The sequence below is a fragment of the Azolla caroliniana genome, unplaced genomic scaffold (genome assembly GCF_043228905.1).
Source record: "Azolla caroliniana isolate FFs.n. ecotype wild unplaced genomic scaffold, voAzoCaro1.0.p SCAF_16, whole genome shotgun sequence".
NCBI classification, from domain to species: Eukaryota; Viridiplantae; Streptophyta; class Polypodiopsida; order Salviniales; family Salviniaceae; genus Azolla; species Azolla caroliniana.
In genome coordinates, this window is record NW_028230451.1 from 17,719,644 (window position 1) to 17,791,732 (window position 72,089).

The 72,089-nt window shown below is 39.6% G+C and overlaps 5 protein-coding genes across 6 annotated transcripts; 2 read left to right on the forward strand and 3 right to left on the reverse strand.

Moving 5' to 3' along the window:
* Positions 1 to 10,139: 10,139 nt before the first annotated feature.
* Positions 10,140 to 26,318, reverse strand: CYP71 (cyclophilin71). Its single transcript, XM_087332251.1, has 13 exons — positions 26,034 to 26,318; positions 25,592 to 25,677; positions 24,548 to 24,636; positions 24,231 to 24,470; positions 24,024 to 24,145; positions 23,641 to 23,716; positions 21,906 to 22,013; positions 21,600 to 21,776; positions 21,302 to 21,519; positions 21,069 to 21,201; positions 20,747 to 20,970; positions 11,141 to 11,294; positions 10,140 to 10,939 (listed from the first exon to the last, which is right to left on the reverse strand). Exons 1-13 carry the CDS (start codon positions 26,294 to 26,296, stop codon positions 10,856 to 10,858), a joined length of 1,974 nt encoding a protein of 657 aa, XP_087188377.1. The 5' UTR covers positions 26,297 to 26,318; the 3' UTR covers positions 10,140 to 10,855.
* Positions 26,319 to 28,546: 2,228 nt separating this feature from the next.
* On the reverse strand, positions 28,547 to 30,442 carry LOC147854112 (uncharacterized). 2 transcript variants are annotated; one of them, XM_087331915.1, is made up of 3 exons: positions 30,289 to 30,442; positions 29,348 to 30,130; positions 28,547 to 28,786 (listed from the first exon to the last, which is right to left on the reverse strand). In XM_087331915.1, exons 1-2 carry the CDS (start codon positions 30,428 to 30,430, stop codon positions 29,373 to 29,375), a joined length of 900 nt encoding a protein of 299 aa, XP_087188041.1. In that variant the 5' UTR covers positions 30,431 to 30,442; the 3' UTR covers positions 28,547 to 28,786; positions 29,348 to 29,372. The 2 variants fall into 2 exon arrangements, with proteins under 2 accessions (XP_087188041.1, XP_087188040.1); XM_087331914.1 differs by lacking the exon at positions 28,547 to 28,786 and having other exon boundaries at positions 29,329 to 30,130.
* Positions 30,443 to 36,839: 6,397 nt separating this feature from the next.
* On the forward strand, positions 36,840 to 40,465 carry LOC147854113 (pentatricopeptide repeat-containing protein At3g03580-like). The gene has a single exon (XM_087332433.1). The coding sequence runs from the start codon at positions 37,049 to 37,051 to the stop codon at positions 39,380 to 39,382; it is 2,334 nt and encodes a 777-aa protein (XP_087188559.1). The 5' UTR covers positions 36,840 to 37,048; the 3' UTR covers positions 39,383 to 40,465.
* A 15,137-nt stretch (positions 40,466 to 55,602) lies between these two features.
* Positions 55,603 to 59,066, forward strand: LOC147854114 (pentatricopeptide repeat-containing protein At2g13600-like). Its single transcript, XM_087331996.1, has one exon. The coding sequence runs from the start codon at positions 55,613 to 55,615 to the stop codon at positions 57,914 to 57,916; it is 2,304 nt and encodes a 767-aa protein (XP_087188122.1). The 5' UTR covers positions 55,603 to 55,612; the 3' UTR covers positions 57,917 to 59,066.
* Positions 59,067 to 59,658: 592 nt separating this feature from the next.
* On the reverse strand, positions 59,659 to 62,646 carry LOC147854115 (uncharacterized). The gene is made up of 4 exons (XM_087331997.1): positions 62,322 to 62,646; positions 60,615 to 60,982; positions 60,329 to 60,415; positions 59,659 to 60,086 (listed from the first exon to the last, which is right to left on the reverse strand). Exons 1-4 carry the CDS (start codon positions 62,518 to 62,520, stop codon positions 59,916 to 59,918), a joined length of 825 nt encoding a protein of 274 aa, XP_087188123.1. The 5' UTR covers positions 62,521 to 62,646; the 3' UTR covers positions 59,659 to 59,915.
* Positions 62,647 to 72,089: the final 9,443 nt, after the last annotated feature.

Genomic DNA, 72,089 nt, shown 5'->3' on the forward strand with positions numbered 1-72,089 from the left:
CGGACCTAGCAATGCTCCGGTGGATAGCGTACATTAAGTCCCTGAACCCGGAGATACGGCACATCTCCGGAAAGGATAACGCCATGGCTGACATGCTTTCGAGAGCGAGGTTCAACGAAGAAGGCGGCATGGTTTTGGATGACGAAGAAGTCGGTGAGGACTTCTTCGGGTCGGCTAATGTGACGACGAAGAAAGGGGACACTCCGGCGCTTAATGAACTTGACGAAAGCAGGTATGACGGGGAGTGGCTCCAAATCAGGAGGTTCCTACGGACGATGACGCCGGACACAGCATGGACGAGAGAAGAGGCGAGCCGGGTACGGAAGAAGGCGTACCGATTCTTCCTGCGGGAGAGTGCATATGGAGGTACACAAAGAAGAGAAACGGCATCCCGCTCCGAGTAGTGACAAAGAAAGAAGAACAGGAGGAACTACTAGCGGCATTTCACGAGAGTCCCTGGGCCGGACACCGCGGAACGTGGGCCACGTTCGAGAAGCTGAAGGAGAAGTACTGGTGGTCGGGGCTGTACCGGGACGTGCATCGGTTCGTAACGACTTGTGAAAGCTATCAGATGCACTCCGTAGTCCGACATCGGGACGAGCTACACCCGACTTACCCGCCTGCGGTCCATTTCAAGTGGATGGTGGACTTGGTGACGATGTCGATGGGAGTAGGATAGATGCGATACATGGTGCTTGCGCAGGAAGACTTAACGAACCAAGTGGAAGGCCGCGCACTGCAGAACAAGACAACCGCGGCGGTATGCCGGTTCCTGATCAAAGAGGTAGTGTGTCGGTACGGGTGCATCGGCAGGATGGTGGCGGACCGGGGAGAGCTGGATGCGAGGGAGGCTGAGGAGCTGTTCGACCGGCTAGGGGTCAAACTCTCCCTCACTACGGCGTACAATCCGGAGGCGAACAGAAAGGTAGAACGTGGGCACGGGCTGATCGTAAAGGCGTTGGTGCGTGCATGCGAAGGGCAGGTCGGGAATTGGCCGCGGCTCCTTCCTTACGCACTATGGGCAGACCGAACTACGCACAGTTCGGTGACATGGTTTATGCCGGCAGAGCTGATGTACGGACAGAAGCCGATCAGGCCGGTGAAACAGACGGTTTCTTCATGGGCGGCGGTAGATTGGAAGGACGAAATGAGGCGGGAGGAGTTGCTGGCGGCGCGGATTCGGCAACTCGAGCGGAGGCCGGAGGACGTGAAACAGGCGAAGGAAAAGCTGCGAGCAGCAAGGGAACGGAACAAGACCCGGTTCAACCGGACGCACCGGTTGCGACCAAAGAAGATCGAGGAAGGCGATTGGGTCTTGGTATACGACAGCAGACTCGACAATCAGCACAAGGCAGTGCGAAAGTTCGCTAGGAGATGGTTCAGGCCCTACACAGTGTTGTGAAGAAAACCGGCCATAGGCGGAATCGAAGAAAAGGCGCATGAACCGGCTCTTACACGGGTGGACTCGAGGATTGATATATTGTACATAATTCGTAATTAAGGCGACTGGTGTAAATACTAGGTAGTGCACATTTATTAGGGGATTTTGTGCGTATCTCTGTCGACAGGGACAGGGAATAAAGCAATTTGGCTAAGGAAAAGGGGGGCACCCCCTTTTAGGGAACTATTTAAGGAGAGAGAGGAGGAAGGAACAGGGATCGCGCGCTAGGGAGGACGAAGTGCTGTTGCAGATCTGGGTGCCAAGCTCTCTCTTCTCCTCCGGTCGTCGGTCTCTGTGGGTCGGAATCTCGTTGCCTCTACTTCGTGGACAGCCCGTGCGCTTCCAGCAGAGCCCCCCCCCCCCCCCCCTCTTTTTGTTTTGTTTCTAAGAGTCGAGCGAGTGCTGTCTGTGTGTGTGAGTAGGATCCCTGAGTTGGGTCCATCGCCGCATAGTCGGTTGTAACTGTCAGAGTCGTATTCTCTTGTATCCTCTTGTTATTGTATCCTCTTGTTATTGTATTCTCATGTTATTGTATTCTCTTGTCGTTGTAAACTTTTGTTATTGAAATCGAGTATTACGGTCTATATCTCTCCTTCTCGCTTCGCGTATCTACAAGTCTCTCTCTCTCTCTCCTCGGTTCAAGACCCCCGTGGTCCCACCCCTTTCTACACACACACGCGTAACAACGCGACAACGGTGACGAGCGCGAACGACAACGGCACGTACCACCTCGCGGAACTCGACGGGACACGGTTAGCGGTGCCGGTGGCCGGGAAGCGGATCAAAGCGTTCAAGAAGCGGTTCGAAGACGAGCCAGAGCCTGCGAGCGGGAGCGACAACGACGTTCAGTTTGGGCCTGGCGGAGAATCGGAGAACGACGAGTGAAGCCAGTTTTCTTCGGTATCTACCTATCTCTGGCGCATGCCGGTGGATGTGCGGTTTGGTGGGGGTGGATGTCGGGAAGAAAACTGGGCATAGGCGGAATCGAAGAAAGGGCGCATAAACCGGCTCTTGCACGGATGGGCGCATGAATTGATATTTTGATATTTTGTACATGATTCATAAATGGATCGGCTGATGTAAATACTAAGTAGTACACATTTATTAGGGGATTGTGCGTATCTTTGTCAGAAGAGATAGGGAATAAAGCGATTTGACTAAGGAGAAAGGGACCCCCCTCTTTGGGAACTATTTAAGGAGAGGAGAGAAGGGAGAGAAAGGATAACGCGTTAAGGAGGACGAGGTGCTGCAGGACCGAGGGCCGAAGTCTCTCTCCCCCCCTCCGACCGTCATTCTCTGTGGGTGCTAGGAGTTCGACGCCTCTGCTTCGTGGGTAGCCCGTGCGCTGCCAGTAGAGGCTTTTCCTTCTGCGTTTCTCTAGGTCCAGTGTTTTCCGTCCATGTGCGTGAGTAGGGTCCCCGTGTTGGGCCTATCGCTCTCTCTCTCTCTCTCTGTCTCTCTCTCTCTCTCTCGCTCCTCGGTCAAAGACCCCCGTGATTCCGACCCTTCTACACGCACACGCGTAACAACGCGACACCGTGACAGATAGTATTCATCGACTTATACAATGTCTGATTGCTTGTTAGATTTGGAGTTACATTTCTCAAATTTGGCAAGTTAGATCACGGTGTTATTTGACACCTAGAAAGTGGGTGTTTGCACAATTTACACAAGTTGACCCAAAATCAAGGATGGAGATCGTTTTTCTATTTTTGAGATATTGGGGATTGCATCATAATTGGAATATGCGCAACGCTTTTGTATTCGATGGTAGACATGGAGTGAAAGTATATCTACGAAAGTTGAAGGGAGTACTAATGTGGCAATTTTCTTTATTGGAGCAAGTGGAAATTCTTTACTCGGTGGAGTGTTTGTCTTGCATATTGGCAATTCAACATGTTCCACTACCCATGTAGTGTAGTTAGTGGGTGACCATACTTCACTATCGCACCCATTGTAAGTAGTGTTTTTTACACACATTTATTAATATAATTGTTTGTTTTCACAAAAGAGAGAGAGAGAGAGAGAGAGAGAAGCACGACAATTATTACATATTTCGCCTAATTATGGGTTTATTTGGCAACAACTACAAAATATTCCATTGATGCAAGGTCCCTTACCTCTACAAACAGGAGAACAACCGTGGATTGATTAGTGTTTAAAGGGTCAAACATCATTGTTACAAGTGACTACTAATCTTTTGTATCATTACTCTGATGACTCTCTTGGATGGTTATCATCTAAGGCTGAAGAAGAATGGAGAATACACAAATTTGATAATGGGTGGTGGCAGATCTTACAACGTAGTTGGCATTCTAAATTGCCACGTGTAGCAAAGGTCTTCATTTGGAAAGTTTTGATTGGAGGATTGCCTTTGGGATTAGCTCTAAAGTGTCGTGGACTAGCAATGGGTAGTTGTTTTTTTGCACTGTTCAAATGGAAGATAGTACTCATCGATTTATACAATGTTCGATTGCTTGTCGGATTAGGAGATACATTTCTCAAATTTGGCAAGTCTTATCATGGTATTATTTGACACCTAGACAATGGGGTTGACCCAAAATCAAAGATGGATTTCAAAGATCATTTTTCTATTTCTGAGATATTGGGGATTGCATCATAATTGGAATATGCGCAACGCTTTTGTATTCGATGGTAGACATGGAGTGAAAGCATATCTACGAAAGTTGAAGAGAGTACTAATGTGGCAATTTTCTTTATTGGAGCAAGTGGAAATTCTTTCCTCAGTGGAGTGTTCGTCTTGCATATTGGCAATTCAACATGTTCCACTACCCATGTAGTGTAGTTAGTGGGTGACCATACTTCATTGTCGCACCCATTGTAAGTAGTGTTTTTTACACACATTTATTAATATAATTGTTTGTTTTCACAAAAGAGAGAGAGAGAGAGAGAGAGAAGCACGACAATTATTACATATTTCGCCTAATTATGGGTTTATTTGGCAACAACTACAAAATATTCCATTGATGCAAGGTCCCTTACCTCTACAAACAGGAGAACAACCGTGGATTGATTAGTGTTTAAAGGGTCAAACATCATTGTTACAAGTGACTACTAATCTTTTGTATCATTACTCTGATGACTCTCTTGGATGGTTATCATCTAAGGCTGAAGAAGAATAGAGAATACACAAATTTGATAATGGGTGGTGGCAGATCTCACAACGTAGTTGGCATTCTAAATTGCCACGTGTAGCAAAGGTCTTCATTTGGAAAGTTTTGATTGGAGGATTGCCTTTGGGATTAGCTCTAAAGTGTCGTGGACTAGCAATGGGTAGTTGTTTTTTTGCACTGTTCAAATGGAAGATAGTACTCATCGATTTATACAATGTTCGATTGCTTGTCGGATTAGGAGATACATTTCTCAAATTTGGCAAGTCTTATCATGGTATTATTTGACACCTAGACAATGGGGTTGACCCAAAATCAAAGATGGATTTCAAAGATCGTTTTTCTATTTCTGAGATATTGGGGATTGCATCATAATTGGAATATGTGCAACGCTTTTGTATTCGATGGTAGACATGGAGTGAAAGCATATCTACGAAAGTTGAAGAGAGTACTAATGTGGCAATTTTCTTTATTGGAGCAAGTGGAAATTCTTTCCTCGGTGGAGTGTTCGTCTTGCATATTGGCAATTCAACATGTTCCACTACCCATGTAGTGTAGTTAGTGGGTGACCATACTTCATTGTCGCACCCATTGTAAGTAGTGTTTTTTACACACATTTATTAATATAATTGTTTGTTTTCACAAGAGAGAGAGAGAGAGAGAGAGAGAGAGAGAGAGAGAGAGAGTATATTATCGTCTTCGGAGGTCAAATATTACCTATGAGACCAAAAATATTACATTTCACGTGATACGTGTGAAAGTGAATAGTGACTCTTGACGTTCAAGAACTTTACCAATGAATGTTGCAATCGAGAGTGCACATTGTGGTGTGTGTGTGTGTGTGTGTGTGTGTGTGTGTGTGTGTGTGTGTGTGTGTGTGTGTGTGTGTGTGTGTGTGTGTGTGTGTGTGTGTGCGTGTGTGTGTGTGCGTGTGTGTGTGTGCGTGTGTGTGTGTGTGTGTGTGTGTGTGTGTGTGTGTGTGTGTGTGTGTGTGTGTGTGTGTGCGTGTGTGTGTGTAGCTAATGTGTAGGAAGTCTAATTTCTTTTAATAATAAATAAGTTTGTTTTCTAATATGTTGAAACCTTTAGTCTTCCTTTTGAACATATGGGCACAATTTTTTCAAGTAATTGTAGAAAGAAGATTGCATTCAAAATGTCTATTGATTGTATAGCACACTAATATTTGAATGTAAATTGCAAAGACATCATTACGCAACTAGTTATAGAGCCTAACAATTCAAGTATGTCACCTAGATTGCTAAAAGAAAATTTGATAGATTTTATTACTTTACGCTTGACAAATAGAGACGAGGAGATTCATACACAATATATATTGATCTTATACAATGTGTTTGGTAGCATGGCCTAGAGTAATGAAATTTGGTAGCATGGCCTAGGGTAAGGAGTAAAGTTTGAAGAATGCAACATTGGTTAGGGATTTTTAAGGGACTTAGTTGAGAGGGTTAGCCATAACTGAAACATTGAACTTAGGGGGATGATAAAACTAGTTTATTCTAGGGGATAGCACCATATATAAAGGGATTGAGCAAACCACTCACGGCATGTATAACAAAGAAATCATCACGATAAACATCAGGCATTAGCACCTCCATTTCATCAAGAGCAAGCCTTTGTTGGTGATCAGTTTCTCCTCGTGCACTTGTGACAATGATATTTCTTCCTGGAAGAAGTGTAGGTAACTTGTAACCAACCGGCAAACATGTTAGGTTTTGATATGGCATACGTTGAGGCACAACATGGTATTGGATTAGCTCCCTTGTCGTAATGAGTTTAGCAATGATGGAAGCATCCATGGGAACAAATAAGGTGAACTCAATGCCAATCTTTTCTGGAAACTTAAGTAGTTGTGTAATTAAATATGGTTCGACATTGTTGAATCCCGCATTATGGAGGGAAAGAATTATATTAGTGGTATTTGGATGATGTAAGTATCTTCCTTCAATGAGAGGAAATATGAGTAAAACGACTATGATAAGTAAATTGGATTCCACCATTTCCATTCAAATGTATAGTCTTTTGGGAAATATTGATTTTAGGAGCTCTAAAGACATACCAATGCATATAACTTACAAAATTGTTATGCATGTCAGATGCCGTCTAAAATAAAAATGAGTCAGTCCCGCTTTTTAAAGGCTTACGCAAGAACATTACTAGCATTGTTTATAGCCACCAATCTTTAGAAAGAAAGGTCGATGTGTCTTTGGCTGATAATTTCTAACAGGCATTGTGAAGATCATGTGGTCATTGAAATTGCCCGCAACCTTCTCTTTTTAACTTATTGTGAAGAAGATGTACATGAATCACACATGTAATCAACAACACTTGGGAAATAATGAGTTGAACAAGGTGGATAGTTACACCCAAGTCTCAACAATAACATTTAAATATGATCATGTCTAGAGATCTTTGTGTTTCCCATATCGTAGTTAGTTTTTCAAAGATATTTAACCTTGAGTCAAATCTTGTGCATAAAGTTACTTTCAAACGCAAAATGCATATTGTACCTAATACCTATGTGTATGTATGGATATGGTGCATGAAACACATATGTGCAACATCCGTTGAAATGTACTCTGATATAGCTAACTTCCATGTGACTATGGGCCAATCTGAGTTTTGTATATTTGCATTTACATTGCGAGGATATAATTTAGGTGTGTATTATGAGTTAAAACCATTATACTTGTGGCCAATGAGCCGACATGCACAATTCATATGTTTGTTAGCATTACATTTTAAATTCTCTTGTGATGTGTATGTATGATTCCAAATGACAACATGGGGATTTGAACCCCTTCCAAAAACAATTCGAGCATCTTAGAGGGGTTGGCTTTGTGAATTTGGGATTTGCTTTTTAATTCCAACTCATAAGTTGGGAGTTCAACATCCAACATTGCAAAGAGAAATTGGCACCCCCCTCATTACCAATTTTATTGCTAGAGACTTGAGCCCACACCATAATGTTACAATCTCTATTATACCTCCAAACCAAATGAGCCTATAAAAGAGTTCCAATTGGAACATTTAAATCTTTCTTATAAGGTATGAAAGAAAATGATTTGATGTTGCACTTTAGCATGTAATCTTTGGTTCATAATAAAACAATAATCAATCCAATTCTCTCGGTTTCTCCTATATATCTTCTATGTTTCACAATGGTGGTAGCATGTTCCGTCTTGAGTTGAGTCATTTTTTGGAGTGACTATTATCATCACCATCATCAAGCGAAACGGTTTTGTGTTGAATCCAACTTGAATACATATTCCCGTAGCTCATATATAGTTTAAATTGCATTTTAGAGTCAAAGAGTGAGTAGGAAGTGGCAAGTTGACTAGTTGGTATATATGTAAGCTAAGAACTAGTTTATGTGAAATTTGACAGAGATGTTACCAAAAACATATTTCACATGACTTGTGTTGGAATTTTAGTAAGAGTAGATGTTTCTCGAGAATGCTAGACTTTCAAACATGCATCAAGATTTCAAGTAGCTCTACAGATGACCTACCTTGAAAACGAGCAATCTCCAATTGTTCTTCCATTTTCATAGATTGAATGGGGATAGTGCATCTTGGTAAGACCTACATATGTTCAGAAATCTTCAACATGCTACATCCATGAAAGTCAAATGTATCTTTATTGTTCTTGAATTAAGTAGATGCAATTGATTTATCACCCCAATGTGAACTAGTTGGAACCTTGCAATAAGACCTTGAAAGAACCTTTGTTTGGCCTTAAGCATAGTGATTACACCATGTATCCAAATGACTTTACCATGGTATCTTTTAAGTTATTCATTCCCCCATCATGCACATTACCTCCTTAATCAAGTTGGAAATTCTAAGACATAAATAATATTAGAGCTTATGTTCTACTTATCCTCAACTTTCTCATGGGAGTTGTGTAGCAATTATTTCTCTATAGATATCCTTAAGTTTTTGTCATCTGAAAATGAGGAGATAGACATTCTTCCTTATTTAAAAGAGCATTTTTGGAAAACTCTTTTTTTCGAAAGACGTATATGGCTTTTCTCCACATATGTGCATGTGAAGGAGCATGGATGCATTCATCAAATTGAACTACTTAGCATGTCACAACATTAGAAACATGTCAATCTTGGACATAATAAAATTTTGTTAAAAAGGGGAATTAGGCCCATCTTGGTGAAGTTTTACCGAACCAAATGGAAAAAAGATGGTTTGAACCGAGAGATCGTTTATGGTTGTGATTTGTTACCTATATTTTTCAAATTTTACAATACTTTCTAGTTCATCTAATAATCGTATTTGTCCGCAATGTGGTAGGAACAATGTCCACACAAATCTTTACATACTTGGTTACCATCACTTTAACCACACAATGTACTAGGATCACACAAATTTCAAGCATATTTGTCTACAACATGTTTAGGTATAAGATTTTATTGTTATATAAAGCATCATAGAGCTAGAAAACTTTCTAACATTATCCCATTATCTATTGTTTTATGTCCTAAGTCCCAAACCCCCTATTGAATTGTTTGCTTTCTTTCCTCCATTTTACGGAAAATAAAATTTCACTTTTTTGAAATGACACAAACTTTTCTTATCCTTGACATCATCACTATATTGTTCAATCTAAAACCTACCACTAGGATTGAAGTGGTTAAACTCAAACTTCAATTTATGTCGTGCTTTAGGTTTATGGGGAACTCAAAAGGATTTCCATGTTTTAGACTTTATTTTGGTTTTGGGTAGCTACATTGATCAGTTATCACTTATGTCTTCTCACGTTAATCTTTATTGATATATGGCAATGTGTCGAGAAGTGAAAATTTTAATGCATGAACTTTTGAACTTTCTAGCTTTGCAAACATCCATTAAGACATGGGCATTCAACGTTTACCATAGTCATCGTAAATTGTCTACACATATACTCAAGCATTATCCATAGAGTTTGGAGATGTAGAGATTGTATTGCCATTCTCATAATTGATGTTTTCAAATTATACATTTATGAATAGCATTGAAATATCCATATGTGAAACAATCTCAACATTCCATAAACGCTTAAGCACTCATGAAATAAAAACACTCTGCATAGACTCATCATTTTGATTTCTAACAATTACAACATTGCCAAACTTTACAATACACCAAATGCCAAAGAAAGAACATGTTTGCAATGAACAAACCTGAATAAAGATCATGATTTGTAAACTCCTACACAATGTTTTGTGAAACAATCAATCACTCCGATATTTGATGTGAATAGGCAAGTATTAACATGCTGGGTAGTTGGACTGCCTTATTCCTTGCATTATTCCTCGTTGAGTAATTGTATGTCCTTGAAAATGAATTCCATTGAACTTTATAAAATGCAATTTCATCTACCCAAGTAGTTGTTGACTCATTGACATATTACCACTTCACAAAGAACTACTAGCAAACACTGTAACTTGTTCATTGCCCTAGTACATCTAGCATATGTTCCTGTTCAAGCAATAAATTCTAATTCAAGAACATTATCCAGTGACTGGCAAATGGGGTTGGACTCAATACATTAACATGGAAGGACCAAACCCAGTAAAAACATGTTTTTCACTATTATACCCAATCCTAAGAGAGCAGGAATGCTGTAAATTTGTTTGGTATCAACATATGCACGATGCATATTTTCCAATATCTGATTGACATGTCCAGTTTGCTCATCTGTTGCAAGATGATACAGCGTATATAGCCGGTCAGTTTTGATCATGATCTGATAAAATTGCTTATCTTAATAAAGTCTCTCCACTATTATACCCAATTAGAGCCCCGGCTTCTATTATTGTTAGCAGTCCAACAAGCAACTGCATTGATACAAAGTTAGCCATCTCGCAACACAAGAAAAACCCATGTGTCAATTGTGAACTCTTATGGACATCTCAGTTTACCGACCAAAATGTCAAAAGTAATTTGTTTATAGATGGGTAAAGAAAATTTTCTAGCCAACTCTTGAAGGTTACAATTTTCATCACAATTGGAAAATCAATCAAAGATTTAATCCAAAATAAACTTCTAACCGAGCTTGGAATAACTACAGTTTCATTGATTAACTGAGTCCACCAATTTAACACAAGCTGCAAGGTTCAAGCTCCTCCGAAACTGATATCTCGAGCAACTCGTGGTAGAAAGCTCAGAACTGTATAGACATCATCACTCCCTCCTTGATGAATGAATGGGACATAACTGACTTTTTTTCCAAAATATATATTAGATCATTTAACAAAATCATAGAATCTGAACTATGACTTGGGGATTGTTACATTCAATATTTTGATATCCTGGTATGGTTTATCATTTTTGTCAGTCTTTGCCGCTTCAATACCCTGCAAACATGGATTGCCCATGAAGTTACTAGCAATGACAAATTCTTCCACTATGTTTTCAAGAAATCTAGATAAAGCTCATGATCAATAAAGTTTGGAATTGCATCCAGTGAAAAGGGTGAATTAGTTTATGTTTAGAACAACAATCCAAGGAAAATTCTGCAAGTAGTTTATAACAATGATTGCTTGACTGATCGTTACCTGCACCACATCCATGCCTTTCACCACACGCCCAAACACAGTGTGTTTGTTGTCGAGCCAGGGAGTGGCAACTGTGGTTATGAAGAACTGTGAACCATTTGTATTTGGACCCGCATTTGCCATTGAAAGTGTGAATGGACGATCGTGCCTTAAACTGTTCAAGAGATGAAGAACAACAAAAGTTAATTATTACACCCTTTGCCTCACAAAATAATGTACAAGGTTTACCCTTTAAGTAGCAAGTCCAAAGTGTTTGACAAAATTAAAAATTCTCAGCATTGGTTGAAAATCAGATTGATAAGCCACTGAAGTGTCTTTTCTCTGATGATGATGGGGAATATGTATCCAAGGCCTTTCAGGTATTTTGTCACAGCAAAGGGATAAAGGGGGAGCTCACCACCCCTCATAATCCACCCCAAAATGTTGTTGCATATTGTAGGAATCAGAATATACAAGACAAGGTTCGTACTATGTTGTCTTATGCTGCATTTATCCCATGGTTTTTGGGCAGAGGCTGTTATGACACCTGTTAACTTGATTAATAGGTCACTATACAGGTCTTTGGGGCAAGGAAGCGTGGATGGGCAAGCCACGTTCAAATGCTCACTTGAAAGTATTTGGCTACGAGGCTTTTGTGCACATTCGTAAAGATGCGCACAGCAAACTTGAGCCAAATGCATGTAAATATATTTTCCAAGGATATGGTGACAAGGGTGAAATGGGGTATAGATTGTTCTATCCCATGAAAGGAAAATAATATGCAGCAACGATTTTATCTTCCATGAAAATCACATGCATAAATAGCCTGTAAAGACTGAGGATGTAGGGTTAACTGAAGCAAAGTCTTCATGGTCGCTTTGATAGGAAGGATCTTGGTGATGCCAATCACATTCTTTGCATGCAAATACTCAGAAATTGGTCAAAAGGATTACCCTTTTTATCTGTTCTTCAAGGTTTTGCAGCACTTCAATATGGAGGGGGGTACAATTATGGTTACATTGCCTCCATATGTGAAACTTGGTGCAGAAGACAACCCTACATCTAATGATGAAAAGGTTGAAATGGCCAAGACTCCATATACTTCAGCTGTTGGCAGTTTGATGTATGCTATAGTTGCTACATGTCTTCCCATTAGTTTTGCAGTGGGAGTGGTTAGCAGTTACATGGCAAACCCTGGAAAAAAACATTAGGAAGCAGTGAAAGGCATTATGAGATACCTCAAAGGCAGAAAGGGTTTGTGCATTTGCTTTTGAAAGCAGAAGGCATCTGTCATAGGGTTTACGGATGCAGACTATGCGGATCATACGGACTGCAGAAACTCCACTTTTGGCTGTGTTTACCTACACAAGAGTAGTAGTCTCTTGGATCTCCGGGCTACAGAAGTGCGTTGCATTGTCTACTACAGAGGCAGAGTATGTGGCTGCCACCGAGGCATGCAAAGAGGCTTTATGGATTTCACATCTGCTGGGAGGATCTTGTCATTACAGAGTTACCTGTTCTTCATTGTGACAGTCAGAGTGCTATCATGCTAGCATGGAATCCTGTCTTTCATGCACATACAGGTGAAGTATCACTTCATCAGAGATCCAATTGAAAGAAAGAGCATTGAGTTTGTCAAAGTCATGCAGATGATAATCCTGCAGATCTTGTCACAACTGGTTTTCCAGCAGAGTGGTTTTTCATTGCCAAAAAATGATGGAAGTTGAATAGATATATATGTACTTCAGCTTTGTACATACTTATAATTAATTGATCCTTTCTCCTCTCAAGGCACATTGCCTTAAGGTGGGAGGTTGTTGGGATAAAGGGCATCGTTCCTTTTATTCGTGCACGGGTGTGAATACACCCTTACCACACTTAACTTTCATTTTATATATATATATAACCTAAAATGGAACAGAACCATATTGTTCCCTAAAAACAAAGCCCCCGTTTTCTTCTGCTGCTTCCTCTGATTGCGATTCCATCACTCCCTTCAGGGTTCATTTTGTATTTCCAGACCAATAATGAGTAAACCTCCCTTCTGACATGGAAAAGCTACTATACACTACACCACTTGAGCGAGATTGTCAATAAAAATGCCATTTCCAGCCCAACGACAGTTCAGAACCAGTCACCTCAGTTGGGTGAGACATGGCTCGCATATGAAGAAGTGAAAAGGAGGGAGTGTATAAATGATAGCTGACCACTAATGAAAGATGACCAGTAGACCAATGGCTGAGATTTTGGCTGATTGAAGCTAAATTTAGGACTCTGGTTGTAGAGCTGTGTCCGCCAGAAAGCCGAGATATCTACATCACTAGAAGGACAATAACCAACTGAAACCTTCTTGAACATCACATTGGGATGAGAAGTTGACAGCAAAAAAATTGAGGGGATTTTTTTTACCGACTAACAAAGGTAAAGGTCTTTGCCACACCCAAGTCCTGGGACTTTGTCTCACTTAACCTCAAAGTTCCAATCTGATCATACACTGTTGTGAAGTATTTACTTCATGAATAGAAATTCTAATTAAAAGAACAAATGCTTGACTTGCTGTTGGGAATAAAGGGCCATCGTGCCTTTTATTAGCACAAGTGTGAACGCACTCGTAGCACACTTTTGAGTTGTATATACATAATATCTAAAAACCAAAAAAGAGGTACACTCTTTTGTACCCAAGACAGCGTGCATCTCTCTCTCTCACTCAGACTCTCTCCCTCTCTGTTTTTGACCTAAACCCTAATCCTCGTGCTGCCTTGAAACTGGTATCAGAGCCAAGGTTTAGGGTTTTATGCAGAGAATAGATTAGGGTTTTCTACAGAGCAGAGATTAGGTTTTTCTACAGAGCAGAGATTAGGGTTTTCTGCAAACCAGAGATTAGGGTTTCTGCAGAGCAGGTCACGTTTTTCTGCAGTGCAGGTTTGGTCCTCCGTTTGGGCTAAAATCATGACTAGCAGCAGTGAAAGTAGCCACCTTATGCACATCAAGAAGCTTGAGGGTGCACATAACTTTGCGGTTTGGAAAAAGTAGTGCTACAACATCCTGCTGCAAAAGAAGCATGCAAAGCATATAAAAGTCAAAGGGGTAAAGCCTATAGATATGGACGAAGATGATTGGCAAGAGTTGAATGAGCTTGCACGCTCGACTATTGAGTTGTCGATTTCTAATGCCTTGCTTTTTAATATCAAAGGTTTGGACTCCGCCTATTCTATATGGATTAGACTAGAGGAACTGTATGCCCAAAAGACGGCAGCTAGGAAAGTTTATTGGCTTAAGAAACTTATGGATTTGCGTATGACAGAGGGCACACCCATGTCAACTCACCTAAGTGAGTTCAATTCCATTTTCAGCCAGTTGATTGCCTTGAAATTCATCATTGATAATGAGTTTAAGGCCACGTTTTTACTTTGCACCTTGCCAAAAAGTTGGGATACTTTCAGGACTGCTATGAGCAATTCAAATGCGATGCTTCTTTATGCCGATGTAGAGAGTTCTCTACTCATGGAAGAGATGAGTAGGCAAAATAATGCATCCAATAAGTCCTCTAGTGCGTTGCATATGAGGGGTAGGTCACAACAAAGAGGCAAATCTGATAGTTATGGCCGTAGTAAATCACGTGGTAAAGATGTAGAATGCCATCACTGTGGCAAAAAGGGTCACTTTAAACGTGATTGTTTCAAATGGAAGAAAGAGAAAGGAAAGGGCAAGAAGATAGATGATTTCATAGGAGAAAAGAGAGACATTCAACCGAGGAAAGGCAATACTAAAAGTGAAGATGTGAATGTAGTCACTCATGAAAGTGATAGTGGAAATGATGTACTCTTTGTTTCATCATGCCATAGAGAACATGCTTTACTTGCAGATATGGATGGTGACATGCACACTTGGATACTCGATTCCGGTGCTTCTTTTCACGTCACCCCTCATCGTGAGTGGTTTTCAGATTACATAGGGGGTCGACATGGTGTTGTCCATCTTGGGGACAACTATGCATGTGAAATTGCAGGTATTGGCACTGTGCAATTACAGTTTCAGCATGGTTCTGCTTTCACACTTCAGCATGTACGGCATGTACCTCAGCTCAAGAAGAGCTTGATTAGCACAGGACAGCTAGATGATGATGGATTTCACACAACCTTTGGTGATGGGAAATGGAAGATTTGTAAGGGATCTAGAGTTATTGCCAAGGGTAGTAAAAGTGATACTTTGTATCCTCTCCATGTATCTAGTGCGAGTGACCATGTTGTTGCCATAACCGAGCAGCCTAGTGTTTCTTTGTGGCATGGCCGGTTGGGACACATGAGTGAAACTGGTATGAAAGTACTTTCTCGTTTGGGTTACTTGTCGTGTCTTCGTTATGCTGATTTTGAACATTGTGATCATTGCATTTATGGTAAACATGTACAAACATCTCATAAAAAGTCTCTTTCCCTGAAGTCGTCCCCGCTTGAGTTAGTACATTCAGATGTATGTCAGATGCCAGGGCTATCATTAGGGGGAAAGAAATACTTAGTCACTTTTGTCGATGATGCTACACGGAAGGTATGGGTTTACCCTATTCGTAGCAAGGATGAAGTGCTCAACAAATTTCGAACATTTTTGGCATTAGTTGAGAATCAAATTGATAAGACACTTAAGTGTCTTCGCTCTGACAATGGTGGGGAATATGTGTCCAAGGCTTTTCAAGCATTTTGTGACAGCAAAGGGATAAAGAGGGAACTCATTGCCCCTTATAATCCACCCCAAAATGGAGTTGCAGAGCGTATGAATCGGACTATTCAAGATAAGGTCCGTACTATGCTGTCTCATGCTGCGTTACCCCATGGTTTTTCGGTAGAGGCTGTTATGACAGCTGTTCACTTGATTAATCGGTCACCTAACAGGTCTTTGGGAGGGGGAATACCCCAAGAAGTGTGGTCCGGCAAGCCACCTTCATATGCTCACTTGAGAGTGTTTGGCTGTGAGGCTTTTGTGCACATTCGTAAAGAACAACGCAACAAACTTGAGCCAAAGTCCTGCAAATGTATTTTCCTAGGATACGGTGACGAGGGTGAAATGGGGTATAGATTGTGGGATCCCGAGAAAAGAAAAATAGTATGTAGCAATGATGTTATCTTCCGAGAAAATCGCATGCATAAACAACCCGAAAAGACTGAGGAAGTACGTAAGGTTGTATTTCGAGAAGAAATACCTTTTAGACAGGAAAATGTGCCCGCTGTACAGCAGCAAACACCTGCTGTAAAATTACCTGCAAATGCAGAAAATGAGGTTGGAAATGATCATCCAGTCTTTGCCAATAATGATGAGCCACCAAATGTGCAGGAACAGCTAGAACAGCAAGCTGTGAATGCTGATTTGCAGGCTGAAATGCCTGGACTGCAAATTGAAAATGATGATTTGCAGGCTCAACAGCTACCAAACAATGAGCATTGGGTTAGGAGATCGTCTAGAGTTACTAGACAGCCTGACAGATTTGTTCCTGATGCAAACAATGTGGCTGATTAATTATGTCATGGTAACTGATTGTGGCGAACCGACTTGCTTCAAGGAAGCAATGGACAGACAGGACAATAAGAAATGGTATAAAGCCATGTTGTCAGAGATGGAATCTCTTGAGAAAAATGATACTTGGGATTTGGTGCAATTGCCTAAAGGGCAGAAAACACTTCCATGCAAATGGGTTTATAAAATGAAGGTCGTTTCTGATTCCTCGCCAAAGTACAAAGCAAGATTGGTTGCAAAAGGATACAAGCAGGAATATGGAGTTGATTTTGATGAGATCTTCTCGCCTGTAGTCAAGATGACTACATTAAGAATCATTTTGGGCTTAGTTGCAACTGAAGATATGGAGCTCATACAGATGGATGTGAAGACCGCCTTTTTACATGGCGATCTGCATGAAGACATATATATGCAGCAGTCTGAAGGTTTTGTCACTAAAGGCAAAGAGAAGATGGTTTGTAAGCTCAAAAGGAGTTTGTATGGGTTGAAACAAGCACCAAGAGAATGGTATCATAAATTTGATGCATTTATGCAGTCTCAAGGTTTTCGTAGAAGTCAAGTGGACCATTGCTTGTACACCAAGAAGGCAGGAGATGGCAGCCTGATTATCTTGGTTTTGTATGTTGATGATATGTTGATTGCTGGCAAGGATGTTCATGCCTTGAATTCATTGAAGCAAAGCCTTCATCGCAGCTTTGATATGAAGGATCTTGGTGATGCAAATCACACCCTTGGCATGCGAATACTCCGAAACCGATCGAAAGGGGTACTCTTTCTATCTCAGCAGGAATATATCTCTAAGGTTTTGCAGCGTTTCAATATGGAAGGGGGGAAAACAATTGGGGTTCCAATTGCCTCCATATTTGAAACTCAATGCAGAAGACAGCCCTACATCTGATGATGAGAAGGCTGAAATGGCTAAGGTTCCATATGCTTCTGCCGTTGGCAGTTTGATATATGCAATGGTTGCTACACGCCCTGATATTGCCTTTGCAGTGGGAGTGGTTAGTAGGTATATGGCAAATACCGGCAAAAAGCATTGGGAAGCGGTGAAAGGTATTATGAGATACCTCAAAGGCACAAAGGACTTGTGTATTTGCTTTGGAAAACAAAAGGCATCTGTCGTTGGTTTTACGGATGCGGACTATGCTGGTCACGCAGACTGCAAGAAGTCTACTTCTGGGTATGTGTTTACTTTCACAGGAGGAGTGGTCTCTTGGATCTCCAGACTACAGAAGTGTGTTGCATTGTCTACTACAGAGGCAGAGTATGTTGCTGCCACTGAGGCATGCAAAGAGGTTTTATGGCTTTCATATCTAGTGAGAGATCTTGGCATTACAGAGTTACCTATTCTTCATTGTGACAGCCAGAGTGCTATCATGCTAGCCGTCTTTCATGCAAAGACGAAGCACATAGAGGTGAAGTATCACTTCATCAGAGATGTACTTGATAGCAAGAACATTGAGCTTGTCAAAGTACATACAAATAATAATCCTGCAGATCTTCTCAAGAAGGGTCTTCCAGCTGAGCGATTTGCTCATTGCCGACAGATGATGGGAGTTGGATAGATGTATGTATGTAGTTCAGCTTTGTACATACTTGGACTTAGCTGATTTTTTTGTTTTTTTCTTCTCACGGCACATTGCCTTTAGGTGGGAGGTTGTTGGGAATAAAGGGCCATCGTGCCTTTTATTAGTGCACGAGTGTGAACGCACTTGTAGCACACTTTTGAGTTGTATATACATAATATCTAAAAACCAAAAAAGAGGTACACTCTTTTGTACCCAAGACAGCGTGCATCTCTCTCTCTCACTCAGAGACTCTCCCTCTCTGTTTTTGACCTAAACCCTAATCCTCGTGCTGCCTTCACTTGCAATGTGATTTAGCTCTAAAGGTATAAAGGTTTGAATCTCCAATGCATGATACAAGAATTGGATATTGAATGTGCATAATACATCCACAATGAACCCTTTGTAAAGTCTATTGAAATATCAATTGACACAAAATTGGATGGTTTAACATTAGTACTTTGCATGCACACCATGTGGCTGTATATGTGACACCATGTGAATTACATGCAAAGAGTCTTTTGAGAGGTATATATAGAATCTTAAGCTAATTGTAAGAGGGGAAGAATGAAGGAAATCAATCAACAGGTTCCAGCAGAGCTATAGAGTACTATTCTAAATTGTATTTGAAGTCTTGAAAATTTGGGGTTTGAGTTTTCAATCATGTGTCCTCTCTTAGGAGCAGTTATTGTTTGATAATCTTGAATTAAACGAAAGAGAATCATGAACTGACATGGCAGTGCCCGTAGAGGTGTCCAAGGGACCTTCATCAGCAGCCACCCATGGCCAGGCATAAAGCGATCAAGTCTCTCCTTGGTGTCAAGAAAATTGTTAAGAAACCCTCGCATCATAAAGAGGAATATTTCTAGCAAGCATCTGGAGCATTGGCTGAAAAGAAATATTGACCCTAAGCGCCTTGTTCAGAATTAGCAATGTATAAAAGCAGAACCTGGCAAAAGCGGATAACTGTGTCTGATTCAATATTACAAACTCCATCCCAATAATCTATGAGTCCGGAAGACGTCGACTGATCCCAAAACATTGCTCAATGGCGAGCAACAGTTGGAGATAAGCTGAGAGAGTCAATAAGAGCATTCACTCTGTAAAGAAAACTAAATAGCCTTCCGCAAGACAAGTGCACCATGATTTCTCATGGGAGTGACGGATATACACCCTATTGATATATAACTCTAACATTGCCCCTGGCCAGTCTCAAAAGGCAGCCACTAAACCACATGTGCATCCATTTTCGACCTGCAAGCTTCATACCCATCGGCTTCTGACTTGATTGCTCGAGGCATTTTGAAAGGTAATGTTTTACAAGGTAGAATGTATCCCTGCAAATAATTGAGAAGCATCACATGATCTAGACACATGCCAAACAAAAATCCAATAAGCAGAGTCCAGCAGAGAATGTCGCTGATTCTTAAGCTATTGCTATATTCCAACAAGAAGCTCTAAAGGCAGCAGTTACATGGTCTTGAGATCCTGCCAGCAGAGTTTCTTCTCAGATGGAAGATACAGTATCAACATCCAAAAGCTCAGATTCAAAGTGACAACCTGAATCATCCTGTGCAAATAACTATCCTAGTGCCAATCATTATGATGGTCTTCATACACCACCAAGATCATCACTCAATCTGCATTGACTAAAGATAGATAATTCCCTTCTTTTTTACTTCTGTTGAGGGTTGGAAGTAAGACACTTGATTAGAGTGCCAATCGTCAGTCCTGGTGACCATGAGAAGGCAACAGCTGAGGCTAAGTTAGAGAAGTCTGAACAGATTGAGCTAAGATTGAGCTTGTTGTCATTCTTTACCAGCAGGACAAGGGGGATTCTGTTGTAGAGACAGCGTGGGTGGTTGGCAACTATACAGTCAAGGGCAATCTCGTTCAAAACTTCCAAGTTGATGGCACTGAAGGCATTGGTCTTGCTTCTGTTCTTCCTTCTTTCATTGCTAGTTGAGGACTGATGACTCAGTTAAAAATTGTTTGGCTAACTTCACCTTATTTCATAGCACAGAAAGGTTATCTTCTGTAAGATTATAATGCAATTCAGAAGGTGACGGGGCATCTAAAAATGTACAATAGACGGGAAAAAAAAAAATCTTAGATGTCTAAAATGTGATTGCTGAAAAGCTGCTATTACAGTGGATGGGAATTCACTTTTGTATGACTAAAAAATAACCTATCCTATTTTGGTTTAAGTTAAAACATGACTTAAAATGGCATGAACACCAAGCCTTCAGTAATTGCTTTTCCATTTTCAGTAATTGCTTTTTCCGTTTTCATTTCTTCACCGTTTCAGGAATATCTGGCTACTATGTTCTAATTCCATCTGTTTGGTTTGGTTTCCATTTCATCACTCCAGAAAAGGTTGATTACTGTGTTTTAGTTTCCTTGAAATTTCTTTGCAGTGTTCCCACCATTTCAGATAATGGCTGATATACTATGTTCTCGCTTTTTTGATATTTCTTGCAGTTTCCATTTCATTGTTACACATACAGTTGGCTACTATGGCTAGACTGAATAAAACATACATGCACTTTCTTACCTTTTGTGGAATTCATCTTCAAATTCTCCGCCCCATATAGATTGGCCACCAGTTCCATCTCCAAGTGGATCTCCAGTTTGTATCATAAATCCTTTGATGACACGGTGAAATATAAGATTGTCATAGTAGCCATTTCTACAATGCGTAGTAAAGTTCTCGACAGTCTTTGGGCACTCTTCTGGATAGAGCTTTATATGCATGTCACCATAGCTCGTATGTAAGATCTGAAGAACCATATCATCATTTGACATTTTCAACCAGCATTCATCATACCAAAATATTATTCTGCATCAGCTCAGGTAAGAATTGTTCAATAGCTTACCACATTCTCTGGTAAAGATGTACTTATAGTCTTGCTCACATCTGAGGCTGCCATTAACTCCTCTGGAGGGGGTTTTTCATTGAAGACATCGCGACCTTTAGTAACATCTTCTGCCTCTTCAGGCTCTCTACGGCTACATTTACAGAGCAATAACTGAAACTTCAGTAATTTGGAAGTGTTTGAGCTATTTATTTTCTTAGGTAAGACCTAGGGAACAATTCCTCATCTTGTACCTGAAAAGATAAAATCGGTGTTTTTTGAATGCGGAGCACACCAGGGTTGGATCTGCAAAGGACTCCCTATCATCCACAGCATTTGATGAAGCCCCTGGCAACTTCTTTACTCTCCTACCACTGCTTTCACCTTGAAAAAGGGCCACCCTGAGAAACCTTTCTGTGTTCTCAACTTTCCCGATAATCCTTGCCACTTTGTTGGTATGCAGATTAACAATCTGAAATTTGAATAGATGTATCCAAAAAACAGAATCAGATATGGTTATGATATAACTGCATAAATCATAAGCTTTTGTACCTTGATTCCTAACAGAGTGGTATACACCAAAAAGTTTCCGCTCTCATCAAATACTGCATTTGGGGGTGGAACCCCCTCGGTTTTCTCTATCTCTTTTTCAACTGCCATTCTGCGCCCAAAATCAATTGCATCAAGCCTGTACAATGGTGTGTCACTCCTTTGTAAATCTTGAGCAACCTGCAATATAAACATTTGTTTACTTTTAAGCCTGATGTATGGTTGTTTACTTTAAGGCCAGCAAGCATATTATAAATTTCAGGCTGTTTTAAAGACTGCATTTTATATTTTTATTAAATGAAGTTTTACCTCAAGCGATTCATCATAAGTTCTTCTAAGTTTACCAGTCTCGAACCAAAATACCCGTATGCGACGATCTGGTGACGTTGTCACAAATTGTTTGGCATCGGGACTAACCTGCAAAATCAAAAAAGAGAAAACCAGACGATGCAATAGTTTTAGTAATTATAAACACCATAGCATCAATGATAGCATAACAGAATCTCAGAATCACGTCAATATTTATCATCTCAACCTAAGCAATTTCCATTGGAAGTTATGTAAAAAACACAAACTCAGTTGTAATGAATAATAGCTTACATGAAAAACGAATTCAAAGTACGGGGAAGCGTATTAAGTGCCATTCTGACTGGCGGTGCTGAAACCACGCTTTTGCCAGGTGTAGACATGCATATAAGCATCCGATGCATAATGAACTCAGTATTACGAAATACAAAATAGAACTAAAATTATATGTTGCACCAATGGTTGGAAATCACATGGGGAACTCAATGGTGCAAATGGCGACATTGATTTAAGACTTCTAAAAGATTTATGCTCTATATCAAAAGCCAACAGCATATATACCTACCCTAGGGAGTGGGCCTAGAAGGAATATATAATATTGTCTTTTAATATGCCAAAATGGCCTATAAGACCAAACAAGAGAGAGCTATCAAGGTCTATAATCTCTATATTTATGCTGGAGGACATGGGATTGAGTCAGGCATGTGCATAGGAATACACAGAGCCTTGTGTTATAGGCATAACCTTACGGACCAATTTCAAAGGTAATTTTAATGGGTCAATGGTATGATTGTTGGGAAACCACTTATCCTAGATCTGGGACAAACCCATATGGACCTATGACACATGGGAACGTGTGGTGTTCTGGGAGCCATAGGTGTTGAGCTATATCAAGGAGACTAGCAACCCCTTTCATTACAACATCTTGAGACTCTTTCGAGACTCTATTGGTGATGCTAAACTCTCTTCTTCAGATCCGTTATTCAATAACCAAGGTATAACATAAGGTAATGTTGGGTGGTATAGGACACCAATGATATCTTATGTTTGTCTCATGTCCTTTGCTCAGGGTGATCAGTGTGGTTAAGCACCCTTAATCCATTATTCTCTTTAATCTCTTATTCTTTACCTCATCATTAGCTCGATCCATATAATGTTGTGTCTTAGAATCTCTATGTGCAAAATTTATGGCTCTCAAGAGCTTTTGAACTCAAATGTTTCTTTACTGTTTCACATTTGCATCTTATGTTTTGATTTCGTCATGTCACATGACATGTCAGCTATTTTTCTTGTTCTATTAAAAACATGTGTCAAGATTATATGAGCTGGAGTAAAAAGTATAAATTGAAGTTACAACTGTTTTGAAAAGAGATAAACAGTCAAAATCCTATACTTTAAAATAAAGAGCCTTACATTCGTAAAAAAGATGTATCATTCCTGAAGAATAAAAATGGCATTTAGCTCCACATATTAATATATATGAATCTTTCTACAGCTTCAACTTGTAAAAAAAACAGAATTATTTTCAGAATGCTAAAGCGCTAAAAATATCAACATTCAGATTCCTAGCAGCACAGGACAAAATATTATAAATGGATTCTATAAGAGCCATAAGCTTCCCATAATTACTACGAGATGCTCTAGAGCTAACAGAATATTATAATATACGAGTCACACTAATAGATAATAATAGATATAAACCTTCCACAGCTATAAAACAAAAACATTGATCAGTTACCTCCAATGAAGAAACAATTGTCTTGGCCTTAGCTATGGCATATAAATCAGTGTCCGTCTTATATTTGAAGCGTAGACTACAAAGATCATCAATTACAAACAAAACCAACTTTCAGAGTTCTTTTATTAAAAACACACTCAAATAAAAAGCAAAAAACACTAATGGTGATCTTGATTCCTCTTGTATGGACATTGAAGAAGCTCTCAAGTTAGCTGCCCAAAGAAGGGGCTCAGAGAAATGTTTAAGGCATAATATACATTAACACCGCAAAACACCTCATGTGACTCAACCTAGACGCAATCCTACAGACCCGCAAAGTTTTGCCAAAGAATTCCATTGCAAGATTTCTATGATTTTTGGTAAATTTTCACCAAATAACTCACCCTTTCGTAGGGAATTCCATATCTGAGGGTGACCAGTATTCTAGAAGTCCCTGAGCATCTGCGGAGATCACAATGTCGTGCAAGCTGTTGTATCGCATTGCTTTTACAGGACCCATATGGATCTGTGGGGAAGGAACAAAAGTGAAAACTTTGGCAGCTGCATATAAACACATAATAGAAAAACAATTAAGCTTCAAAAATCAACACCTGTTTGCTCAAAATAGCATCACCACTTCCAGATTTTGCATCATACAAGTAAATCGTTGGCGAGTTCTGGTCACTAATAGCAACTTTAGCCTTTGCATCTCCTTGCTTATATGTCCATACAACGGTGCCAGGTGTGAAAGGCAACCGTAGCATAGCCATCATGTCATAGTTAACAACGTCAAAGATTTTTGCTGCTTTATCAGCTGATATTGTACAGCACAACAACCCATCTGCACTTACCTATACATAATCATATTGTGCAATATTTTATATATAACATCAAATACGGAAACCAAATATTATTTTAAAGAACTTACAGCTAAATCGTCAATTGGCGTTAGATGAGCCCGAAAATGTTTCACAAATTCAACGGCTGCTGACGTTTTCTTCCAGAATTTTAGATGTCCTGCAAAAGAACACTATATCTCTTTTTCACCACCACCAGCAAGAAGTCTCGGGCTTGTGCTCCAATCACACCAGCTACACCATTATTGAGACAATGTCTCTACCTCATTTAGATTGCTTCTCTTGGGAGAGATGAAGAAGTTACGAGAGGAGTGAATAATAAGATTAAAAATAGATCACTGGAAATCGAAAGTACAGTCTGTCAAGTCATCTGGTAGATGTAAATACGATTCACTTTTTCTCTGTGCGTGGAAATAAATTATGTGCATCAGGGAAAACAGGTTTTTGGAAATCTTCACCATACTAATTTTCAGGGCTAGATTTACACAAAGAACTTTCAAAGGTTGGACCTAGTACCATCCAAGTGATGAAAAGGTTCCGGTCTCACCTACTTTCTTGGGACTACATTGATAAGAATCCAAGTATATAGACAAACAGGGCATACTTACCCTCCTATATGCTGTGACATTGTGCTGATTTCAGACTTCCCAAATGCGCAACAGACGCACCTAGATTCTTTGCATACATTTAGTAGAGCAAAAGACCAAAGTGACGCTTTCATCATTTAATTTGGTCCATTGGTCTTGTAGATGAGCCATTGTCAATACAAATCTCTTGTCAAATCTCATGAACCTCTAAGACTCGCTAATACAGAGACCAATGCAAGAGATGGATACCGTATGGCTAGTTTGGGGCCCTCCAGCATTACTACACTCCTGAACTGTATATAGGATATTGTATCACAGAGCTTTTTGAGAGACATGTTCCAATAATCTCATTCAGTACCAGAAGCAGGGTAGCTTTCCCACTTACTAGATTACTTTCTGGTTTATATTACAGATCATTGAGTTTTGATAAGAGATCATATGATATCATGATTAAAACTCATAGGCCATTTTGGCCTTTTTAAATATTTTAAAATGATCTCTCTCTACATGTGTAGCATAACAACGTACCATCATTGCTACCAGTTATGAAGAATCCGGCAACTGAAACAGCAACATGGGTCACCACATCACGATGCATGAAGCTTTTTTCATACCTATATTTCATCCCACAAAGATGAGCTTTATTCGACAAAGGTCAAAAACCCAACACTAGATCCATGCAAAATCCACAGAAAAAAAGCTCTAAGATAAGCATGTGGGAGCAGGAGAAAAACCAAACAATATTTAGAAATTGCAAGGCCAAAAGATAGAAATCAATGAGAAAATCAGAAAATGTAAAAGAAATTTTAAAAATACTCAAAATAGCAGACGGTTAAGACAAGTTTGAAATAAATGGAAAAATAAAAAAAAATTGGAATTAAATTACATAAAAACTCAAAGGGCAGAAACTTGATAAATTAACTAGGATAATCAGACAATATCAAAAATGAATGAACTAGGAGAAACTCACATGGCAGCGGAGGGGAGGGCGTCCAGGAAAGCTCGTTCGAACTCTAATGGGCGCTTCGACCGGGCGGGCCGCGCAGGACCGGGGCCGACCATAGGCCCCAGATCATCATCGCCATCACGCTCCTCACCGCTTCCGTTCTTACTCTCTCTGTGGATCTCTTCCAAGAAGACAGGAAGTGAGCCATCAACGGTGTCAGGAGCTGCGCCTCCGAAGGAAGCAGAAGAAGCAGAAGAAGCAGGGGCAGGGGCAGGAGGAGCTTCCATCGCTGCTCCCACAGTCTCTCACTTTCAAATGCTTCAAAACAAATTTCCACTCTCTGGAGAGAAAACACTTATTTTTTTATTTTTTTATTTATTTTTTTATTTTTTTATTTTTTTATTTATTTATTTATTTATTTATTTATTTATTTATTTATTTATTTATTTATTTATTTATTTATTTATTTATTTATTTATTTATTTATTTATTTATTTATTTATTTATTTATTTATTTACTCACTTACTTATTTATTTATTTATTTATTTATTTATTTATTTATTTATTTATTTATTTATTTATTTACTTACTTATTTATTTATTTATTTATTTATTTATTTATTTATTTATTTATTTATTTATTTATTTATTTATTTATTTGTTTATTTATTTATTTATTTATTTATTTATTTATTTATTTACTTACTTATTTATTTATTTATTTATTTATTTATTTATTTATTTATTTATTTATTTATTTATTTATTTATTTATTTATTTATTTATTTATTTATTTATCTGTTTATCTGTTTATTTATTTATTTATCTGTTTATTTATTTCTTTTTTGTCTACATATCTATTTATCTATCTACCTATTTATTTATTTATTTATTTATTTATTTATTTATTTATTTATTTATTTATTGTCTACATATCTATTTATCTATCTACCTATTTATTTATTTATTGAACTATTTCTTTCTTTCTTTATATTTATTATTCCATGTATTTTTTTATCCATTTACATATTTATCTATTTATAATGCTTTGTTTATATGTGCATCCATTAAATTGATTTATATTATGTATGTATATGTATTTATAATTTTATTTGTTTATTACGTTTATTAAAGTTTTTGTTTTTTTTGTTTATCTATATATTTTAAAATTTAAAATTTATGTATTATGTACATATTTGTCAATCCATTTATGTATAAAATTCATTTATGCCTTCCATCCATTTGTCTTTTAAAAATATTTTAGCTATTTTACATATCCAAAGTTTGACACTAAGTCACTAGGGTAACACGAGAACATCCGCTTCTCTCTCATACCCCAAGGATCATCGATTCATTCATCAAGTCATTCTTAAGTTTCGCGAAGATGTATCAGAAATGCCCTTTGATATCAATCTAAAGATCAACCAAAGTTGCTTGAAGATTAATCAACTCCACCTTTGAACATAAGCCCCCTTGTTGATTAAGCTTTTAAATTTTGATGATTCAAACTCTTCACTCTTGCCTTAGGTTTGTCGCAAACCATCCATGTCAAGTTTGTCTAACCTTTTAACCCATAGCCAAAAGGCTCGAACACACAACCTTATTAAAGCACAAATCCTCATTCTCACAATCGCATATGTGCCTCCTTGGTAATGTAGAGCTCGATGAGCTACTAGTCGAGGTTTTACAAGCTATAAAAGGTTGATCATAAGAAGTGTGGGATCGAAGCTCTTTCAAGGGCATGAGAAATGAATTGCAAGGTTCTGTAGAAGCTTCAAAACTCACTCTCACTTTGTGCTCTAGAGAGGTGTGGGTAGACACATGTGCGAGATGTTAAGTCGTGGTATCAATTTCAATCAGATAATGGTAAATAAAACATCTGCTTTACATATTGTTCAAAGTAGCTTAAATAAATTAATCGACCATCAATGCTAAAAATTGGAGCGCGACCTTCCTCAAAAGCGAAAAAATTGATTTGTTGAAAATTGAAACTACCAAAGTGTTGTTTTCACACAATAACAACAACATCGTTGACACTTGCTTCAAATACATCAAGTTTATATAAGAACGACAACAATGTCAAACTGTCGCATATTTGGATCATCCATTCTCTAATTTACAAACTAGCTGGAAGTAGATAGCTTCTATGGTACAAAGTAAAATGCCATGCAACAAAATTGGATGCCCATATGTACAAACCAAGATTGGACTTGACAACCCAAATGAATCATCCAAAAACTCATATGCAACACATGGACTCAAAAGACATTATTAGAGCCTAGACTCATTGTTATACAAAAAATAGATTGCACAGATGATGCCAAGCTTTACAGTCACTCAAAACAAGGTTCTGATGCCAAAAAACTACAATACTAAAAGCTAGATTGTGAATGTTGGGTTGAATAATCTTTGCACCCATACATCTTTTAAAAACTAATAGGAAGCCAATTATCTCTATTTAATACACAACAACTAGAGAATTGTTCAATTATGGCCATTAAACATGCACATGGTTAACCCTAACACTATTGTGATTTCATATGCCTTGCTTTTGTTATTAGTGCTAATTGGGATACCAATATACTACATACTAATAATAGTGGTTATGTCATGTGACTAGTGCTCATTACAAGACCGATAAGTTTCAATATTTTGATACAATGTCCAACATGATGTTATCACAATCTATTGTATTCCTATGTGTGTAAATGCATTCTTGTGACTCAGTTGCTCTTGGCTTAAAGACTTTCAAACTCCAACACCGGAACGCAATCTTCTAAAAGGAGCTTCTTTTGGTTTGAACAAAAATAACAAGAAACTAAGCATATAGAACTCAACATCAAGCGATGAATATGAGCCATGAATCTGATATAGAATGTAAGAGTGTATGTATGCTTCTACAAATGCATGCATGCATGCATGCATGTATGAATCGTATTTATGAGTTTCTATATGTATGATGTATGCATGGATCTAGTGTACATAACAATGTATGTAAAATGTATGAAAGCATGTACTATGTAAGTATACCAATACATCTATCTACCTATGCCATACATTGGTACAAACATAACCAAGGATGCAATGCACACATCTATCTATCTATAGATCTATCTATATATAGATACATACATACATACATACATACATTAATGAATGATTGCATGCATGAATGTGTGCATTGCATACATACATACATATATGCATGGCTATGTATGTACATACTAATGCATGAAGCATCTATCTAGTACATATACATGGATGGATGCATGTAATCATGACATGGTGCATGCATGCATGTGGGCAATTATGTACAAATCAAGGTATAAGATTTAACTGAAAAGGGCATACAAGATATAGTTCTAGAACTGAAAAAAGCAGCATGTGTTGTTGGAGCAGCACGGGGCGCCGACGAGCTGCGGGACTGAAGAAGAAGAAGATGGAGAGATCGAGGAAGAAGAAGACGGAGATGGCGAGGATGGGGAAGAAGCATCGCCCGCATTTCGATCACAAATGAAGCATAGGCGGCATTTGGAATCGTCCTCGTACAGACAAGGGCAGTGCTGGCATCTCAGATCCTGTAGGTCCACAAGGCCTCTCCATGGTTGGCCCGATGCCAATGCGGACAATGCATCACTACGCTGATGACTTCTTCCGAGCACCTCTTGATCCCGATGGTATGACAATGTGCCCTTGATGTGCTCTCGATGATGGTATGGTGAGGATGAAACCCTAATTTTGTCATGCCGGCTTCCTTTACGCTCTCCACCGCGGCTCCGCAATGGATGCATGACACCATCACCTGGTCTTTCATGCACTTGATTTAGGCCACCGCGTTGATTCTCTCGATGGTAATCGCGACCGATATGGTCGTGGTTTACAGTATGTTGATCATGGTTATGACCACCATGGTTAACATGGTCATGACCACCATAGTTCACATGGTCATGATCACCATGGCTCACATGGTCATGGTCACCATTCACCTTTTCTACCACATCTCCATGATGATCTAACAAACTTCTTTTGTCTCCTTCATGATGCATGGCCATAACCACAACCATATTCATCATAACCATTATAGCCATAGCCATGAGCTTCATTGCCATCCTCTCTTGATCTTCACATTGAGAAGGAGGATTCAAATAAGAAAGCAAGTAAAAAATAAAAAATAAAAACAAGTAATCAAATGAATAAATCAAATCACAAAGACAAGAAGAAGTGGATGACATGAAACAAGTGAAGAAGAAAATAACAAAAAAAACAGAGGTTACTTACTTAACAAGAAACAGGGGATATGGTGGAACCCTCTGTATGCTGCAACTATTCCTTCTCCTATTGCTTGCCTTTGTCCTGTTTCATATTCTTTCCTCATGAGCCTAGCAAAAAAGACATCAGAAACAAAAAGATGCTTATGCATGTGTATATATGTATATAGACAGGCATAGTGATGGTGTCATGGCCTCCTCTCTCTCTCTCTCTCTAGGATTGTGTCTTTAAGTGTGTGGTAAGGTTGTTGGGTCACACCTAACCAAAGTTTGTCCACCATACATTTCTGTCTAGGTCACCCGATGGATCGACCAACTGACCATCCACCGCATCTTCTTCATCTGTGACTTGACTTGGCTTCGCTTCGCTTGACTTGGCATGACCTTACCTAAGTTCACTTCACTTGTGTGACCCAGACTCAGCAATTATGTTTGTCCACGTAAACACGACAACGTCCAATGTCGCAAAGCTTACCTCTTGATCCTGCCATCGTGTGCCATCGAATCAGCTTCTAGAGTCCCTGGACATAGATCTCCACGTGTTAATGGTGAGTGAAGTTGCGCTTTGTTACACTTCTTCTTCTCGAGCAGGTGACATATGTGTGGGAATTTGGTTTGTTGTTGAACCCACGACCAAAGCATGCCCTAAAAATGCTCGATCATCTCCACCAAATGATCTTTTGTAAAGGGTTTATATTGCTTATAAATGCTTAGAGTGCCACACTAGTCAATTCCATACTTTTTGGTCACGACGTGACATCAATCACCACCCATGTAATTGACAATCTCCATGCAATGATGTTGCCAATGAATGTAGCGAGTGAAAATTTTACTTGCAATCAACTTACAATCACCACTTTCATAAGGGAACTTTGAACGCGTAAAACATGTCTCTCATCTATTAGTTCATTGGATAGAGAGTGCCAGATTTACACGTAATTAACTTGTGACAAACTCAATCAAAAGGGAGAGGAGAAGAATGTTTCTCACCGACTCATCGGCGTTTTATGTTGCTAGTGCAAACTCTTCCTATATGTAATGTAAAGGAGTTTAAATAACAAACAAATGGAATGGTTGAAAATGTCCATAATAGATTATGGTGGTATTCTCAAAAGGTACGCATCATTTGAAACATCAATGTTGTCAAACGCAAACCTATGGAATAGTGTAAATCATCCATGTTGCATGTCATTCTAAAAAAGGTGGACTATCGTCAAAATGTTCCTATAGTGATAGGTGGTTGATCACCAATAGGTTAACTTTGACCAAGAGCATCTTCATTGTTTTCATGGATGTTGACTAACAAGATCCCAAATCTCCACGACGTGCTAACGAAAGTTTTTATTAACACTCATTCTTAGGCTTTGATCAAATTGTGAAGGCCTTTCTAAGAGCGTACCAATCCTCATCTTATGCACCAAAAGGGGCGCAATCGTGTCACCATGAAGCCTAATGCAAATTTTCATCATTACAATTTTTTACATCACAAAATATACAATGTTCAAGTGCATGCTTGTTGGTATTGGTTATGACATTATGCACAACAAATTCGTTGCTATGGTATAGGTATGACATAATAAAGAACAAAAACCCGAATCAGCATATAGTAAAGAAAATTAATATTTTACACCTACAATGTTGAAGTTGTTACATAAACACTTACAAAGTTATTATTTTGCAATGGTCAAGCCACAAATTATAGTAATCGTGGATTTGTTTTTCTTGATGACTCTAGTGTGCATGAATAACAGGAACATTGTGCCTATAACACATAAAAAAAGGAGAATGCATAAAAAATGGATATAGTTAAAGCTTGTAGCAAGCACGTGGACAATTGTGTTAGTATATCTCAATCTCACGACATCGCTCATAAAGATATGGATCACATTTCAAAACTTTCTACATCTCCTTTCGGTACCATATCATATATTTATTCCAAAAAATACATTTGTTGTTGGTTATTTCTTATTCAACACAACAAATTCAACTATTATTCGATGGATACCCACATGCATGCATTTATAAAATAAGTTGTTTTTTTATAGTTTCATCCAATGTTATTATGTACAAAATGTTATTACCCTTTTGATACTATCCAAATGATTTTTACGCATAAAAAAGGTGACAAAATCAATGAGTTCTTTATTTAGTTGATGTTGGAAAAGTATCAAATGTATCGGTTAACCGTTGATAAACTGGCTTGTAAGAATGATATTCTAATCTCTGGGCAATATGGATAAGTAAAGTTCGCATACTCTTTTAATATGGAAAATTAGTTATGTTGGAAAAGTATCAAATGTATGGGTTAACCGTCGATAAACTGGCTTGTAAGAATGATATTCTAATCTCTAGGCAATATGGATAAGTAAAGTTTGCATACTCTTTTAATATGGAAAATTAGTTATGTTGGAAAAGTATCAAATGTATGGGTTAACCGTCGATAAACTGGCTTGTAAGAATGATATTCTAATCTCTAGGCAATATGGATAAGTAAAGTTCGCATACTCTTTTAATACGGAAAATTTGTCCATCATTTAAAACTAGATATTTGGAGCATATATTTTAAATTTCATATAACTTTCTATATTCAAATGTTAGCAGGCTTGAGAGAACTTCTTGCTAAAATTTTCGGAACTTGAACGAGACAATATCGTTAGTGACAATTAAGACAAAGCATTTGTTCAACATTTATTGTTAGAATATGTGTCCTCTTATACAAGTTTTTTTTTTTTTTTTTTTTTTTTTCAAAAAAAAAGATACTACATTAGTATTAGAAAACCGCCATAAGGCTAAACATACAAGCTATACCGATCCCCTATATTTTTCTAAAGTCTAACCATTGGCTTGAATAAACACTTTGGTGTTGAGTAGAACCACTCCACCTTACCAAAATACCGTCTATAAAATATACCTATGTCCCAAATGGCATGAAACTCCACCCGCCTAAGCTCCGCTTGATGCGTATTACCTTTTATACCATCCAAAATCCCTCTAAGATTATGTACAATCTCTATCCAAATTCCGGAGATTATTTGAGCAGGTCTTTCAATCATATTTTGAAATACCTTCAAACATCGAGCCTTCCAAATATACCAAATTGTAATACTGCTTACCAATTGCCATATTTGAGGTTTATCAGTTTGTATTTGTGGATTCGGAGGGATCAAAATTTTTTCCATCATACCATGCCTCACCATAATAGCATCCGCAACCTCCTCATGTTCATATTCCATCGGTTTATCATGTACCGCTGCCCATAATACTGCACCCCATGTGTACACTGCTCTTATACAAGTTTTAAACAGCTTAATAGCTCCAAAGCCACATACACTAGTAACTTTCATAAACGACCACCGTTAAAGCTGGTTACAACTTACATATTCATACTTTTCAAAGCTTTTTTGTTTTATCTTGTTAAGAAAAAGCAATATCTATTCTAAGTTTGTGTGTGTCGTATGATTGGTAGTCTTGAACATTAGTTATCATGTTTGTTGGGAGCTCATAACTCCCCCATCTTTGTTGTAGTTTTCTAATATCACTAGTATACAAGTTCAAATCATTTGTATCTATTTCCAAAATTCACTTTAATTGTTACTTGCAACGACGGTGTGCGATTATGAACCCAAAGACTAGATTGTCTACAATTTACATGAAAATGACAAGATTTTAAACTATCATCTTTGATATGTCGAGGAATTGAAACTCACTTCGTTTATCAATTGGTTAACTTTGATTAATTAAAATAAATTATCCAATCTATTTATTACTCACAACTTTTTATGAGGGTGGTAAGCAATCAATATCACTCAGAGACATCTCACATATTAATAACAATCGACAACGGTTTGGTTTGGTTCGAGAGTGTCAAAATCGAGCTGTTAAAATTTTTTGAAACTTGAACTGAACTGAACCACGAAACCATTTAAATTGAACTGTTAAAAAAAATCCAAACGTTTCGGATTTCAACTTAGGTCAAAATTCAAAATTTCAATTTTTATAAAATTTCAAATTTTTTTATTTTTAATTTTTCAAAATTTTAAAGTTTTTTCTTAAAATGTGAGAAGTAGACTTTAAAATGAAAAGGTTGTTTAAATTTATTTTTTTGAAAACCATCGAACCATTTAACCCGAACCGTTGCCGATTGTTACATATTACATACTAGGCAAAGATACATAAACTTTATGCAATCTCTTTGAGGAGATTCCGAGGGAGACCATAATGATGTAGAGAGATATAGGTGTAGGACAAGATAGGTAGGAGGCTTAGCCGAAGACTATGTATGAGGGGCTTGATTAAGGAAATCAGTAATTCATATGATCATGGACTGACCTTTGGCCTTATTAACGACTTCTAATTAACGTTATGTGTGCACATAACTCCTAACATCATATCCTACGTGATAAAGATGGCTTGAAGAAGCAACTTTGTGCATTTGGTTTTGACCAAATACCTTATAAATGTGGGCAATGTAAATGCTCCATCGTACCAAACTCTTGTCCATTGGAGGAAATAAGTCGTACTTGAAAAGGCCAAATGGGCTTTGCCAAACAACCAAAAGTTTTTCCTAGATTTTAATTGTTATGTGCATAACCATAATTGATCACGAGATAACTTTTTAGTAGTTTTCGATGATCTTATGATGATTACACAGGGGTTAATTCTGAAAAGAGTGAGGGTATGAATTGTAAAATTCAATTCTATGGTGTGGGATAATTGTTAAGGGTGTTATCACTTGACCACTTTACAAATTGTGAACACACTAGGGTTTGAGATTTTTTCATACATAAGAAGGCTAGCTACCTTCTTATCAAGGGGGAAACTTGACTTAAGATGAGACTATGACAATGTGGCTATGGCTCTTGTTAGCTACGCACATGCGATCCTCGCAGGACCCAAGGTACGATTCATATCAACCCTCGATGGTCTGGTATAGTGAGGAGGTTCGGGTTTGTATGACGTCGTTGCTAGGGGGTGATCGAGTAGTTTCTTTGGTCTATAATTCCTTGTGTTTTGATTAATTAATTAGTTAGACTCTAACATTAACCCTTTTTCCTTTCTTTGGTTTATAAATCTTTATGTTTTGACCAATTAATTAGTTAGACTCTAACATTAACCTTTCGAAGTATAGCCAAAATCGATGCCCTTTCTCTATGTAGACGCTTTGGTGAGTAAATGGGTCCATAATAAGCGTAAGGTTGTTTTCCATTCCCCTCTATGTCATGCATAATGCAATGTAGCTATTTTTCGCTTTTTGAAAATTCAAATAATTGGGAAACAAGTATGACTCCAAATACCCAAATCCTTGCAAATTTCTGGGTTATCTTATGGGCAAAAAAATAACCACACCAAATATTGCATGTACAATGGTTACTTGTACTCCGAACCTTGCCAGTTGGCACATGGTTGCATGGGATGGGAGTATCTTCTGGTTGTGCTTGATGCCATTTACACACGGAAACTCAAAAACATTGTTTATGGGAATGCATTGAGTCTCAACCGATATGGCAATGTCTCCTTAGATTTATTGCTAACTATTTTCCCCCATTGGTTTTCACTTGGGGCATGGTGGTTTGGACATCACTTGTCCGTGATGCATTCCATTATGACGCCGAATCTATGGACCATGGATTTTACACTAAATCTGGAAGTGTTCATATATTACCATTGATGTCATTATAGTTTTCAGGAATACAGAAGGAAGTCCAATTAGTATGGGAGATACTGAGTAGTACCACAATAGTACCATTGTATATCACATTTGGAAGGCTCGGTGCTCTCTCGTTTTCTATCAACTTAGAACATCACCAGTTGAATTGGTTTCAAATATTTGGTTAGACACAGTTCATACTTTGAAGGGTCAATAGGATGGTATAGTTGGAGATTCTGATGTTAAAATTGCTCAACAACACGAGTTTCTTATCGTCTGGACAACTACTCCATTCATGACATCCAATTACGACACTCCTTATTGGCCTTTTCAGTCTCCGAAATGGTTGTTTCCCCCACCGATCACATAGAGTTTAAAATCTTGTAAAATGTTTACACTAATGACATGATATCGTCTTTAAAAAAACAAAGCCTAACTTCGGATACGTACATACATACATACATGCCGATCACACAGAGTTTAAAATCTTGTAAAATGTTTACACTAATGACAGGATATCGTCTTTAAAAAAAAAACAAAGCCTAACTTCGGATACGTACATACATAGATACATGCGGATCACACCGAATTTAAAAGCTTGTAAAATGTTTACACTAATGACATGATATCTTCTTTAAAAAAAACAAAGTCTAACTCCGGATACATACATTCAAAGCCTTAGAAAGCTTGAACAACGGTTGACAAATGGTTGGTGTAATACATACATACATACATACATACCATACCATACATTACATACATGCCATACATACATTCAAAGCCTTAGAAAGCTTGAAGAACAGTGGACAAATGGTTGGAGTAATACATACATACATTACATACATACATTCAAAGCCTTAGAAAGCTTGAACAACAGTGGACAAATGGTTGGTGTAATACATACATGATACATACATACCATACATACATGCCATACATACATTCAAAGCCTTAGAAAGCATGCATGACAGGGGACAAATGTTTGGAACAGGGGAAGCTTCCATGGAAAAGCTGGTAAGAAGACCAGGTATGTCATCATCTTCTTTTTCTGTGTCATGTATACGAAGAATGGTTCCAAAACTTGGATAAATCTCTCTCTCCCCACCCCTCAAGTATATGAGAGATGGTTGCAAACCTCGGATCCCGGGATTATCTGAGCCAGTTCTGCAACAAGGGACTCATGTCTCAAGCTTTTGAGGTTGTCTCTCTCATGGAGAAAAGAAGTATACCCATCACTAGAGATGTGTTTTTCTGCCTTCTCCAAGGATGTGCAAGAAAGATGGATGTGGAAGCTTCTAGAAACTTGCATAAAATCATGGTCTCGAAAGGATTCCATACACTGGATTTCCTTGCAGGACATCTTGTGAGAGTATTTTCATTATGTGGAAGTCTGCCCATGGCACTTGAGGTGTTTTACGGTATAAAAAGACCCAGTATTCACTCATGGAATGCTATCATTTCAGCTAGTTCTACCCTTGGAGACCATGAAAGAGCTCTAGAGCTCTTCGGATGCATGCAACATAATGACATACAAGCTAGTAGTGTCACTTTTCAAGGGGTTTTAAAGGCTTGTATCAATATGGGTTTAGTCAGTCAAGGTCGGGTAGTTCACGAATATATTATAGAGTTAGGTCTAGAACCGGATGTCGCATTGATGAATACCCTTATCGATATGTATGCAAAGTGTGGATGCATCGATGACGCATGTGTTGTATTCAATAGAATGTCAGTTTTGACAGTTACCTCATGGGGTTGTATGATTGCTGGTTTTGCAAGGCACGGTGAAGGTGAACATGCCATAAGACTTTACCGAAGAATGGAGGAGGAGCATATTAAACCAAATAGCGTCATTTTCTCATCTGTACTGAAAGGATGTGCCCATGTCAAGGCTTTAGAAGAGGGAAGGCTCATACATCACCAAATCGTTGAGGATGGACTACAACCAGATGTTGTGGTCGGAAACACTCTCATTCACATGTATGCCCAATGTGGATGCCAAGAGGAAGCTTACCATGTATTCAAAAAATTGCCACATCATACTGAAAGGTCATGGGGCGCATTAATGGGAAGCACTGTCACATCAGGGCTTCCTACCGACTGTTTGAAGAACATGCAAGATGAGGACATAATACCAAATCGACCGATTATATTGAATCTTCTAAAAACATGCTGTAGTACAGGATGTATGAAACAAGGGATGCTTGTACATCATGAGCTTGTGACCATTGGTTTAGAATGTGATGTGTCAATCAATGGTTGTCTTATAGACATGTATGCAAAATGTGGAGGCTTGGAGGATGCACATAAGACATTCGACATAATGCAAGATCGGACAGTCATATCTTGGGGCACACTAATCTCTGGATATGTTGTGCATGGGCTTGAACATCATGCTCTTGAACTTGTTAAAGAAATGCATGAGGAAAATGTAGAACCAGATGTAGTTGTATATCTATGTATATTGAAAGCATGTGGGAATATAGGTGATGCACATGGTGGTAGGCTAGTGCATGGTATAGCTATCGAAACTGGGGTTTCAACAAATACTCTACTTGGCAGTACCATTGTTGGGTTTTATATAAAATCTGGGTTCTTAGATGAGGCACGGAAAGTGTTTGATGGTATAACGAGACGAGATGCGTTGTTATGGGGCGTGATTATAGCAGGATATGTTCAACATGGATTTTGTCTTGCAGCAATAGGCCTTTACATAAAAATGTTAGGAGAGGATGTAGTACCAAATGAAGTTATATTTGCACATACCTTGAAAGCATGTGGAGGCATGGGGGCCACAAAAGAGGGAAAGCTAATACACTCCCAAATTTTTGAAAGCAACTTTGAATCTGATTTGCTTGTTGGGAATAGCATCATCGAAGTGTATGTACGGTTTGGGCTTATGGATGAAGCTTTAAAAGTATTTGAGAAGCTCTCATTTCGGGATGTACTTTCATGGAGTACAATGATCGAAGGATGTGCGTTGCATGGTGAATACTTATTGGTCCATCAATTCCTGGAAGAGTTGCAACGACAAGGTTTAAAACCGGATGAATATGTCCTCACCCATATGCTCACAGCCTGTGTTCAAGCTGGACATCCAGATGAAGGGATCCATTACTTTAAATATATGAGAGAATATTATGGAGTAGAACCAAACGCTGAGCATTATAGCTGTATGGTTGATCTGCTCGGTCGTGCTGGGTATCTTCATGATGCAAAGGATTTGTTGTATAGTATTCCATTTCACTCACCATTTATTATGTGGACCTCTTTACTAACGAGCTGTCGAGCACATGGAAACCCACAAATTGGAATGCAATGCTTTGATAACATGATGCAGTTAGAGCCGTTTGATCCCTCTGGCCATGTGCTTATATCTAACTTGCTTGTTGAGGCAGGATACCAGAATGTTTTTGATGGAATTCAAATAATTGAAAATGTTAAAATGGCTGCAATGTAATTCAAGAAAAAGACTCATTTGATTGCCCCAAAACATCACAATGTACTCAGATTGGAGGGTCAGCATGTCGTGGGCGAGTCAAATTGCCGAATGCAAAACTGAGAGATGCCCTTTGTTGACCAAAAGACATGTTTAGGGATCTAGGTTTATCTGATACAACACTATGAACGAGCACTATACGAGTACTCATAATATATAGCGGCCTATCTTAGTGTTATCATTCACATGCTCCCACCTAATGATGAGAGATTGATACAATGGATAATACGTGAAGAAGAAACAAGATGTTTCCAAACGGCTATCAATGCAAATATTATATTGTTCTATGTACAAAGCATGGTGTATGCTTGAGAAACCATGAAAGTGCTCAAACATGTTCTAGAGCAGAAATCTTTTCATCTTGGATTGTTCAACAAACAATCTGTAGGGATGTGTATATGCAACCTCTAGCCCAAGATGTTTTCAAACAAAGTTTCATCCAAATACAAAGCGATGATACGCATGTATGCATGTGCAAGTGTGGATGCTCAAGAAGCCACGAGAAGTTCCACAGTGTCTTCCTATCCAGAATGATTTTATTTTGACTTACACAACGTAAGATCAATACAGTGCTCTACAATGCAATGATAAGCATGTACGCATATGTGCAAGTGTAGATGCTCAAGAAGCCATGAGAAGTTCCACAGTCTTCCTATGCAGAATGATTTTATTATGACTTTCACAACGCAAGATCAATACAGATGCATGTGTATGTATGACCTGTGGTCATCACAGTAACACAACTTTCAAAATAAGCTTAAGAGAAATTTAATTGTTCATGCAACTTCCAAATGTGCAGGTAATGAGCTCAACATCAAAATATGCACAAAACATTATGTTTCCAACTATAAGAAGATTCATCATGAATTTCAAGGCCATGCAAATATTTCCCTAACTAAACGTCCTATCATTTTCCATTGTGGATGGCCATTTCATCACAGGTAGGAATGATAGTGTGGTGCCATCCACATTCCTGTTTTCCATCTAATAGCACCATTGTTTGGAGGCTACATATTTCTTCCAGTAAATACTAGAAAATCATCACAGGAGTCTGATTCGTCAAAGATATCCGCATAACGAGTACTATTTCTTATGTTTCTGCCTAATTGATTTGTTTCTACTTATATGATTTCATCATCATATGACACTCACTGTCGGTGTTAGTTAAGAGAGATTTAATATTTCAGGTAAGGTAAATTTTGTGCCCAACACAAGATATGTTTGAATGCCATAAACAGTGGTCATTGAGGTGTGATTTTCAAAAGATTCCATAAAATTTCTTCACATTTTTAGTCCTATTTCAAAAACAAGACCAAGTTGGATAACACTGTTGGTGTTAGTTAAGAGAGATTTAATATTTCAGGTAGGGTAAATTTTGTGCCCAACACAAGATATGTTTGAATGCTATAAACAGTGTTAGTCACGTGTGATTTTCAAAAGATTCCATAAAATTTCTTTGCATTTTCAATCCTATTTTGAAAACAAGCCCAAGTTGGATAATTGCAATTGCAAGTAAGCAACAAAAACTAAGCAAGATTCATATTTAGTTCTTGATGCCTTTCTTCCTGTATGGTCATGGCAATAAAAAATGAAAAGATAATTGTGAATGTGTTTTTGACAGAAAAGAGCAAAAGGGGATCTGATGTTGAGCATTCCCTGTTATATGGATAAGCATGCTGTCTTTAGGTATTGGGATACAGTTGAGCATGAAGGTTTATAGTTTAGACCATGCAACGCAAGGCATGTTGATACATCAATGTAATGTTTATTTAATAAACACTTTTTCTATGATCAAGCATATTAGGCTACAATAATGATTATTCGCAATAAATATGACAATCATATTTTTCCTAGGGATTGGAGTATGGTTGAGCATGAAGCTTTCTAGTTTAGATTATGCAAAGCAGAGCACATTGATACCATAGATCAATGTAATGGTGAATGAATATAAGCCTTTTGTTTGATCAAGCATACTCCAGTATATTTCAGCAATGAGAGAAACATGTGTCGATTTTGTGTATGACACAATTATTAATCATGTTTATTGAACTTTTGTAAGATGATTTCCATATTTACATATGATATAGAGAGAAGAGACCGTTACAATGAGATGATCTCCATATTTATATATGATATGAAGAGAAGAGAAGAGACTATTAGAAATGAGATCTCTAATTACACAAAAATGGATGGAAGAAGAGGCTCACAATGAGATGAGTATGAAGGAATATGTGTTCGGATTAGTATGCGAAAGTATGCGGAAGTATGTGTACAACAAACGACATAGATATACAACAAGGAAGAAACAGTAGATCGACACACAGATTGGAACTTCAATGGAGGTTCTTTATTTCTCTGTAACTCTCGATGATTCTCTCTCTCTCCCTCTTTTTACAACGTTAGGTTAGAGCTTTTATACTCGAGCCCTAATTGTTGGACGTGTTCACACTTGTATGGATACAAAGTGGAAGGAGTTGGCCTTTTTTGCCAACAAACTCCCTCGTAAAAGGACTACTCTTTTTTATGTATACAAATGATTGGGTTATCTCCCCTGTAAACCTAGATTACAATTCTAATCTATAGGACAGATATACAAGCTAAGTTGTTGGCATGTAATCAAAGTTGTAGAGGTAAACTCAGTTTTTAGCCTAATTCGGTTGATTGTCCGAATCAGGGTTGGCTTGTTGAAGTAGGTTAGATCGGCTATTCGGGTTGACTTTCCACCTGAGTCAGCTTGTTCGTTCGGGTCGGCTTATATCCAATTCCGACTTTTGGCCTTTCTCCGATAATCTGTTCTCCACTCATGCTCGCTCCCGTGCTCTCTGCTGGATCCCCGATTTATCTTCCAACTTGTTCGTCCCTTGATCGTTTCTTCTCCGATCGGTATCCTTGCTCAATGCAACATCTTCGTTCTCTCGACATTTCGACTTTGTAGACTTGGCTTCTTTAGATTGTCAGATTTTGACTTACCTTCTGCTCTATGTTCGGCTTTCTTCTACTTGGTCGCTTGTCGTAGTCCCATCTTTGTCCTCAATGCTCCAAAGCGTTGATTTGGGAGTGGCTTCGTCAAGCAATTGACGATGTTCACCTCGGTGTCGATCTTCTGGACTTTGAGTTTTTTCTCGGTTACTAGCTCCCGGATATGATGATATCGTATCTCAATATGCTTTGTCTTTGCATGATAGACAAGATTATTGATGAGGTGTATTGCGCTCTGTGAGTCATAGTAGATGGTCAATGTTAGTCGGTTGATTCAGCTTGTCGAGAAGCCAACAGTCAGTCTGTGCAACCAAATCGGTTCCTTCGTTGCCTCCTATGCTGCTATGTACTCAGCTTCTGTGGTAGACAAAGTCGTGCACTCTTGAAGCTTCGACCTCCATGATATGGCACCGCCACCATAGGTAAAGATGTAGCATGATGTCAACTTCCGATTATCCGGATTCCTGACATTGACGGCCTCCCAACGCTTTCGTCCTGGATTCGACATGTACCAACTGACGACCCCTACGACATATGTAAGGTCAGGTCTAGTCATCACATCGCATACATGATACTTCCTACGACCGATGCATAGGGTATCTTTCCATTGAGCTCTCTCTCCTGATCCACCAAAGGAAAGTTTCTGTTTGATAGTCGGATCGACATCGGAAGCGATGTTGGTGTTGGCTTCGCGTTCTCCATGTTGAAGCGCCTCATCACCTTCCGAGTAGGAGCCGAAGGATGGTCATCTTGATTATTGGAGAGAATATCTCATCGTAGTCGACCCCGTATTCTTGTTTGAATCCCTTCGCGACGAACCGAGCTTTGTATTTAGGTTTCTCCGAATCAAATACATATTTGTGCCTGAAGATCCATTTGCAGGGTAGTGGCTTCCTTCCAGATGGTAGTTCGACCAACTGTCATGTTTGATTATGATGAATCGGGTCCATCTCGGATTGCATGGCTTGTAGCCCTATGTCGGCATCTAGCGCGACTATGGCTTCCTCGTAGGAGCTTGGTTTGCCTGCGTCCGTGTAGTTGACGTAATCAAGGCTCGATTGATAGAACTTTGTCGTCCTCCGAACTCGTCTGGATCTCTTTCATGCCAAATTTGTTGATTCGATTGCTTCAGTCGACTTGGTTGACCGATTGAGATTACTTAAACCCTCTTCAGGAGTCCTTCAAGATGATTCAACCCTGTGATAGGATTTCAGCGATATTGAAGCATCCTCCCCTATTTGTCGAACCTCCAATTCGACCCGGTGAGTCGGTCCTTCTACAACGAATTTGTCAGTGTCGAAAGAGACTCTTTTGTCGACTATTTTTTGCTGGTACCGCTAAGAGAGAATCAAGTCTTCGTTGAAGACTACATCACTACTTCGGATCAATTTTCGATTTTGTGGGTTCCATAGTCGATAATCGAATTCCACATCGGTCCATAACTGAGATATATGCATTTTGTTGCATGGGGCACCAACTTGGTCCTTTTCTCCCTAGGGATGAATGCATAAGCTTCGCATCCGAATATACAGAGCCCATCATAGCTTGGTTGTTTACTTGACCATAGTGCATGTGGCACTTCAAGCTGGATTGCTTTCAACGATGATAGATTTATTAGGTAAACTGTCGTGTGCACTGTTTCGGCCCAGAACTCCAGATTTAGCCCAACTTACTGGAGCATTGTCATCACCCTCTCTTGGATCGTTCGGTTGATCCATTCAACTACTTCATTCTACATGGGTGTGTATGGAACGATCTTTAGGTGTCTAATCCCTTTGTTGGACAGGTACAGTTTGAAGGCTTAGGAGGTATATTCACCTCCATTGCGGGATCTAAGCATCTTCACTCGATATCCCGATTGGTTCACCACTTCAACTAACCATTAAACGAAGATCTCAAGTGCTTCATCTTTGGACCTTCTGTGTACAATCATCGACGAAAGTGATGAAGTACTAGGAGTCACCTAGTGATCTTTCAAGCATTGGCCCACATATGTCTATATGGATCAGTTCTAAGGGTTGTCATACCATCTCATAATGGAAAGACTGCAGACTTCGAGTTTGTTTCCTGTATCAACAATGGTCGTAGAAGTCGCTCTTTGCCAGGACTTTCATAATGTAGCCGACCGCCATTATTTGGTCCAGTCCGGTTTTCGACATATGGTCGAGTCGGCCATGCCATAAGTTCAGGTCGGTCAATTCGGCTACGTTGATGGCCCCTTCTGGATTGATCGCCATGATTGGATACAAGTTTTTGTACTTGTGTCCACCTCCGATCTTCAAGCCTCCTCGACTGATCATCCATGTCGACGCATTGAGCGTTGTTCGGTACCCGTCTTTGGTTAACATGCCGATGGAGACCATACCCTTTTAGTGCGAGTACGTGCCGAACTTAGTGCAGGACTATTGTGTTGTCATTCGACAATCGAATGGGGACCTCTTCGATCCCTGCAATTATGCACTCCTACCCGTTGCTGAGTCGAATTGTGTCGTTGACGTCAACCGAATAGTTCGAGAACCATTAGATGTTCAGGGTTACGGAAATGTGGTACCGAAGTCCAATAACCATGTGTGTGTGTCTTGTGCACTGTAGAGGACTTCTCCGATCATCGAGTCCTCTAAAGAGAGGATTTCTCTTGATCAAGAGTTGGCAACATTGATTTGGTTGTCGACTGGAGAGCGATTCGAGTCAAATCATCCTCGGTTCCGCTCGGATCACCGACCTCTCTCCTTTCTTTTGATCGACCAACAATCGAAAACGTTATGATCGACTTTTCTACAATGAGTGCACAAATCTTCTAGTTAGCTATTTCTCGACTTCAACTGTTGTCGGTCTCCCCTCTTTCTCAATCGACTGACGTTTCGATCGGACTCGATCGACTAGATCAATCGAGTGATGGGTTTTTGCCGACTTGTCGATGGTGAGTCCCATCGATTTTCGCCGAATATCCTCTGTGAGGATTTGACCGATAGTTTCGTCCAGGTTTAGCCTAGGGCTGTTATTGGTGAAAGTCGTGCAGAATATCTCCCAACTTGTTGGCAAGCTCGATAGGAGAGAAGGGCTTTTACTTCTCCTTCAAAGTTGTTCCCTTGGGAGGAGAGTTCAAACAACACTCGGCTGAAGGTGTTGATGTGGGAGGTTGCTGTATCAATCTCTCTCATCTTCTGTGAGGATTTGACCGATAGTTTCGTCCAGGTTTAGCCTAGGGCTATTATTGGTGAAAGTCGTGCAGAATATCTCCCAACTTGTTGGCAAGCTCGATAGGAGGGAAGGGCTTTTACTTCTCCTTCAAAGTTGTTCCCTTGGGAGGAGAGTTCAAACAACACTCGACTGAAGGTGTTGATGTGGGAGGTTGCTGTATCAATCTCTCTCATCTTCATGTTAAATAGTTGTTGGATCAATATCAATTTTGAAGATGAGGACTTTTCCTCATACACACGGCCTGTAACTTCTCCCTCAGAGAGAATGTTATTGTCTCCTTTGCCATACTAAAATAGACGTTTTCGTCCAGGTGCATCTAAATGGTGGAACGTGCAATTTTGTCTATTGATCTCCATTATTCGGCTGACATTGAGGCAAGTTTTTCACTATGTCAAATGACTTCAACCTGTCTTTGAATGATAAGCATGCCTTGCATAATCTCCTTCCACAGGGCAAAGTTTTTGCCGTCGAACTTTCGGATTTCAACTCTTGTTCCAGATGTTGAAGCCATGTTCCTCGATGTGAGATTTACTAAGCTGGTCTTTTCTTTCAGCTGTGGGGTTTCCTCTTCTTGGTTTTTTTGCTATTCGTCGCCGCTGAACTGCAAGTCGCTCTGATACCAGTTGAAGGAATAGGTGTTCGGATTAGTATGCGGAAGTGTGAGAACCTGCAAGTAGAAGTGTCAAGAGACAGATTGTCATTCTCATAGGTCTAGGCGTGGGCAAGACCTTCTACTATGCATCTCATACCTAACAGGAACGGTCAAGTAGTACAGATAAAGTTTAATGTCGATTCCCTACTTGATATATTCCCATCAAGGGATAATAAGATTATGAACAGATGAAAGCTCAAATGAGCATACTTTTCTCTACTAAAAAACAAATATTTGCTGTAAAAATAGTTGAGTTCAGCTGCCCATCATGAACTCTTTTTTTAGTGTCACTTAGATATGAAACAGGGACAAGAAAAACCTTACTTGCGCCTTCAGACGTAATTGTGGCTAGTCCATTAAAATCACATGACACCAAAGCATGTCCACTTATCTGATAATAGCTGTTAAATGCATAAGAAGCATGCGAAAAAACAGGGTTGGGGACATAACAATCATTTCCAAGTTTGTATGGGTCCACAATCTATGCATCCACTTCCACAAACCCAATCAATTGCTGTTTGTAGTGAATTAGGGTTTGCATTTTCTTTAGCAATACACCAACTTCTATCATTCAAGCTCCTACTAGTCATAACTGCTCCAGAATCATTGGCATCGGAAAAAACCAAACTGTTTATTGATTTATTTTCAGTTTGAGTAAGTATCCGTTCAGTTCCAATCATATTAGAGGTCACTACAGTAGACGGTTTAAGAGATTTTCCTTGTTGTCTTAATAGATGAAATTCTGTTTCATTTACATGTATCTCAGCACCCTCAGATGAGATTGTGCTCTTGATGAAGTGCCATGTAAAAGCAATCTTATCTGAGATTCATAAACCACATGAGCATCACTGTAAACATAGACAATGCATATGCAGAGTCATGTTGAATGGAGTACAATTTGAAGTAGTAACTACTAAAACATATGCTAGAAATAACTCAATAACTACTTATGATTAAGTTAACTAAACCTAGTAGTGGTAAAATCATTTTAGGGTTGATTTGTCAACATAATTTATGTACATATTTATTATGAACAACAATCACCACATGTTTATTCCAAAGCGCCACAAATACAATGCATACAACACTCCAGGAATGTCAAGAAGACCTGCAAGTTTGAACTATCACATTATAGAACTTGGGAGACTTGCTTCATACTCTTGAGGAATGCAGATCATTCAATTATCTGAACTTCCATAGCATCTGGCTCGTTTTACTTTGCGTGCTAGTATTATTAATCCAAACAGGTCCAAGAGACTTGGTAAAGAGATCTACGTAATTTTCCTCCACAGTAAAATAATCCAACTCCACCTTCCCATCCAAAACAAGTTCTTGTCTGAAGTGGTATTGGATCTCAATATGCTTGTTCCAACCATGGAACACTGGATTTTTTGTGACATCCATGTAATAACCACATCGGCTTCCCCCAATAGGCATCTCAATTTCTGCAAGGAGCTTTCCCAACCATGTTGCTATGCATTTGTTGCCTTGTACCCTGCTGCTGCTAAGGATGGTGATTACTTCTTGCTAATTCAAGAAAATATTCCAGTTCCTAAGAAGAATCAAAATTCAGAAGTATACCTTCTATCCTCTAGGTCTCCAGCCCACCCGGAATGACAATATCTGATCACCTATTTCCTTGGCCAAACAAACTTGATGTCATATCTAACCAAACCCTACAAATACCTTCGCATATGCAGTCCAAGTTGCCAACGAGTCATCTCTGAACTCAATATAAACCTCACACCATATAGGATAGTGTAATCTTAGGTTGCACAAAGAGTCTGATACTGTCCACTTTCTTGAGCTTTCCTCTCCCAGTTATCATCAGCTTCAAGTTGACCTTCTAACATTTTGATTCATCCGACCATTTGTGTTTCCTCCGCTAGCCACAACCCCAACCTTTCATCTTCAGCCTGTTGAGATAACAAGCTCAACCATGCCCACTTTTTGTGTGAACATACAAACTCCTTGGGACACATGTCTGTTAAAGCCCACAATTGACTTAAAAAATTGGAGACGCCTTTGCATTGAATGAAGTGGATATCTTAGACATCCTAGTCATTCTCCCATAATTCATTAGATTGATCCTGAACTCTAGTTGATTATAGATTTCTTATCATTGTAATCTTCCCCCATTTACTTGCAAAGATGCAATTCTCTTTGGTGTACAATTCTCTCTCTCAAACACACGCACGCAGACACACATGTAATCTTAGTTAATCTAATCACTTTATATACACAATAGTCCCCAAAACAATGGCATACAATGCGTTCAATTCCACCTTTCCAAGTTAGCAATTCTGTTGCATTGGAGTGATCATTACCACTGGGTTCTTTCGGTCTAATGTTTCCATTGGCTCCACATGGAGTTTAAGCCAGATCTCCATGAGCGCATAGCAATCTATCATGGTGGACATCTTGAACTTCAAGAACATGCAATTCATCCCATCAGGATTCCCCTTTAACATTACCATGGGTCATGGCTTCACCATGCCCATCTACACTGTTTGACTGAGCACTTGCAAAACTTGATCTATCATGACCATCTTCCATATTAAATGCAATTCAGTAGATGATGAGAAAAACTAGCCTAAAATTGTCTCTAAAGTTCCCTTTAATACAATAGTTTGAAGCTTCAACTATTGAGTGCACGAACCTTTCCATTGACAATTCACGAGAAGGTGTTTACACTGAGAGGAGCAAAATTCTAGGCAACCCAATCATTATCACTCAAATAGCAAACCTTTAAGTGGTGTATATGTAATGTGATATCCCCTTATGGTGGTTCCTCTTTCTCATGTTGCAATTTTGCAACCTCTAGGAGGTGGAACCCAATCCTCATAACATCTAAAAGCCTACAAAAAGCTGTAGGAAAGATCATAGCCACAGAGGCCAAATAATTTGGCTGGACAAACCTTCTGTTGGACGTGTGGAGCTTCAAACAAGATCTTGGTGGGAAAATTGAAACTGATTGTTGTTGAGAATAGCATAGATTGGAATGAAAAATTGGGAACCTATCCAAACTCTTAAGTATATGCTCTAAGGTGTGTCACTCCCACCATATGATAGCATGGCCTCTTATGATTGAAATGCCAATATATTGGGAGATCAAACGCGAGATAAACAAAAGCAGGGTTCATAAAAAACACATAGAACACACACATGCAATCGCACCCATTTGTATATATGAATATGTATGTATGTGTATGAATATGGATGTATGTGTGTGTATCAGTATGTATGTATGCATGGTCATGTATGAATACGAATGTATGTATCTGCAATTATGTATGTGTATATGCTAAGAAGAGGAATTTATATCATTCACTGACCTGTGCAAGAGAGGGCACACATTAGGAAGGCCCAGGGGAGCCCATTCGGGACCATTTTCCAGAGAGTGATTTGAAATGGTGGGTTAGGATGGGGGCATCAGGAGAATAAGAAGAAGAAGAGACGGAGGAAACAGAGCTGCATGGCTATGGTGATCTCGAACTCGCAGGGGAGACATGAAAGAGAAAGAAGAAGAAAAAGAAGAAGAAGAAGAAGAAGAAGAAGACGAGAAAATAATACGCAACATAAAATAAAATAGACACATGGATTTTGGAAATTTCGAGGAATTATAAATGTAGCCCCATCTCAATTGGCTTGGAAAAAAAAATGTATGTATGTAAAATTGTATGTATGATAAATGTATGCATGCATGCATGTATGTAATGTGTGTATGTGTGTGTGTATGTATGTATGGTAATGTATGTATGTATGTATGTATGTATGTATGTATGTATGTATGTATGTATGTATGTATGTATGTATATGTATGTGTGTGTTGTATGTATGTATGTATACATATGTGTGTATTGAGTGTATTTATGTATGTATACGTATGTGTGTGTTATATGTACGTATGTGTGTATTTATGTATGTATACATATGTGTGTGTTGTATGTATGTATGTATGTATGTACGTATACATATGTGTGTTTATGTATGTATATTATGTGTTTTTTTTTATTATTTATTTTAAAGAAGATATCCTGTCATTAGTATAAACAAATTACAAGATTTTAAACCTCTATGTAATCGGCGGGGAAACAACCATTTCGGTGGCTGAAAATGCCAATAAGGAGTAGTGTACTTGGATGTCACAAATGGAGTAGCTGTCCAGATAATAAGAAACTCATGCCGTTGAGCAATTTTAGCATCAGAATCTCCCACTATACCATCCCATTGACCCTTCAAAGCATGAACTATCTCTAACCAAATATTTGAAATCACTTCGGCAGGTGGTGTTTTCAGATTATGGAAAACGAGAGAACACCGAGCTTTCCAAATGTGATAGACAGTGGTACTACTCAATATCTCCCATATTGGCTGAACTTCCTTCCTTACTCCTGAAAACTGTAATGACATCAGTGATAATGTACGAACACTTCCATTTTTAGTGTAAAACCCATGGTCCATAGATTCGATGCCATAATGGAACACATCACGGGCAAGTGATGTCCAAACGACCATGCCCCAAGTGAGAACCAACGGGGGAAAATAATTAGCGAAAATTCTAAGGAGCCGTTGCCATATCTGTTGAGAATCAATGCACTCCCATAAACAATGTTTTTGAGTTTCCGTTTGTAAATGACATCGAGTACAACATGAAGACACTCCCATCCTATGCAACCATGTGCCAACCGGCAACGCCTTGTGTACAACTAACCACTGTACATGTAATATTTTGTGTTGCTGTTTTCTTGCCCATAAGATAGCCCAGAATTTTGCAAGGAATTGGGGAGTAATACCTTGTTGATTCCAATATTGAGATGCAGCTGGTACCACATCACGTGTATCTGAAAGTACATGTCTTCCCAACTGTACAGAATATTGGAAGAAATTGAACTTGTTACCCGTGTAAGGATCTGTCCAATGATAGTCAATTGGGTCCCAATCTAATATGAATACCGGTCTTTTAGCTAACACCCACAGCTTCCAATGTGTCCTTATTTCCTCTATCATTGGATCAATATACCATTTACGATCGGCATATCCAATTATCCTTATCTTGTGCTCAATGGCATAGGGGTAATCTATCACCATTTCCCCGGACTGAGACAATTGATTTGTTTCATCCACCTCAAACAACCGGTATGTCTTATCATTTGAATAACCCTTAACAGCCAAGAGTACTTCCAATCTTGAAAAAACCCCAATCCATCTATGGTTAGTGTTATTGGGTGGTATGGGTTGTCTACTCATAGCTTCTTGAATTTGTTGGTACATTATATGTCCGCCATGCATATTACGTAAGATTTCTTTTTGTTCTTCCAACGATCGCGATAAAAATTCTTTCCAAGTCTGAACTGTTTTCGCGGGACCTTCTGTCATTTTTCCCCACGATAACCATTGTCTAGAACCCAACACAAAACCATCTGATGTTGTAAACAACGGGTTCCAAACTATCTTTTGTCTGAGATACTCAAGATAATGTTTGGGGTTCGGTTTATTGCGAAGCAAACCAGGTAATACTTGTTTCCATGCTGCAAATAATGTCCTAATAAATTTGTCTTCCCATCTAGTGGCTGAAGGTACTCGGAAATTTTCCCTAAATATCCAATTCACATCCTTCGACCAGGGAGCACCTAAGCGAGGAAAGCAATCTGAGCAACGGTCAAGCAATAATACTTTCCATATCTCTTGCCCCAGCATAAATCCTCTAACGAGCAACTTACTTAACAATGCTCTTGATTGGTCCACTGGATCAATAATACCTAATCCTCCTTTAGAGCGAGGTAAGGTAATAACATCCCATTTCACTTTGGACCGAGCATTGCCTTCTGTTTTACCGGACCACAAGAAGTTACGAACCAATCTACGTATTTTCAGAATACATGACTTGGAGAATATCCAACATGACAAAACATACCATGTTGAAGCCAATAAAACCTGATTAGCCACTACAATCCGACCAGCAAAAGATAGCTTGGCTGAACTCCATAACAACAACTTTTTCCGCAGTGACAATAGGAGGGGTGCCACTTGATTTTCCATTGAAAGATCAATACCTATCGTACACCCTAAGTATCGAACTGGACAACCTGATGGTATCCATCGAAATTGCGGGTGTGGACTCCATAGAGGAGGCTCTACATCCCCCACCCAAAATGCAAAGGACTTGTTCCAATTAACCAGTGCACTCGAAGCCTTACAAAATGTGGATATGGCCAATTCTGTTTTTTGCAGATTTTCCAAATCACCTTTTAAATATAGGGCAGTGTCATCTGCAAATTCAGCGGCCCTTACTTCTATATGTGAGAATGGGATGCGTATTCCGCGTATACCAATATCACCAGCATTCAAAAAGGAAATCATTGCCTCAGCAAAAAACAGAAACAAGAAAGGAGCTAAAGGACAACCCTGTCGAACTGATCGAGAAATAGTAAACAAAGGTCCATAATTCCCAACCAGTAAGACTCTGCTTTGTGCCGAATTATATAATGAAGAAATACCTTTTATCCATTCTTTCGAGAAACCAAAACGAGCCAGTACACCTTGTAAAAATTCCCAGTCAACACGGTCATAAGCTTTCTCAAAATCAAGCATAACAATGGCCAACTCTTGATTAGATTTGGCTGCCAAGGCAGCAGATTCCCAAAATGTATACACATTATCCAATATGCTCCTTTCCTGAATAAATCTTGTTTGCGACGGATGTATAACTATAGGCATTATAGTACCAAGTCTTATACTAAGCGCTTTGTGTGTGTGTGTGTGTGTGTATTTATCTATGTATACGCCATGCAGGTCAGTGTGCTTGGCTTTGCCACTAGAACAACGAGAGAACTCATTGGCCTTGCGTCCCAACCAATATCCCTTGAATTGTTGTAATGTCCATATGTTCGAAGACGTGGCGAACATCCTGAATGCGTTCCAAAGACTAGTAGTCAACGTCTTGGAACTTTTCAAGCGGCTCATATGGTGCTACTACAAACCTCTTGGAACTCATAGAGCTCTTGGACCTTTTTTGGCAGGCTCATAGGGCGCTACTACAAACCTCGACCATTACGAGGGACACAATATTACGAGACTCCACCTTGTGACCTCTTTTGTCAAGTCCAATGCCTCGTCACTTAGTAATTTCTATCATGCCTTTTCTGTACATCTTAAAACCACTATGTGTATGTGTGTGCGGCATGTGTGTGCGGGGGCACAACATGTTCAACTCATTTCATTGTTAACTCCCAAAGCGCATTGAATATAATGCACATTATTCATGAAAAACTAAAATAATTTAAAACCATGTCATCACATGTTTAATGCATTGTATCCTAACACACATATTTGAGCTGATTTGCGATTAGGAGTCTATAGACATTTATCATGCCAAGAGAAATTAAATGCATCACATAAATATGTGTAGTATGAATCAACAATGAAACATCACATAAAGAATATGTGCAAGTCGATTGTTTCTAATTGCCAACCATCATTATAAATTCCTTCATAGAAATAAAAGACTACGGCATTTATATTTGTTTATGAAGTCTCCATGTTTCTACAACAAAGTGCACTTAGATAGGAAGGGCTTGGCTACCTAATATCATTATTTTTTAGCATTGCCTTCTACAATAAAAGTCTACGGAGACAATAAGGACTACTCATGGTGTGGTCCACTAACATCGTCGTTTAGAGTAGAAAGTCTATTGTTTCCATGGTTTAGATTGCGGAAAAATTGATATTGTCTATTTCATTAAGGGTTTCTTTTCGGAGCAGATTGCTAATGTGCATGATCACAAACTAAAACATGTGAAAATGGATGCAACATAAAACCGACTACGCAAACCCACAACCTTAATTGTTTTAGCATGCAAATTTTGTGGCATGAACCTAAGGCATGATGTATATCGACCCACATCACAATGTTTATGTACTATGTGGATCATCTTCCCCCAAGGACTAAATTGAGAAAGAAGCAACAATGTATGAATATTGAAGGATAATTCATGAGGCCAAAAGAGCAATGAAGCTTGAAAAGAACAACTTGGACATGATCTATGAATATATGGGATGCCAAGGATATGAACAAAACTTGACCAAGGAAATCATGAAGGTTGACCTCATGTAGGGATTATAGTTTATGACAAATATAAGGACAATTGATTCATTGTACATTATTGCACATTGCCTTCTTCATTGGATTTTCTTTTATGTTCTCCTTACATGTAAAGTAATGCTTCCTCTTACTTTAGAATTTATCATAACTTCCTATGGGATGCATAAAAAAGAGACAACGGACAAATGGAAGGAGGCTCGAAATACAAGAACTGTTATATTATACAATCTTGCACTTAATGTCAAGCATTCAACTCATGAAGTGGCGTAAGACCAATGTTAGTGGCTATGCTTGTGAAGGACATTGTATGAAGACATTGTTTAATTGGTAAGAATCTGGTTGAAGTAGGGTGCCTTGAATCATTCTTTTACCAAACTATTGGGTTGCACGATCATCTTCATCCATCCACTTTGCAAGAGTAGTTGAAAAAGAAATAGAAAAAGTTATGACAACAAGAAAGATGAAACCACACCCGTAGCCTTGGATGACACTTCTTGAAGTAAGTTCTAAAGAATGTCGTTCTTTTCTAGAAAGACTTTTCTTATCATTTTTGAATTTGCTCCTATTTCTTTCTACCTAATCATTCAACTTACTACCTTCCCTGAACCCAATTGGTGCTTCTTTCACATTTGTATTGAAAGGTTTAGCCTATTTGGATAAATTGTCAACTCACAAATGCGGTTCCGACCTACTTTGTGATGTCAGAAGTCGTTAGGACCTTATTCGGTCTCTTGTTTATTCATTAGCTTCGGTTTGGAAGGGGCCCTTTTTGTTTCCCCAAAGAGTATCCTCGAGCAAGTTTGGTTGGTTTGGATTTTGGTCTACAATCATCATTGTACGGGTTCCGACCATCGTCATGGCTAGGCACGACTTCCAATCCTACCCTAAACCCTAAACCCTAAACTATTCATGACTATTCATGACAGGCAGGCAAGCATTGGGCATGTCCCATTGCATCTGGCATCAAGTTACATCAGCCGAATGTAGGCGAGGTGGGAAGTCAGAGGAGGAGACCATCTGCCGGTCTTCGGATATGAGATGAAACAAAATGGATGCAAATTATTTTGTTTCCTCGACAGGGTCTTTTGAGTGATGCGAGGTGGTTTGTCTTCGTGTTCCATTTTGGACCAACCGATCGTCATATTCCGTGTGTTGGGCCGAGAACCGATTCGGGCAGGTGTGAAACCAAAATGCTATTTAAAGGAGAATTGAAGGAAAAGGAAGTGATCTTCATCAATTGCCCAACTCAGAATTCATGGTGCTCCCTCTCTGTGGCCCAGAGATTGTGGTTGCACAGGGCCATGGTAGCTTCCAGAAGCAGCTAGATCCTCCTGCACATCTCAGAAGAAGGACAAGAACAAGGATAAGAACCAGAAGGAGAAGAGGAAGGAGGAAATCTCTCAGCTCGCCAGGTGCGTTCCCTTCTTTTTCGTGTCAACCGGACATTTGCACAAATTTGTCTGTGATCAGACCTCCCCCGCATCGAGGAAATGCGATATTATGTCAGAAGCAATGTGGAGATGTGGTATGGAGGCAGCAAATTAGATCAACATTCTCGGTTCCTGATGGGAAAAAGGAAGAAGAAAAAGACGATGATGAAGTGAAAGGAAAAGGAAAAAGGGATGGAAAAGATGATGAACTTATGGATAAAGGGGAAGTGATTAAGCTCATTTTGTCAAGCCATAATGATGGTATGGATGCTCTAGAGCATGGTAGGTTCTCACATGCACTGGCCATTAAAAATGCTGTTGTGCATGATATCGGTGTATCCAATGCCCTCATCACCATGTATGGAAAATATGGACACATCCACGATGCTCGTATCATCTTTGAGAAAGCCAATGGCCACACGGTCATCTCTTGGACGGCCATGATTCATGCTTATTCTCACCATGGCCATCATTCGGAAGCTCTTAGGTTTTTCCGAGAAATGGAGAGCCAGGCAATCGTGAAACCGAATGAAGTCACCTTCGCAACTATTCTTCGATCTTGTGCAGCTATTTCTGCCCTCACAGATGGCCATTCAATCCATCTCAGTACAGTAGAGAATGGATTTGAATATGACGTCTTTGTGGGAACATCCCTTATTGATATGTATGGAAAGTGTGGATCTCTAGAAGAGGCTCGATTTATGTTTGACCGGATGGTGAAACGGAATTTAGCTACCTGGAATTCGATGATCACGGCTTATTCTCAACAACATCAATATGCTTGGCATGCACTGGAGGTCTTTACAATGATGCTATTAGAAGGTGTAGGGCCAGATAGGATTACCTTCATTAGTTTGCTTAGTGCATGTGCCTTGGTAGGGTCATTGAGAGATGGGTATGTTATTCATGAACATGTGGTTCGGGATGAGATTGAAAAAGATGTCATGGTCGGTACTTCACTCGTTGATATGTATGGCAAATGTGGTGCTTTGGAAGAAGCTCGGTCGACATTTGAAGATATGTGTGAGAGGACTGTCGTCTCTTGGAATGCTTTAATTGGAGCATATAGCAGCAACAAACAAGGGGAAGAAGAGGAAGCCCTTCATCTTTTTGTTGAAATGCAGCATGAAGGTGTAATGCCAGATGAGGTCACTTTCATACATATGTTCCATGCATGTGAAAACTCTCTAAAGGGTAGAGAACTCCATGCCTCCATCACAAACAATACAAGCACCATGTTAGAGACCGCCCTTGTTTGTATGTATGGGAAGATAGGCAACTTAGATGATGCTCGGCGTGTATTCGATAATATGTGTTCGCGTGATCTCGTATGTTGGACGGCCATGATCATGGCCTATGTTGAGAAACGAGAAAATAGAAATGCTCTTTGTTTGTTTCAGCTTCTCAAGAAGGAGAACATAAAACCTGATGTAGTGAGCTTTGTGGGTGTTTTAACTGCATGTGCAAATCTCACTTCATTAGATGACGGTAGAGAAACCCATGCACTTGTGGCGGAAAGTGGTCTCGAATCGGAACTTTTTATCTTGAATTCACTTCTCAATATGTATGGGAAATGTGGATCTTTAGATGATGCTCATATAATTTTCCAGAAAACTGAGCAACGGAATCTAGTCACATGGAATGCAATAATTGCCGCATATGCTCAACGAGGCAATGCAAAGGAAACACTTCAATTATTCCGACATATGCAGAAGGAAATGATCACACCTGATCAAGTCACCTTTGTGAGCGTACTTTCCGCATGCATTCACGAAGCCTTATTGGAAGAAGGCCTCGATTGTTTTGAGACAATGGTTATAGATTTTCGAATCTCGCCAAGCATTGAACACTATGGTTGTATGATTGATCTTTTCGGACGATTTGGAAAGTTAGCTGAGGCAGAAGACCTCATTTTCAGCATGCCTATAGTGCCAGATGCTCAAGTCTGGAACACTTTTCTTGGTGCATGCAAGGCACATGGTGATGGTATCAGAGGATTGTTTGCAATGAGGCATGCCATGAACATGGAACCTAAAGATGCGGCACCTTACATTTACCTGTCAAATATGTATGCTGAAGGAGGGAGATTGGATGTGAATGGACCAAATAAAGTTCTGGTGAAAATGTGAACACTGTTCTGGATGCGAAAAGTCAGATTCATGAAGTTAATGTTTGTTTATGCAGAGACATTTCTCAAGTCTACTTACATGAAATATCTGGTGTGCTAGAATTCTGGTGACTCCAAATTGTCATCATTAATTTTGGGAAATCAAAAGCACCACCATCAGTCAGTAACAGCAAAAAGGGGTTTCTGAAAAGGACCATTTTAAGTGCAAGTGTGTGCTAATGTGAAAAATATAAATCCAACTTGCCAGAATTAGTTTTGGTCTTGCCACGAGGCAGCAAAAAAAAAACAACTGCTTTTTTCCAGAAAACTCGAACTGAGGAATCAAGGATTGAGAACACTTGACAACCAAAAGTACTGGTTTCATAACTGCAAATGGTTGTGTTCTTAAAAGCGAAGTTGAAGGAAAATCATACTGTTTGTGGATAAGGTAAACCACAATTACGATAGGCTCACAATGTCTGGGAACTAAAGCACTTGACAGGGAAGGGTATGCTAATGAGAGAAACATTGTCCCAGAAAAAGAAATTTGATGCAATGCAATGTGGCGACGCTAACAACGTGAGGACAGACTTTGATTTGAATATTGAATCCTTACCAGATTGCAACAGTGGAAGACGCAAGACCATATACTTAAGCAGCAATTTGACATTGAATTTTTCTACCAAATTGCGAAGGTAAAAAATGCAAGATCATATACTCAAGCAGCAACGTGAAAATTGAATCCTACTACCAAATTGCAATGGTGAAATGCAATACATGTATTCAAGCAGAAATTTGAACACTAAATCTGTATACCAAATTTTGATGGTGAAAATGCAAAACCATATACTTAAAAGCAGCAAGCAGGCTCATGTAGTTGCTTGCTTATGACACGATACGATCACTGATATATGTTAAAACTATGTGACCTTGACTGGATAAGTTTGCCAATATATGTTAAAGTATGTAATTAAGACTGAATAAGTTTGCAAGTAGGCAAGAACACTGCCAATCTCTGAGCTAGCTTGATTTTCTCACAGAATGAATAGAATCAAGAGCATAGATTACTAATAAAAAAAACAGCAAAGATATTGCTCAAAAAGTCTAGTATCTTTCAGGTAACTTGATTTTCTCACATGAGATGAATAGATTTGAGATCATAGATTAACTTTTGAAACATTTCAGGTTTTCAGTTTTTCAACTTTCTGCATATGTTGAAGTAGTGATTATGATTGTTTAGTTTGCCAATATATGCAAAAGATGAGACTACTAACCTTCAAGCCTAGCGAGATTTGCACATGAGATGAATAAAATCAAGATTACAGATTATTATTGAATAATTTCTCAATTAAGATATCATAAGAGAAGAAAGGTATCCTTTTGAGCTAGAGCAATTTTCTCGCATAAGAATAGCATAGATCACAATTGTAACGTTTCAATAAAAGATATCATTGAAAATTCTAAATCACAGATTATTATTGAGTGATTTCTCATTTAGAATATCATAAAAGAAGACTTGTATCCTTTCAAGCTAGCTCAATTTTCTCACATGACAATAGCATAGATCACAATTGTACTATTTCAATAAAGATGAAATTTGTAAATGAAGGTTAAATGTAGTTATCCTTGATTGGCAACGGTGGTCATGTGATTTTGGGAATATGGCATTATGATAAATCATTCTAGTTTTTTTGCCACCTTGATATGATATATTCTAAACATTGAGTTTGTGGTTCCATCACTTCCAACTTCCTTGTACTTGGGTTGACATCAAAGATACCTTGTCTTAATGTTCCGAGTCATTAGTATGTATAGTCAAACAATACAAGTTAGAATAAGGCACAATGCCATCCTTTTACAGCATTTGCAGAAACAGAAGAAAAACTTATTTTGATGTGACAGATTGCAAAGAAACACTTCTATTAAATTACAAAGAAACATATCCATTAATAGAGAATAGAGAATACAAAAAATGCTCTTTGGTTAGGTGTTGTAATTAGCCATGTTTACAATATATATTCTCAAAGAGGTGATGTGAGCACCAAGAATCTTAATGTTGACCACAAATGAGATGAAACACATAATGGACCACCCGACGAATCTCCATCAAGTAGTGGAGGAAACCAGATCCCATGACCTTCATTCTCATAGAATGAACGCAGCAGCCCATTTTTATTAAAAATGCCTACACCCTAAAAATAAAAAATCTTCAGTAATTAAGAGAACTCTCTCTCTCTCTCTCTCTCTCTCTCTCTCTCTCTCTCTGTCAAGTATATTACCGAGTGATAAACCAAGCCCTTTTTGGTAGCTAAATCATGGCCCAAAACATCTCTTAAATATTTGTATGTTCGACTTATAAAGAGAGACTCCGCATACAAACCATAACTAAGGGGAAATTGCTGGAGGATGAAAAGGCTACTATTAAACTTTGTACCTCCATGATGTAGATGATCGTGCCATGTGATGGATTAAGCGGAATAGTTGCTTCTGACCCAGGACGCATCAGAATGTCCAGCAAGATCTACGTGGACAAAAAAACAAAGAACCCTATCCTTAGCTAGTTTTCTAGGCACATGTTAATTATGTCAAAGACTTAAAAAAGAGATGTGCCAAGTTAACCTAATGGATATTAAAGGAGGAATTCTTGTTAGAAACAAAATGTTTCAATTATTGCAATAACATTTTTGTTTGAGAGGGTTCCAGTAAAACAGAAGCCTTACAGATTCTTCAAATGAAATTGAGCTGCTTATATGTTCAAATTGGCCAGCAATCACTCTCACTTCTGCCCCCCCCTTTCCCTTGCCACTTTCAAGGAACAATTTATTAGCATCTGACATCTCTACTACATTCAAATCCTTTGAAAAGCCTTTGATCACAGCCTTATTCATATTGTCAGTATCTGCTATATCTGTCTGAAAGCGAACTTGAATTCCATGCCGACTGAGCTCATTTCCTCTGGCATCCATAATCTCATGATTATTTACATTTTCCTCCAAGAAATATGTCAATGTCTCTGTTTGGTAAGTCTCATCATGCTGATGAAGTGGATACAAAAAGAACTCATCCAAAGTCAAAACATTCCCCAATCCTGCAAGCTGCAACCAGATTTTTAAGTGTGAAACCAGAGAAAACTTTATCCAGAAAAGACATTGTTTATCAGTCTTTAGTGTAATGATACATTTCTTGAATATCAAGTTGCCAAATGTCCTCCTTGCATGTTATCTTACTATTCAGTGCTCGTCATTTTGACTTTATTTATTTCTCTAAACCTCCACCAGATGACCACCATTGATGGAAGCACATATGGATAGAAGGTGACAGAAATTTGAAACCTTGAATATCAAATATAAATGACACTCCTATAGTACATTGGTTCTAGGCTCAAGGAAAAACAGTGGTTTTAAAACTCACCATGACAACTGAAAAGAGAAAATTATAATACATGTCAAAGCGAAGCATATATACTATATTAAAACTCAGAAAAAATGGTGTGATAATCGAAATAGAGAAAACATTTGGAGTGCAAATAAAACCTTTGTCTTCTGAACACAAACAGCTTCAGAATTAATTCAATGTGCCATAGTTGTTAAGAAACGTGTATTCTACGTTTTAGAATACTCTGAAGTATTCTACACGTATTCTACGTTTTAGAACTGCCATTTTATAATTTTTGACGTATTCTAAGTATTCAGCGCATTCTATATATTCTATGTATTTCACATTTCAACAAAGTTTTAAAATTTAAAATTTTCTTTTTTTAAGGAATATTTCACATATTTTACATGTATTCTACGTATTTAAAGTAATCTACACATGTTCTAAGTATTTAGCATATTTTATGCATTTTATCTGTAAAATGTGTATTCTAAGTATTTAAAAAAAAAGGTTGAATACTTTTGGAATACTTAGCATAAGTATTCTACTCGTATGGTATGCTAAGTATTCTACAACAATGAGTCAATGTGCAAGTGCTGGATTGTTCTGATGTCATAAAATTAGCCTAACAAACATAGGTATAAATAAAACATGTAGAACACTAGAGTCTTCTTCTCCAACCACTCATATGATGATAATCCATGTATTATAGATGGCCTTCACTGCTACCTTTTGGGTTTTTTAAAAAAAATTTGATTCTTTGGCATGGTCAGATAGCCAAGAAACCCACAAAGACTCAAAAGGCATGAAAATTACCCTCGTAGATGAATTTTGAGTTTTCATGGAGTGTTACTAGTTGATCAAACTAGAGCTTTCTAATATGAGTATTTGCATACATTTTCCATCTAAGGTTTAGGTTAGGAATCTGCAGTTTTAGGATTACAAATTTAGGATTTTAGGGTTTAAGGTCAGATTTTCAGGCTTTAGGATTGTAGTTCTTAACACCTAGGGGTTTACGGTTATTTTGGGATTATAGCTTTTTCAGGACATACCGCTTGTGATGAAGCTACTTCCAGGACCCACAATGCGAATAACACTGGCGTTGAGCCGAGCTGCAGTGAAGACAGATGCCTGTGACGGGAGGCTCTTCTTATTATTAATATAACTGCAACATACAGCACTCCCTTGTCTCTTCTTCATCAAGCCATGGCCCACAAGCCTAATACTAGCGATGGTTAGGAGAGCATCCATGGCCACAAATTTCGTCTGTTTACACCATCAATCCGGCTCCAAAGCAATCTCTGCGTCAATGGGTTCGATCCTTCTGCCTCTGTCTCTGTCTAGATCGATTCGATCGATCGGATAAGCTCTGAGAGGTTAACCCTGCGCTCCTCTTTATTCTACAGGAATATACCGCCCCCGCCCCCCTTATATTTTTTGTTATTCCCGAAATACCCCTGTGTTTTCGGTAATTCCCGAAATGCCCTTCTGTGTTCTGACCTTCCTTAATTATGTTCAATTTTTTTTTCTTCATTACGTTTTGAAGGAAGATAATCGCACATTTAATGGGTGCTTATTTACCCTAGTTTGGTTTTCTATTAGACTGTTGTGATGCAATTGCCACTCGTTTATGCGAATTCGGTATTGATTATTGGTGCAAATGGGGAATGATTGTCTCGAAATGTTGTAAAATTCGGATAGCTTCATTTAGAGTTGACTTGGAAGTGTGCTCAAACTACAAACTAAGTGGACATAAAAGCATGGAAGGTGATCGAAGACCTATCAGATGTATGTATGCCCAAAAAGCTCCTACCTCATGGAACTCGGAGCATAAATACATATGCTACCACATAAGGGGCACATACCACCATGCCCTTTATGTAAAAAGGTGGCACTAAAAACTACAAAAAAGCGTGGGACACTGATTGTGAAGTAAATACACACAACATACGCATTACATACATTCATACAAACACATTCATCCATTCATATGCATACAAACATTCATACCACACATTCATTTACTCATACAACATACAATCATTTGAACATACATACACATACACACTTACATACAAGCTTATATAATCATACATATAACGTACAACTTTAACTCTCTATCGATCCTTCTTATGTCCTCTTCTCTTGTTCATACACTTTCACACTTGGTTCCAATGCCAAATCCTCTTTGCTTGTGACACATACCACAATTACTTAACATTCCCCCCAACCATGTTGGATGTCATTATGAATCCTAGTCCTCGGGGTAAGGAAGACTACAAAGGAAAGGGAAAGGTAAAATGAGATGTGGATGTCATTAGGAGTGGAAGATAAGGAAGGGCTTGTTGTTGGGGGGAGGGGGTGATGGAGATTGTTCTGGAAATGGAATAGAGTTAAGGAGAGTGGTGTAAGATGGGTTGTCAACATGGTGGAGAGAGACAAAGGTGTTGAATATTGATGGGAGGTAATTCAATGTCTTACGATAATGTGGTGATTGTGAAGAACTCCTTCATGTTACCCTCAAACCATTGATGGATGGCAGATGGTGAACATGGAGGGTGGATTGCGTCTGTACTTGGACTAAGGAGGACGAACCATGTGTGAACCATAGTTTCAAAGTCACATTGGTAGGACGATGATAGGATGGTTATTGGCATCTAGAGATCGCACCATTGGTGCCTAGTGGGACTATCATTGAGGTTGAAAGTGAGGCCCCAACTAGGATGTAATACTCAAAACAGGGATGAGGTGAGGAGAAGTCTAAGTAGTGTCAACATTCAAATTGAGGCTTGGATGTCAAGGTCAAGGATATAGATGTATTTTGTCGACAACGTTCTCCACAACCTAGAGGATCTTGACTTTAGTGGGTTTATTTCGGCAAGGATGAGGGGAGGTTTGTCAAATGAAGAAGAGTGTAGGATCCATCCACTTAGCAATATTAACATAATCAAACCAAGGCCAATGCTATGGAAGAGGGAAGAAAACAAAATTCGCGTGGATATTCAATGGATGACTAATAAACCACCATTGTAATTGGGGTTGAGTGTGTGATTGTTGAAAAAGAGAAAGCACCATGGTGATTAAACACTTGGAGGGTCAATAAGAGAATCTAAACCATCGTGGAATTGACCCTTGGATTCGAAGGGATTGGGGGCAGACCATGTATGCCTCTTATCAGCATACAAAGCACATAGTAGGACCTTGTCATGTAACCAATGATGTGCATTTAAGGGTAATTGATAGGGTGTGATGTGCGAACCTTGTCACGTAACCAATGTGCGATGGGCAATGGAGTTATGAGAGTGGGGCTAAACAATGGTGTTGTTATGAAGGTGATGAGGGTGATTTTAGGATAAGGATGGAGGTGGTGGAGGTTAGGATAAGGATAAACCCTAAACCTTGGAAGTTGGAAATCTTGTTTGTATTGGAAATCCTTACCAATACGAGTTTGGTTCTATTGCATTTGAGTCCCTACTAGTTTTGGTTTAGTATTGTTGTTTATGACATTTTTTGGTTCTCCAATATGGTCCTAGATGGAATGCTATGAAATATGTTTTCTCTCTTTGTTGTTGAGATGGGCCTTTATATGGTGGCCATGGATCCATCCCCCAAAAGCTTAGATGCATACCTTGAGGGATTTTATGGAGGATTTGCAACTTCCCATCTTCGATCCATGTTCATTTCCATGTGATTTTCATTAGGATGGATAGAGAGATGATATAGATAGTTCACATATTGTATCAATGTTTTGAATTCTAAATTTCTAAATTTTTAGTTTTTTGGAGTATTTTCTAGTCTTATTGATTTCACTAGAACATTGACACCAAATCAACTTTTTTTCCTTAATTTATCAAGTAGATGGTTACCATTGTTCCCATTTCTCTGCATTGTGTGGGACAATGGTTGCTACACCGAGGATATGTGCCACCTCTACGGTTCCACACCATCCAAGTATGTTGGCAGACTGACCAAATTGAATATGTGGCATTTACAAGAAAATGTCGGGACTTAGAGGCATGATCTAATTGATGCATGTTGTCTAGTTTCCATGCTCACATTGAGGCTCCTTAAGTGAGAGTCGAGACCTTAACAAGTGTTGACTTGTTAAGGTCTCATCATTATATAGTTTTCATTGAGTTGTCCGCTTGTGATTGAGATATGGTTTGATGGCATTGTACTGCCCTCCACACATATTGACTTGAGGTCCTTGTGTCACATGTCCTCTTTGTTTGCCTTCGAGATATCATGTGTGATCACCTTTATTCATGCTTATCCTTTAACTTCTATTGGTTTCTTCTCTTGGTTGCACCTCTAAGGGTTGTTTCATTTGACATACTCAACATTGTTATCCAAGTATCCATTCCCTTTACGTTATGAGTAGCCAAGAAAATTCAATAAAGTATCTTCGTACATGTAGTAATCCTATGGGCTATATGTCCACTTTTTGGTTGAAGGAATCCCCACGGTTTTGCTTCTTGGCAAGAAGTTCCGTAAGCTTTTGATTGTTGCTTTTTGTTGAGAGTCGAACTCAACTTCCCATAGATAGGTTTCACACTAGCTCATGGACATGTTGGGCTAGTTTTATAAATAGTAGAAAGGGCACTTGCCCTAGCTTAGTTGGTATATAAACCAACACATTGTAACTTAGTTACTGTTGGATGTTTTATGTTTGATGCATTTTTGGTTAATATACGTTTTATCTATCTTTGACTTAAGAGCTCTCTCTCTCTCTCTCTCTCACACACACACACACACACACACACACACACAATCTTCTTCCGATGCATTGCAATCACTCTTGCCTCCCATTCCGTTACATGGTATCAGAGCGAGGTTGCATGATTAAGCCTATTCGTCTGTGTTGTGCTACACGCCGAAGATCAACAGAACCGGCCCATCAACAAAGAAGAAATCACCATGAATACTCAAATGGGAAGCGCCCTTCCTACCGAGAAGCTCGACAGAATGAACTTTGCATCTTGGGAATACAAGATGCATCAATACCTTGTCGGACAAGGCTACTGGAGCTACATCGAAGGAGCTCACGAATCACAACCCAACCCAACACACGCCGACTATCCCACTTGGGAGCAGGCCACAAGCCGTGTGTTGTATTGCCTTGCATCATGCGTTCATGATCATATGCTTGGCTACATTCGAGAGGCAAAAACGCCGAAGCAGGCGTGGGAAAACCTCAAGAAGATTTTCGTAGCCAATACGGCCGCAGGAAAGCTTCAACTTCGACAAGAGCTCAACAATCTTCAACAAAGGGACATGTCAATCGGCAACTACACCTTAAAGATCAAGGAGTTGTGCGATGCCCTTGGATTGATCAATGTTAGCATTGACAACGAAGAAATGGTGCAGATATGCCTCGGTGGCTTGGCACCGCGATTTGGCGCAATAAGATTGGCCGTTCTCGCGAGAGAGAATCCTCCCTCCTTTTTTTATCTCCAATCATTGTTGCTAGTTGAAGAGAATCACGTGCATCAAAGGAACAACACGCATGACGGACAAGTGCTATATTCGAACTTCGATGGAGGAAGAGGACAAAGCCACGGAAGGAGAGGTCGATTCAGCCAAGGCTGACACAACCAAGACCTTAACTCCCACCAATGGCAAGTGGACAAAAACGGCCCCAGAGAGTTCGACGGAAGGGTGAGTCATCACGCCAGACCGAGCAACCGGAGGAACCCAGTTGAGTGCGGGTACTACGGAAAACCCAATCACTACGAAGAGGAGTGTCAGAAAAGAAGCGTGAGGAAGGCCGACAACTAACAAATTATGCCACGAACTCCGACTACGGTGACCACGGCGGAATGTTCATAATGAAGCACGAAGCACACTCAATGTCCGCACTTGCGTCAACTACCGATTCCACTCCGAACAACGTATGGTTTGTCGATTCAGGAGCATCCAATCACATGACGTCCCATGAAGATTGGTTTCGGGAACTACGGAAGCCCGAACATCCCGAATATGTTGAAACATGAGATGACATGACTCACCCAATACAGCATATCGGGAACATCCCATTCAGAAATGACGGCAAACAGGCCTACCTCAAGAATGTGCTGCATGTCCCCACTATTACGAAAAACTTGGTCTCGGTTGGCCAGATTGTCGAACAAGGAATGCAAGTATGCTTCAATAACGATGGGTGCTTCATTGAAAAAGGCGATCAAGTCATAGCTCACGGCTGTCGTGAAGGCCGTATGTTCATCCTCAAATCGAGCGAGGTAAAATCGGCCATGTTTGCAAAGGGCCAGAAAGTCGAAACCGACTTGAAACTGTGGCACAAGAGAATCGGCTACATCAACCTCCAAAAGCCCCAGAACATGCTATCGAAAGGAGTCGTAATCGGACTCCCGAACTTTATGGCGAAGGAGATTACAGGCGTATGCGAAGCATGTCAGTGCGGAAAGCAACGCTGTCACCCATTCCCTAAAGAGCGGAATGTGAACAAAGGAATCTTGGATGTCGTACATTCAGATGTGTGGGGACCAGCCCAGACAGCAACATTCGGCGGATGCCGATACTATGTCACGTTCATCGACGACTTCTCTAGGAACACCTGGATCTATCCGATGAAGCAGAAGAGTCAAGTTTTCAGGCACTTCCAGATTTTCAAAGCCGAAGTCGAATAAACTACAGGTCGGCATGTACGATGTCTTCGATCAGATGGAGGCAAAGAATATTTTTTGGATGAATTTACGGTGCTTCACTCTCTCGACAGTGAATTTGAAGATCTCGACATCCGCATAGATGGAGCGAAGAAAGCCATACTCCCCACGGATCGAGAGCTATGCCGATCCACATGTGTAAACCGATACGGCTACGACAAGTACATGGCGTAACACTACGCTTTTATGATGAAAGTGGCGTCAGTACGGGAACCGGAAATGGTTTCCGAAGCCACAAAGGATCCGTGATGGATCAACGGGATGAATGAGGAGATGGAAGCTTTATGCAAAAACGAGACATGGGATCTCGTTCCTCTCCCGATCTACAACATACTAGTACGCACCTCCAAGTTGCTGATATATTTACGAAGGCCTTAGGAGTTGACAAGCTTGGGCAATTTGCATCGGACCTTCGTCTCACGACATCTACATTGCCGAACTTGAGGGGGAGTACAGGTACAGGCGACGTGGAAGCGATACACAACACATACGCAATTGATCGAGTACGCGAGTACGCAACATAGCCGACTAGACAAGTCGAAGTACGAACCGAACAACCTTCTCGATAGATAGAAGTTGCGTTCGAAGGGGCGTATTGAGAGTCGAACTCAACTTCCCATAGATAGGTTTCACACTAGCTCATGGACATGTTGGGCTAGTTTTGTAAATAGTAGAAAGGGCAGTTGCCCTAGCTTAGTTGGTATATAAACCAACGCATTGTAACTTAGTTACTGTTGGATGTTTTATGTTTGATGCATTTTTGGTTAATATTGTCACGGACAAGTATAATAGTGTAGAACGAAGATAAGATTGGAGAACAAGAGAGAGGAAAAGAACAAGAACTCAACTTATAGAATCCGTAACTTGTGTTGTTCACCTTGATTAGAATCAAGGTGCACATGATTATTTATACAAGAGGGTAGGGCTATGTAAGCCAGCTTGAAATAGAGTGCATGAGGATGCATGCAAGCTAGAGAGTGAGAATGCATGTAAGCTAGGAACTTCCAATGTTCAATCTACACTATATGTATGAAGTTGAATTAAATACAAGGATGCATATGTAGCTCAAGTGGTAGGGTTTGCCTAGTAGAGACCATGAGGTCTTGGGTTTAATCCCTACCTTCCTCTGTGGCATATGTCTATGACATTATCCTCCCTCTAAGGCCACCTCCTAGCACCCACGACCGGTTTATGGGGGTATCGTTGGTGAAAAGCGTGAATTGCCTCTGGTGCATTTTGTAAGTGTGTAACTGGTTCCCATGTGGCATTCGAAAGAGGGCAACCTTTCCATAGGACCAAGTATTGAAATCGTCGTCGACGCAAGTGAGAGTTGAGGTTCTGATCAACCTCATACTCCTCACCTGTTGATAATTCCACAGGTGGCGGCGGAGGAGGTTGGTGTCCCGGTATGCGAGAAGGATGATAGAGTTTGAGGAGAGAGACGTGGAAAACATTGTGAAGCTGAAATGTGGGGGGAAGCACTAATCGGAAGGCGACTGGGTTAACGTGCTCGAGGATACAGTAGGGGCCTAGCTTTTTGTAGTCGAGCTTCGCACAGGGACGAGTGGTTGCGATATGTTGTCGTAGGAACCAAACCATGTCACCGACTGCGAAGGTCGGCGTGACTAAGCGATGTCGGTCAGCGTGAGCTTTATACTATTTGCCAGCGGCACGGAGCTCGAGGGAGAGGTCACGGTGGACATCTTGTAAGGTGTGGGCACGCTTCTCGGCCGACGGATTGATGGATATCTCCGGAATGGAAATGCTGAAATGAGGGTGGAAACCGTAATTTGCAAAGAATGCGGAAACTTTAGTTGAGGCATGGATATTGTTATTGTAGGCAAATTCCACCATGGCAAGGAGGTCCACCCAATCGTATTGTTGGTAGCTAACTGAACAACGGAGGTATTGTTCGAGGATTTGGTTGACTCTTTCGGTTTGGCCATCAGTTTGAGGGTGGTGAGCGGTTGACAAGTTCACAGAAGTCCCAAATGTCTATAGCAGTCGACGCCAAAAGTGGGAGATAAATTGAGGCCCTCGATCAGAAGTGACATCCTCAAGCAAACCGTGTAAGCGGACGACATTTTTCAGAGAAAGGGCAGTTGTCTCCTCCCCCGAAATGGTTTTCAAACATGGGACAAAGTGAGCCATCTTCGAAAACCGATCGACGACCACTAGCACCGTGTCATGGTCACCGACTCCAGGAAGGTCGGTGATAAAGTCCATGGAGAGAGATGCGCAAGGTCGACTAGGGATTGGAAGTGGGTGTAGAAGGCCATATGGACGATGGTGAGCCGCTTTGGAATGAGCACAGACGTCACAAGTTTTGATAAATTCTTTGACCAATTTCCAAGGTTGAGGCCACCAAAACCCCCGAGAAAGCAATGCTAGCGTTTTGGCAACCCCAAAGTGTCCGACAAGAGGATCATCGTGGCAAGTTTGTAGAACTCGGAGGTGACATGGGCCATCTGGTACGTAAAGGAGGTGATTACGATAGAGTAGCCCATCGTGAGTTGTAAAGTGACTGAGATTTGAGCTTTGTCGTTCCTAGGATGGGTTGTTGAGGCGCACCATGATGTCAGTAGCGAAAGGGTCCGACGTAGTTGCTTGGGCAATCTCATTTAGCAAGGAATCATCGTGCAACATATAGGTTGCGAACATGTGGAGTTGATCGGGCCACAATAAACAATGCGATTGCTCAGAATAAGCGTCGTCGCCTGGACGCAATGCAAAATTGGGTCGCCGAGAGAGAGCATCTGCTTTCCCATGTTGAACGCTGAGACGGAACAAGATTTCAAAGTCGTAGTCGGCAAGAAAAGATGACCAACGAGCCTGCCTCCGATTCAACGTACGAGTGGTGGTGAAGTAGATGAGATTCTTGTGGTCGGTCACCACTTGAATACGATGTTGCGCCCCAGCCAAATAGGGTCTCCATTTAGCAAAGGCTGAGATGATAGCTGCGAGCTCCTTGTCGTAGACCGGATAATTGATTTCCGGGGCTATAAACTTCCGAGAGTAGAAGGCGACCGGATGTAGGGTGCCATTGTCATCAGGTTGGGACAAGACCGCACCTATGGCAAATTCGGAGGCGTCGGTTTCAACCTGGAAAGGGCGGGTGGGATCCGAGTGGACTAACAGGGGGGTGGAGAGAAAAACTGCTTTGAGGGCATTAAAAGCATTATGTGTTGCGGGGGTCCAAAGAAATGGAGTATCTTTCCGGGTAAGTTGGATGAGAGGTTGGACTAGGGATGAGAACTCATCTATAAATTGTCTATAAAAATTTGCAAAACCAAGAAACGATTGTACCTCTTTCAGCCGAGTTGGGAGAGGCCAATCAGCGATTGCGGCGACCTTGCGTTTATCCATTGTGATCTTGGTAGGTGAGATCATGTAACCCAGGAATTCCACAGAGGTCCGATCGAATTCACATTTCTCACTTTTGGCAAAGAGCCCATATTCTCAGAGTTTGGTGAGAATTAGCCGGACATGGTGTGTGTGCTCCTCCCAGTTGGAAGAAAAAACTAGGATGTCGTCAAGGTAGATGACCATGAAATGATTGAGATACTCTCGAAAAATATTATTCATCATGTGTTGGAAGATGGTCGGAGCGTTGGTAAGGCCTAAAGGCCTCACTTTGTACTCGAAATGTCCATAGCGTGTTTGAAAAGTTGTTTTCCACTCGTCCCCAGGCTTGATGCGCACCAAATTGTAGGCGCCCCGAAGGTCGATTTTGGAGAAGATATGCCCCGTTCGGAGTCGATCGAGGAGCGTTGGAATTAAGGGCAAGGGGTAACGATTACGTACCGTAACTTTGTTGAGACCCCGATAATCGACACATAAGCGTAAGGAGCCGTCCTTCTTTTTGACAAATAAGATTGGTGCCCCGGCCAGTGATTTGGAGGGTTGAATGAAGCCCTTCATGAGATTCTCAGCCAAATATGTGCGGAGAGCCTCAAGTTCGGGTTTGGATAACCCATAGATAGGACCGAATGGGGGATGCTCGCCATCTTGGAGTTCTATTGGGCAATCGTAGGGGCGATGAGCCGGTAATCGATCGACATTTTGCTTTTCGAAGATGTCGGAAAAGTCGCTATATCGGATGGGTAAATTGGTGACAGGAATGGTGGCGTTCTCCGA

Coding starts and splice junctions, on each gene's coding strand:
- LOC147854114 (XM_087331996.1), top strand. CDS start 55,613: ATGGTGCTCCCTCTCTGTGGCCCAGAGATTGTGGTTGCACAGGGCCAT.
- LOC147854112 (XM_087331915.1), bottom strand. CDS start 30,430: ATGCATAAGCATCTTTTTGTTTCTGATGTCTTTTTTGCTAGGCTCATG. Junction 30,131..30,288: donor TATCCCCTGTTTCTTGTTAA/GTAAGTAACCTC, acceptor CTCAATGTGAAG/ATCAAGAGAGGATGGCAATG.
- CYP71 (XM_087332251.1), bottom strand. CDS start 26,296: ATGGAAGCTCCTCCTGCCCCTGCCCCTGCTTCTTCTGCTTCTTCTGCT. Junction 25,678..26,033: donor GCCCTCCCCTCCGCTGCCAT/GTGAGTTTCTCC, acceptor GATGAAATATAG/GTATGAAAAAAGCTTCATGC. Junction 10,940..11,140: donor AAGGCATGGATGTGGTGCAG/GTAACGATCAGT, acceptor CCATGTTTGCAG/GGTATTGAAGCGGCAAAGAC.
- LOC147854113 (XM_087332433.1), top strand. CDS start 37,049: ATGGTTGCAAACCTCGGATCCCGGGATTATCTGAGCCAGTTCTGCAAC.
- LOC147854115 (XM_087331997.1), bottom strand. CDS start 62,520: ATGGATGCTCTCCTAACCATCGCTAGTATTAGGCTTGTGGGCCATGGC. Junction 60,983..62,321: donor AAGTAGCTTCATCACAAGCG/GTATGTCCTGAA, acceptor TGCAGCTTGCAG/GATTGGGGAATGTTTTGACT. Junction 60,416..60,614: donor CAATTTCATTTGAAGAATCT/GTAAGGCTTCTG, acceptor TTGTCCACGTAG/ATCTTGCTGGACATTCTGAT.